This window comes from Macaca thibetana, chromosome 3 (genome assembly GCF_024542745.1).
Source record: "Macaca thibetana thibetana isolate TM-01 chromosome 3, ASM2454274v1, whole genome shotgun sequence".
NCBI lineage: Eukaryota > Metazoa > Chordata > Mammalia > Primates > Cercopithecidae > Macaca > Macaca thibetana.
The window spans coordinates 145,692,247-145,763,920 of NC_065580.1; positions in this window are offsets into that span (position 1 = coordinate 145,692,247).

Sequence of the window (71,674 nt, forward strand, 5' to 3'; positions counted from 1 at the left end):
CTCACCTGAAGCCAGCACGTCCCTACCCACTCCAGCCAGGCCTGCAGGCAGGGTGGGACTTGAAGCCACATCATGTCACACTCTTTTTCCCCGCAGCCCCCTTTAGGAAACCTTGCCAGGTACCTAGAATAAAGTCCACCTCTTTATGACCCACGGAGCTCTGGGATCGCCCTCCCCCCCCCTCGCCCCAGGCCTGGGCAGCAACCGGTTTCATGCATCACTCCACACCCAACCCACCCGGCCAGAGCAGTGCCCACGGGACAAGCCCAGGCTGTGGCCTTCCGGCTTTGCTGTGTTTTCCATTGCACTTCCCGCGTGGGAAGCAACTATGCCATGCTTTCTGATGTTAGGCTGCGTTAATTGCATGACCGTTTTGTGCGCCTCTTTCCTTGTTTGCCCCACAGACTCCATCCACAGACCAGGGGGTGAGTGGTCGATGGACGGGAGGACTGCCCTTGGGAAGCGCAGCCACTGCCTTTCTAGCCTCAGTTTCCCAGCTGGAAAACGAGGGGGGCGGGTCCCTGATGCGCAGCCCCTCCTAGCTCTCGAGGTGCAGCGTGGGGCTCCCCAGCCCAGGTGGTGATGTGCTTGTCACAAGCCCCTCTCCCTGTCTGGGCACGGAAGCCGAGGCGTGACCGGACGCTGAGGAGCCGGCAGCTTCCCCCTCATCCCACCCTCTCCAGATCCACCCCTAAAGCCGGAGGTCCTTGCCTTCCAGGAGCTCAGTACACCTGCTGTCCCGCAGGTGAGACCCAGGCTGCACGGCTACGCCTCGCCACCAGGTGGCAGCAGAGCGCCAGGGATGGGCAGGACCGCGGGCTGGGCCAGGCGCAGAGGGCGGTGATCCGGGCCTCGCCCCGCGAGACCCAGGCCCCGCCCCCGAGACCCAGGCCCCGCCCCCGCTTCCCCGCAGAACCAAGTCTGGGGTCCGGGTCTGCAGCCCGACGCCCCAAAAGACAGCAGCGCCCTGGACGGAGCGGGGTTGGGGTGGCAGTGGGAGGGCTCCACCAAGAAAGCTGGCTCTGTAAGCCCCTGCCCCACAGCCAACCTGTAAGAGGGGCTGAAACGTGGTGAACGCTTGCAGAGCTGCTGTCCCGGGGCGCAGCTCGACAGTGACCCGCTCAGCCTCTGGCGCCCAGCCGCGCTGCCCGCGGACCCCTCCGTACCCCATCTTTTCTCAAATGCCCTTTAGGGCCTCTGCACCAAATTGAAGCCGAGTGGTCTCTGGATTCACTCCTGTCCTTACCTGGGAGGGGTATTGCCCAGACCCCAGGCCAGGGGTCTTGCTGGGGCCAGGAGAGCAAGGCCGGGAGGGGGCCCAGAGATGTTTAGCTGGAGACAGATCCAGGCCAGAGGTTTGCTGAGGACAGGGGGCAAGGAGGGACCCCAAGGACCCTAAGCAGCTGCCCCAGAGAGAGACTCCGGCCAGGGGCCTTGCTGGGGCCAGGAGGGCAAGGTGGGGAGGGGACCCAGGGACCCTAAGCAGCTGCCCCAGAGAAAGACCCCAGCAAGGGGCCTTGCTGAGGACAGAGGGCAGGGCAGAGGGGGCCCAGGGACCCTGGGCAGCTGCCAGTAGAGAAACCCAGGAAGTCCAGCCTCTCAAACTGAGGTGCCCTCCAGTCCCCTTGAAGGAGCCTCAGAGTTGGGAAGTCCAGGCAGATAGCAGGGTGCCCCCCTAGTGTCTTCTTCCTCTGTGGTGTTAGTTATATAAAAATTATAGAAGACCATGGTTTTGAACTAAGTGCCTGCTCTGGGCCCTACATGGGCCAGACTAAAGATCAAATGCAGTTGCCCATGCTCAGGCTGTCCGTCACCAAACCCAAGTGAAGTTGTCATCTGACCTTCCAAAAAATCAAGAGAGGGCGATTGGCCAGGCACGGCAGCTCACACCTGTCATCCCGGCACTTTGGGAGTCTGAGGCAGGAGGATCGCTTGAGCTCAGGAGTCTGAGACCAGCCCGGGCAACACTGTCTGGAACTTGGAATCCTGTCTCTATAAAAAATAATAAATTCTTTTTTTAAAAAAGAGAGAAAAATAAGAAAGAAAGGAGAGAGAGAGAATGGCCAGTTTCCCAAACAGGCTGGTTCCAGTCTTCAATCAGCATGGAATGAAGTTCCCTCTGCTTTAATCCTTAGCCTGAAGTCACCCAATGTGAGACAATTAGTTACTGCCCTGCAGGGACAGTGACTTTGAAACGACCCCTCTGCCTGTGTTCTTCACCTCTGCTTTCTTCTAGGAAGCCCTTTCCGTCTCTAAAGCCGCCCCCCTCTGCTCAGCTCACAGAAGCACTAATTCTGTTTTACAGAGGGACACGTTGTCCAATTCTAGAATCGAAATAGAGTCCATTAAGGTCTTTAAACGATATGTGTTGTCATTCTGTCCGTGGACAGTGGAAAACCATTTAACGCATTGTTTTGTACTAAAGCAAATACAGATGTCCTCTGGAGTCGAATGCAAAGTTTCCATGAAATCCTATTTAGAAAACAGAAATGTCGACAAAATTTTGGACCTGGGGGTGCTGTTTGAGGTTGTGACCCCAGATCCTTGTGGGGCCACACATTTGGCATCCTCTGATTTTCAACGCCCACAGAGATGTTTGAGAAAGCGCACGAAACCCACGGTCCCCACTAACAGGGTCGTAGGAGAGAATTTGCTGGAAGTCTGGAGGGACAGCAGTGCAGGTGTGGGCAGGACACCAACGCCGCCGCAGGGTTGGGTGCGGGGCTGGCCCACCATGGCCACTCCAGCAGTGACCATTCCAGCCTCACATGCATCAGGGGAGGCCAGTGTGGGGGCAGTGCTATGAGAAGGGACTTGCAGACAGGCCGGGAGGCAGTACTTACAAACCCGTCCCTGCCACGTCCCCAGGCAGCGTCTCCTCCCATCTTTCCCTGGACCTCCCGCCCCAGGCTCCCCCAGCTTTGCCCTCTCCAGAGCCCCAAACCCACCTCTGATAGTCAAGTGTCATATTTTAAGTGTTGAATTTTAAGGTAAAAGCATGACTATCCTACAAATATGAAATGTATCAAGTATTTTATTGAACACCTTAATTAGCAAGGAAATCAATAAGATGTTAGAATTGGCTCACAGGAGAATTCAAAGCACATTATATAGAAAATAAGGAATGGGCTGGGCACGGTGGCTCATGCCTGTAATCCCAGTACTTTGGGAGGTCGAGGTGGGTGGATCACTTGAGGTCAGGAATTCAAGACCAGCCTGGCCAACATGGCGAAACCCCGTCTCTACTAAACTTACAAAAAATTAGCCGGGTGTGGTGGCGGGTGCCTGTAATCCCAGCTACTTGGAGGCTGAGGCAGAAGAATTGCTTGAATGTGGGAGGCGGAGGTTGCAGTGAGCCGAGATCGCGCCACTGCACTCCAGCCTGGGTGACAGAGCAAGACTCCGTCTCAAAAAAAAAAAAAAAAAAAAAAAAAAAAAAAAAAAAAAAGAAAAACAAGGAGTACCGAAGTGGATATACAGAACATTTTTACAGACACACGTCATTCATATTATTGTATTATTGTCAGGTTTCTGCAAAAGAGCGTGAAAGGCGGCAAGACCCCGGAAGGGTGCGGGAGACGGGACACACAAGCTTTTTTGCCCATTTCAAAGTCTTAAAATTTTCTCGACACAGGTAAAACTGCCTACTTACCCACCATTGTCCCAAACTCAAAAAGTCGAAAGCCCTGTCCTCACCTCCCCTGTCCCACCAGTCAGCCCCATGACCGTCTCCTCAGGTGTCTGGATCTTCACCCATCTCCTCTCCAAGTAGGAGCCTCGGGTCTGCCCAGAAGCCACCACCAGCTGCCTCCCTGTTCCTCAAGGGTGTCATGTGGGAGTGGGTTCCACAGGCCCAGGTTCGAACCCTTTACCAGGTGTGTCATCTTGAAACCTGTGGTTCTGTGTCTCAGCCTCCACATTTGAAAATGGGAGTGGCACTGACAGCCACCTGCCCACCCTTCTCCTTCCACGATGAGGGGAGACGCTGCTGCCAAATGGTTGTGAGGATGGAGTGAGTCCACAGGGAGGAGTGGAGCAGACTGGGCTTCCCGGGCCCCACCCAGCCCCTCTCCCTTCACCCACCATCTCTGCCCCACACACCTCCCGGCCCCGGCCCCCCCATACCCCCCACAATCCCCTCTCCAGCTGCATAGACCTCCCTCTCTCCAGCCCAAAGCATTCCTAGCCCCTGATCATCTTAAAAATGAAACCCAAATGCCTTGTGCAGAGGGCAAGCTCCCTTCCATCCGGCTCTGAGTTCCAGCTCCAGCTCCACTGTTCAAGCATTCGTCCCTCACCCATCCGTCTCCATCTCTGTGTGCTTGAGCCAAGCTGCCCACAACCCCTCTTCCAAAGGAGTTGTGATTCCCTCACATTCGTCACACAGTCCTGTCCTCTGGCCATGTGCTCACATAGCCCGGGCATCCAATCAGGGTGCTCCTCATGCAGACTGCAGGGACAGACACATCCTCTCTCCTGGGCAGGGTGGGATGCAGATGTGAAGCCTGGCACTGCAGCAGCTGTTTTGTGCCCATGAGGAAGAGCTGGCTTTGGAATAAGGCCAACTATGCAGAGGGCAGAGATGGAAAGAAATTGAGGCCATGACAGCCTTGTTGAGCCCCTGGGTCAAGCCAAGCCTGAACTCCACCTGCCTCGGGACCTCCCTGTCCCAGGCGTCAGTCCATTCTCTCTCAGTGAAGACAGTTGATTTGTCTTTTCTGCTCCATGCAGCCCAGTGCTTCCTAACTCATTCCTTTCCCTCATCTGCAGCTCTTGCTGGTTTCTGTCCTTGTGCTGTTTTCCTGGACGCCCCAGGCACTGGGTGGTCTGCTGTCTGTAAGTCCAGCCCACTCGCTCCGTGTCCCGCCCACCAGCTAGCTGGCACTATGGCCAAGTTTCCAGAGACCCACAGAGGTGGCCACTGCCCAGAAACAAGGCTTGTTCCAGGGGCGACTGAGACAGGGTCTCGCCCCCACGTGAAGCTGTGGATGCACCAGTGAGCAGCTGCCATGTTCAGACCCAGGACCCAGCACCCAGAGTGGTCACCCTGGCCATCGTCATGGCTCCTTTTAAAGGGGCAGAGCACATTGGCACAGATGTCAGGGGCCCATGGGTCTCCCTTGGCCCATGGGGGACTTAAAAGTTTTCTCTGTATTTGTTTTCCCCTCTCCAGCACTTTCTAATATACAGACTAAAACCCCACCTCAGTGGGAGGCCAGGATATCGACGGGCTGGAGATTTATAAGGGAAGAGCCAGGCCCCACCAGCAGGCCCTAATAGCTCCCTAATTCCTCTCATTAGTCAATGAGAGCCCCTAGGTTCTCTCTACACAACAGCTCGAATGTAATTACCAGCCGGGAGTGCTGGGCACGCAGGCCTCATATCCTGCGTTTTGCAAAATTCCCTGAAATGCACTTCACGATTCTGGAAGCTTCAGTCGGCCTGCAATTACAAGTAGCCCTTATTTAAAATCCATGCAGCCTCCCACATCAAACAAAATTAATCAGTAACAAGCTGTAAGGCTATTAGGTCATTTCCCAACACACAGCAACTCAGGAGTGGCCCTATCTGATTGGCCCCCGCACGGAGGCAGGAATTCTCCCATGTTTCTCCGAATGCCGTGAGCTTTACAGGAGATGTTTGTCTTTGCTTGAATTACAGTTGGGTATTACTCTGCTGAACGTATTCCAATTGGCCTGGCAGGCTCGCTTTGCAGCACACACACCACCAAGATGGTCATCTCATTTTGGCCAAGAGCGTGAGGAAAGGTCTGGTCCCTGTTAGGGGAGGACCTCAGGTGTGGCCGGGGGACCGAGCAGGTGCTGTGGGACCCTTTTCCGTCTCTGTTGCAACAGGGTCCTGCCCGGTCTCCCCACGCCCACCTTGCCTTTTGCACGCAGCTCTGGCGCACAGGCAGCCGGGATGAGTCCTTTCAGTCAGCACTTTGAATCTCATAGCCACTGTCTTCCGTCCACCTGCCAGGTGCCTGCACCATCGGGTCTCTGCCGGCCTCTATGCTTCACCCTTCACTCTGCCTACTGGCTGCTCCATGATGGACACAATGACATCTCCCAGCCCAGCCAGGGGCTCTTCTTATGAGAGACTGATAAGAAGGTGGGGTCCAGGCCCCTGCCCTGGCCTCCAGGGTGGGCTTGCGGTGACGGCAGAAACAATCTGCTTGACTTGTGAGGTCTGAAGTCACAGGAGCCGTTGGTGTCAGCCTGGTTTCTGGAAACAGGCACTTGCAACCCTGAGCAGCTGTCCAGTTAGCCGTCTGGATGCTCTGAGTCCACCGTGCTGTGAAACGCGCACATGGAGAAGCCCGTAGACCACGGGGAGAAAGAGAGATGCCCGCCCTGCCCGTCCTGCCCACCACGGCTCCCGGACCAGAGCCTTGGCTCATTCTATGCCCTCTGCCTGGACCGCTGTTCCTCCTCCCTGTCTCCACGCGGCCGGTCCCTTTGCATTCTTCACCTCTCTGCTCAGAGGCCACCTCCCCTTCAGATCACCCTCTGAGAAGGACACGCGCACTCCATGATCCCCACAACTCCCTCCCTCAGTGACCCGCGCATTCCCTCTTGTGGGGTGACGTTGGTCGCAGTTCATGCTTCCATATTCACTCGCTGACCTGGGTGTCGTCTGCTTCCCCAGCCAGAACGCGACTTCCCACACCTGCCTGGCTCTCTGTTGCTTTCCCGGGGTGGGACGGGTGCTCGGCGCGCGGGACACGCTTGGGGTCGTGGCCCACTGTGCCGCTGCCCAGATGGGTGCGTGGAGGGACGGTGGCCGTTCCCCCGGCCTCTGTTTCTGTTGAAGACTCCTACCCAAGGTTTCAACCTTGAAGGAAATCTTTGCCACTTCGGTGGGCCACTAGAGTGCCACATATTTTTTTTTTTTTTTTTAAGACGGGGTCTCACTCTGTCGCCCAGGCTGGAGTGCAGTGGTGTGATCTCAGCTCACTGCAAGCTCCGCCTCCCGGGTTTATGCCATTCTCCTGCCTCAGCCTCCCGAGTAGCTGGGACTACAGGCGCCCACCACCTCGCCCGGCTAATTTTTTTGTATTTTTAGTAGAGACGGGGTTTCACGGTGTTAGCCAGGATGGTCTCGATCTCCTGACCTCGTGATCCGCCCGTCTCGGCCTCCCAAAGTGCTGGGATTACAGGCTTGAGCCACCGCGCCCGGCCGAGTGTCACTTTTTTTAAGCACTGGAGAGGAGGGTGTGTTTTCCCTGTGTTCATCGTAGGTGTTCTTTTTTCTCTTAGAAATTGCTTGGCCAGTCCTCTGCCCGTGTTGTTGTCGGCCATAGTCCCCTTTCGACCCTCCCCGCTGCCACCCGGAGGGCCTGAACACAAGTGCCTGTGATGACCTTGGTACCTGCCCCTCACCTGGGGCCGCCCACTTGTCCCCATCCAGGCTGTGTCTTTGTGTCTCTCTCTGTCTTTTTCAATCAATTTTGAACAACTTAAAAGCAAGGATTGAATCTTCTATTCTCTTGTCCCTGCAACACCCAACGGGGCAGCTTCATTCCGACAAGATTGTGAGGACGACACAGAGGCTCAGTAAGCTCTTGCTATTTGCCCGGTTGGTTGGGTTGACTTTATTTAGAGTTTCCCGTAGCTCTGGCCTCGGTTACCAAAGTTAATGAAATTAAATAGCATATTTTAGCAGTAGCAAAAAAAACAAACTTCTAGGAATAAGCCTAATAAGAAATATGCAGGACATCGGTCAGGTGCAGTGGCTCACACCTGTAGTCCCAGTACGTTGGGAGGCCAAGGCAGGCAGATCACCTGAGGTCAGGAGTTCAAGACCAGCCTGGCCAACTTGGCGAAACCCCGTCTCTACTAAAAATACAAAAATCATCCGGGCGTGGTGGTGGGCGCCTGTAATCCTAGCCACTCAGGAGGCTGAGGCAGGAGAATCACTTGAACCAGGGAGGTGAAGGTTGCAGTGAGCTGAGATCACGCCACTGCACTGCACTGCACTCCAGCCTGGGTGACAGAGTGAGACTCCATAGAAAGAAAGAAAGAAAGAAAGAAAGAAAGAAAGAAAGAAAGAAAGAAAGAAGAAAGAGAGAGAGAGAAAGAAAGAGGGAGGGAGGGAAGGAAGGAAGGAAGGAAGGAAGAAGGAAGGAAGAAAGGAAGGGAAGGGAAGGAAGGAAGGAGAAGGAAGGAGAAGGAAGGAAGGAGAAGGAAGGAAGGAGAAGGAAGGAAGGAGAAGGAAGGAAGGAGGGAGAGAAAGAGAGAGAGAGAAAGAAAGAAGGAAAGAAAAGAAATATTAATATTAAAATACTACAAGCTAAAATTAACAGATAGCCCACCAACTGAGGAAAAGGCGTTAGCAATTCATATAGTAGACAAAGTGCTGCTTTCCCAAATACATTAAAAAAAAAACCTCCTGAAAACAATGAGATAAAGACCAGCAAACTCATCAAAACATGAGTAAAGAACTTAAATGGGCAACCGGCATTTTAACACACAGAAAGGCGCCCAACCATACTCATAACAAGGAAATGCAAATTGAAACTAAATAGAGGTTCCATTTTATGACGGGTCAGACTGGCAAAAAGCAAAATGCCAGGCAACCCTCGCTGTTGACAAACTTGCGGGGAAGCAGGCGCTGTCGTACATAGCTGATGAAAGTACAAGTTAGCACAGCGTTTATGACCACCAAGTTGGCAACATCAATAAAAATGTAAATGCATCTGCCCTTTGGCCCAGCAATTTTGCTTATCCTATAGATACCATCAAGCACAGGTGAGGTCGTCTATGTGTGAAATTACTCACTGCAGCATTATTTACAAAGGCCTAAAAGCCCGTTGATAAGAGGTTGTTATATAAATCATAATAGATCCATAAAATGAAACTCAACTCTAAGAAAAACGAGGAGGCTGGGCACAGTGGCTCACACCTGCAATCCCAGCACTCTGGGAGGCCGAAGTGGAAGGCAGCATGATGAAACACCATCTCTACAAAAATAAGTGAACTGGGCATGGTGGTGTGCACCTGTGGTCCTAGCTACTCAAGAAATAGGCTGAGGTGGGAAGATGGCTTCAGCCCAGGAGGTCGAGGATGCAGTGAGCTGTGACCGCATCACTGCACTCCAGCCTGGGCAAAAGAGCAAGAACCTGTGTCAAACAAACAAACAAACACAACACAACAACAAAAAAAGGAGTCTGCTTTTGGCTTCCATCAACCAGGTTGGAGAAAACAAATGACCACATGTATTCTAATATGTCAGAGAGTTACCAAGGCAGCCAAGACCTGAAGGCCCAAGATATTGTGGGGGAGGGAAACAGGAGGTGAGCTGAACTTCTGCACCCTTTGGGGCAACCGCAAACCCATAACTGGCATGACCAGAGATGCTGAGAAGCTGAGCAGGGAGGCCTGCTGAGAATCCGAGAAGCTCAGAGGAGCTTTCCGCACTGTCATGCCAGCAGGAAGATGAAAATCAGAGTTCAGGACTGCTCACATTGCCAGGGCTTGGAGAGACAAGATCCTGGGGAGAGGAAAGGATCCCAACCGTCCAGGATGTCTATTAAAGGATCCCGACCGTCCGGGGTGTCTATTTACCAGCAGCACAGGGTGAGCGCACAGAGGCTGAGCAGAGGCTGCTAGGAATCTAAGCAGAACTGTGGGAGCCCTGCAGTACTGGAGAGGGAAAGATGGGTTCAGACCTGTCGTGCCAGAGGGTCCCCCAGAAGCACCTGAAGCTTTCATACGGACTCCTGGAGGGCAACGTCTCCTCTCAACTCTAGATTTAAATCCAAGAGGCTTCTTGACCTTGACTTCCAGGAGGCATCTCAGCCAGGACATTTTCAGAACAAACTCCCCATTGTCCTCCCTGCACTGTCCATCCCCACATGCCACCTGGGTCGGTGCGGACTCATCCCTCTAGCGAGTTAGGCGAGACCCCGGGCTCAGATCAGACCCTCCCATCCTCTCATCCCCACATTGACTCTGTCAGCGACTCTTGTTGGCTTCACCTTCAACACATACCTGGAATCAGACCCCTTCTCCCAACTTCAGCACCACCCTTTGGCCCAAGCAACCATCTCCTCCCCCACTCCCCCGGCACTGGTACCCAAGCCGCCATCTCCTTCCTTCTGCATTGGTGTAGTAGCTGTCCAGCTGCGATCTCAACTTCCACTTGGTCCCTAGAGACACAGCACCTGCAATAGTAAAAGTCATTGTGCCAACACTCAGAGCAAAGCCCAAAAACCTTAGAGTGACCCACAGGATCCAACCTTAGAGTGACCCACAGGATCCACCTCAGAGTGATCCACAGGATCCACCTTAGATTGATCCACAGCATCCATCTTACAGTGACCCACAGGATCCACCTCAGAGTGACCCACAGGATCCACCTCAGAGTGACCCACAGGATCCACCTCAGAGTGACCCACAGGATCCACCTCAGAGTGACCCACAGGATCCACCTTAGAGTGAACCACAGGATCCACCTTAGAGTGACCCACAGGATCCAACTTAGAGTGATCCATAGGATCCACCTCAGAGTGACCCACAGGATGCAGCCTTAGAGAAATCCACAAGATCCACCTTAGAGCGACCCACAGGATCCACCTCAGAGTAACCCAAAAGATCCACCTTAGAGTAATCCACAAGATCCACCTCAGAGTGACCCACAGGATCCAAGCTTAGAGTGACCAACAGGATCCACCTCAGAGTGATCCACAGGATCCACCTTAGAGTGACCCACAGGATCCACCTCAGAGTGATCCACAGGATCCACCTTAGAGTGACCCACAGGATCCAACCTTAGAGTGACCCACAGGATCCACCTCAGAGTGACCCACAGGATCCACCTCAGAGTGACCCACAGGATCCAACCTTAGAGTGACCCACAGGATCCACCTCAGAGTGACCCACAGGATCCACCTCAGAGTGAACCACAGGATCCACCTCAGAGTGACCCACAGGATCCACCTCAGAGTGACCCACAGGATCCACCTCAGAGTGACCCACAGGATCCACCTCAGAGTGGCCCACAGGATCCACCTCAGAGTGGCCCATAGGATCCAACCTTAGAATGACCCACAGGATCCACCTCAGAGTGACCCGCAGGATCCACCTCAGAGTGACCCACAGGATCCACCTCAGAGTGGCCCACAGGATCCAACCTTAGAATGACCCACAGGATCCACCTTAGAGTGACCCGCAGGATCCACCTCAGAGTGACCCACAGGATCCACCTCAGAGTGACCCGCAGGATCCACCTCAGAGTGACCCACAGGATCCACCTCAGAGTGACCCACAGGATCCACCTCAGAGCGACCCACAGGATCCACCTCAGAGTAACCCACAAGATCCACCTTAGAGAAATCCACAAGATCCACCTCAGAGTGACCCACAGGATCCAAGCTTAGAGTGACCAACAGGATCCACCTTAGAGTGACCCACAGGATCCAACCTTAGAGTGACCCACAGGATCCACCTCAGAGTGATCCACAGGATCCACCTTAGAGTGATCCACAGCATCCATCTTACAGTGACCCACAGGATCCACCTCAGAGTGACCCACAGCATCCACCTCAGAGAGACCCACAGGATCCACCTCAGAGTGAACCACAGGATCCACCTTAGAGTGACCCACAGGATCCACCTCAGAGTGACCCACAGGATCCACCTCAGAGTGGCCCACAGGATCCACCTCAGAGTGGCCCATAGGATCCAACCTTAGAATGACCTGCAGGATCCACCTCAGAGTGACCCACAGGATCCACCTCAGAGTGACCCACAGGATCCACCTCAGAGTGGCCCACAGGATCCAACCTTAGAATGACCCACAGGATCCACCTTAGAGTGACCCACAGGATCCACCTCAGAGTGACCTACAGGATCCACCTCAGAGTGACCTGCAGGATCCACCTCAGAGTGACCCACAGGATCCAACCTTAGAGTGACCCACAGGATCCACCTCAGAGTGACCCACAGGATCCACCTCAGAGTGACCCACAGGATCCAACCTTAGAGTGACCCACAGGATCCACCTCAGAGTGACCCACAGGATCCACCTCGGAGTGACCCACAGGATCCACCTCGGAGTGACCCACAAGATCCACCTCGGAGTGACCCACAGGATTCACCTCAGAGTGATCCACAGGATCCAAGCTTAGAGTGACCCACAGGATCCACCTCAGAGTGACCCACAGGATCCACCTCAGAGTGACCCACAGGATCCAACCTTAGAGTGACCCACAGCATCCACCTCAGAGTGACCCACAGGATCCACCTCGGAGTGACCCACAGGATCCACCTCGGAGTGACCCACAGGATCCACCTCAGAGTGACCCACAGGATCCACCTTAGAGTGAAACACAAGATCCATCTTAGAGTGACCCACAGCATCCATCTTAGAGTGACCCACAGGATCCAACCTTAAAGTGACCCACAGGATTCACCTTAGAGTGACCTACAGGATCCAACCTTGGAGTGACTCACAGGATCCAACTTAGAGTGACCAACAGGATCTACCTTAGAGTGACCCAGAAGATCCAACCTTAGAGTGACCCACAGGATTCACCTTAGAGTGACCCACAGGATCCAACTTAGAGTGACCCACAGGATCCAACTTAGAGTGACCCACAGGATCCACCTTAGAGTGATCCACAACATCTAACCCTAGAGTGACCCACAAGATCCAATCCTAGAGTGGCCCACAAGATCCTATATTATATCCTCCCCCAACTCTTTTTAATGAAACTTTTATTTTAGATTTCATGTTTAGTTTTTGTTTTGTTTTTTTGTTTTGTTTTGTTTGTTTTTTGAGCGAAATTTCACTCTTGTCACCCATGCTAGAGTGCAATGGCTTAATCTCAGCTCACTGCAACCTTCATCTCCTGAGTTCAAGCAATTATCCTACCTCAGCCTCCTGAGTAGCTGGGATTACAGGTGCCCGCCACCACACTCAACTAATTTTTTTTTTTTTTTTTTTAGTAGAGACAGGGTTTCACCATCTTGGCCAGGCTGGTCTTGAACCTCTTGACCTCAAGTGATCCACCGGATTTTATGTTTAGATTACAGAAAACTTGTGGAGAGAGCAAAGACATTTCGGTCTACTCTGCACCTGGCTTCCCTCATTCCTACATCCTTCCTGAGGACAGGGCATTTGTCTCATTAATGAAGCAATACGGGCACACCAGCGTTAACTAAACCTGACCTTTATTTGAATTTCATTATACTTTCCCCACTGCGTTCCTCATGATTTCCAAACCTGCCTGAAATTTTGCACCCTGTGACTGAACTACTGGTTAATGAAACTATTTATTTTTTAAAAAGTATTTCTTAATCCCACCGGGCCCAGGAGTGGACATAGACCCGTGAGTCATATTCTGGGACTCACAGGTCCCCATCTGAGACACCTGGGAGGTCAGGCCACTGCTGCTGTGTGTTTCAAGGTTGGGGGCCGCCCTCTGGGGTGCCAGGAGATCCTGTGTAGACACTGGGCAGGACAGAGGGCGGGGTGCTGGGGTGCTGTCCTTGGGAGCCTGTCCAGGCCGGATGGCTTTTCTGCAGGCTGGCTGAGGAGCTAATTATCGAGGCAGCCGACCGAGGGTGTTTGCCTCTTGACCTTTTGTGATGCTGCCTGTGGAAGCACGCTTGGCCGCTTCCCAGGGGAAATGCTCTCCCAAGTGTGAAGTGGCCCACCAGTGGGGTTAGGGGAGAGGGCGCCGCAATCCCCCAGCCCTGACCTGGAATGATCATCTTCTGGTGCGGCGTGGCCCTCCTGCGGATGCTGACAGTCACAGGGGCAGGGGGGAGCGGGCTGGGCTCTGCTGGCAGGTGCCAGGGCAGGTGCCAGGGGTGTGAGGGCTGGGCTCTCCCACCAGGTGCAGGGGTCTCCCTGGTCCACACACCCTGGCCTAGCCTCAGACCGCCAGGGTTGTGCGGACTCCAACAAGAACACCCAGTGGAGGGCCCGGGGAGAGTCTTGGAGGCGCTGAGCCCAGTCCCGTGCCCTCACCCCAGGAGCGGGCTGCTTCGTCTCCACGTGGCCTCAGGCCCTGCAGGTCACCCGGGGGCCGCCGCCGCCAGCAGGGGGCGCCTTTCTCTAACCTCCCAGCGAGGAGCAGGTGCCTCCCCCAGCCTCAGGCCGCGCTGCAGCCTGTGCCGCCCGTGTCCTCCGTTCTGTTTGCTCAGGTGTCCCCCGGCTTGGGAGCGGGGCCCCCAGCCTCGGTTTGAGGCAGGACGTGGGTAGGAGGGGCCCCTTCCATGGAGCGCGGGGCCCACCGGGGAGGCAGCCCTGGAGCCCCCACCCCCCACAACCCGCCCAGGATTGACAGCCCCTGCCTGGGGCGCCCTCTGACCCCCCGCGGTCACCGGGAGAGGAGGAGGCCCCAGACAGGTTGGGCCGGGATGCAGGTGGCCCCGGGCTCGGGTCCCAGCGCAGGGGCTGCTGGTGAACGAGCTCCGCCCTTGCCCAGGGAGGGGCCGGCGGGTGGGGCCCCCGCAGAGGACATTGTCCCGAGGGCACCAGGGCCCGGCCGCCCCGCCCAGCGCCGCCTGCCCTCTGAAAGGCCTTTCATCCCGGAGCCGGCAGCGCCACTGGCCGCATCAAAGAGCGTCTATGGAAAGTCATATTTTTCCCCAAACCAGAAAAGTTCAGGCTGGGAGCACAAACATTCAGCTCATTATTTAGAAATAACAAATCCTCTGGGCCCTGGTATCAGATCAAAGCTCGGAAATTAAATTCTCCAGAAAAGGAGGCGGCCTGGGATCAGCAGATTTGTGTTTGCTTATTTTTTTTCATTCAGCAGCTAAAAAAAGGGACTCGAAATCTGCCTAGCGGTTTGGAAGTCTGGCCCGGGGTGTGTGAGCTGCGAGGAGACAGTGAGCTCCGGAGGCTTCTGGGCGTGGAGGCTGAAAATATTTGGTTGACATGACAATGGAGACGGCCTGGCAGCTTGTCAAGCGCCGGGTCCAGGAATGTCCTTGTCCTACCCTACCCCCCAAGGCAGTTCACACACACGCACACACATGCACACATGCACCCACATGCCCGCAGAAACACACACACACCCGCATGCATGCAGAAACGCATACACACATACACAAACGTGTACACATGCACACACATGCATGCAGAAATGCACACGCATACACACACAAACGTACACACACACATGCACCCACATGCACACAGAAACACACATATGCACACACACACACAAACGTGCACACATGCACCCACATGGATGCAGAAACACACACACAGACAAACGTGCACCCACACACACCCAAATGCACGCAGAAACACACACATGCACACACATACACACAAATGTGCACACACACGCACACCCACATGCATGCAGAAACACACACACATACACACAAACATGCACACACATGTGCACCCACATGCATGCAGAAACACACACACATACACACAAACATGCACACACATGTGCACCCACATACATGCAGAAACACACACATACACACAAACGTGCACACATGCACACGTGCACCCACATGCACACACATGTGCATACATGCGCACATAAATACATACACACAGAAGCTCACACATGCACACAGAAACACACACATGCACACATACATGCACGCACAAACACATATGCACAGATGTGCACACATGCACACAGAAACACACACACACAGACACATACAAACGTGCACACATGCACACAGAAACACACATGCAGGCACAAACACATACACGCACACACAGATACAAGCACACACACACCCACATGCAGACAGAAACATGCACACACAGGCACACATGCACACACGTAAGCAGAAACACATGTAAAACACATGCACATACACAGAAGCACACAGAAATACACACGCACACACAAACACATGCACACACACACAAGCACACATGCACCCACGTGCATGCAGAAGCACACACTCATACAAAACACATGCCTATGCACCTGCACACATGCTCACTCGCACATGCACAAACATGCACACACACACATGTGCCTGTGCACAGATGCTCACCTGCCCACAGGAGCTCACATCTCCAGGGCGCACACATGCCATATGTACTCATGTGCACACAGGAACACTACAGTGGTTAAAACATCTGGCACAAGAATCAGGAGTGTGGCTCTTTGCTCTTGCCCCAGGAATTGGGGCTGGTTTGAAATTTGTGGCACACCAGAGGACAACAGACCTGCCCTAGAGCGTGCAGGGGCCTTGCTGCCTCCAGACTTGGGCAGAGATGCCCTTGGCAGCGATACTGCCTCTTGCTGTTCCATCCTCATCCCCTCCAGAGGTCCCCAGACCCTGGCTGCAGGTTTGCGTGGCCCACCAAGGGTCACAGGTGCACAGAAGGCACTGGGCACGGTGTAGTGGCCATCACATTCCCCTGCAGTGCCCTGGTGGGGCCACCTTTGTCCTCTCCAGCTGGGGACATGCTGGGATTATGGCAGAGGTGCCAGCAGGGCAGGAATCTCTAAGAAAAAACCACATAGCCTTTGTGGAGGGCAAGAGGGAATGTGGGCCCCTCCTTGCCCCACTCCTGTGCCCCTAAGCATGCCCCGGTAAGCATCCTACACCTGGCCACTGGGGCACCTGACTCAGGTCCAAGCCGAGCACCACAGTCCTACCCACAGGCCACTAGGGTTGGCTCATTTATGGGCATGTGGCCCAGTCTCAGCAAATGAGATGGCAATGCTTTGGCTGCTCAGGCCCCAGTCCTGAGCAGCATGGAAGGGGGGACACCCGGGCCCCTCCTGCACCGTGGGGGACGTCCAGGGCCTCTACCATGAGAAAGGAGGCCCATTGTGGTAGAAAGTTCTCCACCACCCAGGCCCCTCTACCATCATGGGGGACATCCAGCCCTCTCCACCACCATGGGGATGTCCAGGCTTCCATCGTTCCCACGATGGGGAACGTCCAAGCCCCTCTATCACTATGGGGGACATCCAGGGCCTCTACTAGGATGATGGAAACCCAGGCCTCTCCACCGCCTTGGAGGACATCCGGGCCTCTCCACCACCATAGAGAACCTCTGAGTCTTTCCACCAGCATGGAGGACGTCCAGGCCTCTCCACCACCATGGAGGACGTCCGGGCCTCTCCACTGCCATGGAGGACGTCTGAACCTCTCCACCGCCATGAGGGACATCCGGGCCTCTCCACCGCCATGGAGGACGTCCGGGCCTCTCCACCACCATGGAGGACGTCCGAACCTCTCCACCGCCATGGAGGACGTCCGGGTCTCTCCACCGCCATGGAGGACGTCCGGGCCTCTCCACCGCCATGGAGGACGTCCGAACCTCTCCACCGCCGTGGAGGACGTCCGGGCCTCTCCACCGCCGTGGAGGACGTCCGGGCCTCTCCACCGCCGTGGAGGACGTCCGGGTCTCTCCACCGCCGTGGAGGATGTTGGGGCCTCTCCACCACCATGAGGGAAGCTGTCCCAGGACAGGGCCAACACCACAGATGGCCCAGGCAGCCAGGTTCTGGGACACAGCAGAGCTGAATCAAATTCACCCTGAAGTCCACACTGGCAGCCAACCTAAGCATCTCAAAAGACCACTTAAACCCCTTCTTATGTGGGGTAGTCCGAGCCGGGTTCCTCCTGAATGCCACAGACATGAAGCCTGAGGGCAGAGCCCTGCCTCCAGGCATCCTCCTGGTCTCCGTGAAACAGCCCCAGACACAGAGGCTGACGCCTGGACACAGGCTCCACGGGCAGCAGGATCAAGGGCGTCTCCCCTCAAGGCCTCGAACTCAACCCCTCTGCAGAGCCCTTTCTTGCCATATAAAGGAACACCGGGTTCCAATGTGGGTATTGTGTCTCTTTGGGTGGGTGGGCGGGCATTATTCTGCCTTCCACCTGTGCATATGTGAACAAAACACACATGTGTGCACCTGTCCCATGCCCACCTGTGTCTGCAGACAGACAGACAGACATGCTGTCTTAGTCCAGATTCCTCAAAAGCAAAGCCTGAGGCAGGGATTTCAGTGCAGGTGGTTTATTTGGGAGGAAACCTGAGGAAGCCAGAGGAAGGGAAGTCAGGAGAGGACGTGCTCATGAGCTGACCGCTGCCCTGGCCACAGCAGGCATCTGCATGGCTACGCACACATGGGACCCCATAGCTAGGGATGTGTCTGTGGCCTTTGCACCCCATTCAGGGCTCCCCTGGACCAGCGGAGGAGCCTGTCGTCCTGGTCCCTCATGGGTGATGCTTGTTAACCCCGAGGGGCTCTCACCAGAAGACAGGCGTGTTCGGGTCTAACCCGTGGAGATGCTGATATCCCTCTAAACGTCTCCCAGCGCTCCTGCCTCTAAGTTTAGCACCACACATAGAGCAAATAAAGGGGAAGAAATGGGAAACATCTGGAAACACCGACAGTGTGCCTCTTTTTTTTTCTAAAAAACTGATAAAAATAGTGTCATCGACAAGTTCGTTTTCTAGGCAATGTTATTTTAGGCAGCATGTTAATGGCATGAGAATTAGTGCAAATTCAGTAATTAGGCTAGGCTGGCAGCGAGAGCTGGCAGGCGCCAACAGCCCGCAATTTGAATTTCTGTCCTGACGCGGCGTATCTGACAACGGGGTGAGGGGAGCGTGCCATGCTGCCGAGGACACGGGGCGAGAGCAGGGGTCCACAGCCAGGGTGCGCCTGAATACCTGTGTCCTCTGGGTGTCCCTCTGGGTCTTAGGGACAGGGCAGCCCAGGCTCAGAGTAATCCCGTGGGCCAGGAGTGCTCAGTGGACACCAGGCCAGGCCAAAGCCCTCCTGCTGGCTATCTGGGCAATGACCTTCGCTCTGGACAGGGCTGCGGGGCCAGGAGACTCTGTGAGGCTCACCGCTCCCCACCCGGCACTCCGCTCTCCTGCAAGGGTGTCTGCCTGTGCCCATTTTCATGGTGGTGGGTGGGCTCTGTGGGCCTCCAAAGGTGCCTGGCTGGACAGCAACATCGGTGATGGCTTCTTCATAGTGACCTGCTCTAAGAGAACTGCTAGCCCCTTTCACAGATGGGGAGACAGACTGCAAAGATGAGCTGATCTCCCAGGGCTGCAGAGCCTGGAGTGGGAGAGCTGGATCTCTCACTCTCCTCCATACCTTCCCAGGTCTAGGGCAGGCAGGACTCCGTGCAGGACCCCTGTTCTGTGCGACGAGGATGGCAGCGTCCAGGGCACGTGCTGGCTGCCGGCGTCCTAAGGGCAGGGTGGGCAGCTCTGCTGGAGGCCTCCAGGTGCTCCTGGTGGAAGCCATGCACCCAGTGGCTCTAGCACCTCAGGTCGCTGTGCATGGTCCAGGAAAGCCCCTTCTGTACTCTCAGCCTCAGTTACCTCCACTGCAGAAGAGGGCTCCAGGCTTGTTGGGAGGGTTGAAAAGTGAGATGCACCCTGGGGGACACAGGAAACACGCAGCAATAATCATGTTTGCTGCTATTGTGAGCCCTGGACACACCCTGGGCTTGAGTCCTGTTCCCTCCCAAAGCCCGAGCTTCAGTATCTCTCTTGGTCAGTCCATCTTCCAGAGAAACTTAGCTTTCAGCAGAATCTCCTTTCTTTCTTAATTTTTTTTTTTTTTTTTGACAGGGTCTCGCTCAGTCACCCAGGCTGGAGTGCAGTGGCATGATCATAGCTCACTCTAGACTTGACCTCCCAGGCTCAAGAGAGCCTCTGCCCTCAGCCTCCCAAGTAGATGGGACTACAAGTGCCACCACACCCAGCTAATTTTTAAATGTTTTGTAGAGACGAGGTCTTGCTACGTTGCACAGGCTAGTCTTAAACTCCCAGCTTCAAGCCTCAGCCTCCAGACCCTCCTGTCCAGCCAGAACATTCCCAGATGAAACTAGGTGCCTTTTCCCCATTATACTCCACTCCCCTCTCACTGATGCACCCCCAGTGCATCCCAGCACCGTGCCCAGCACACAGTCGGTGCCCAGAAATCATTCACCGAGGGCTTGGATGGCCAAAGCCCATACCAGCCCCTCCTCCCCAGAGGCGGCCCTCCATCCCCAGGCTGCTCCAAGCTCCATAGGGAACAGACCACGCTTTGCTTCCCTCAGAGCACTGGGAAGTTCCTGGAGGCGGCCACCATTTGGGGCCTGCTATCTTCCCACAGAGGCCTCGGATGAAGCCCCAAGACACTGGCTCTGGCTACCTTGTGACGTTGTCTCCTAAAGGACTGGCCTAAGCAGGGGAGCATTTGGATCCCAGTGTGGGTCTCACTTTGGATTTGCCCAAAATCAGGACCTCAGGCAAGGGTTCAGTGGAGGGTCTGCTTTGGGAGGTGGTCTCGGAAGCACAGGGAAGGGGTGGGCTGACGACCCGCAGAGGAGCAGGTTCTGCTGCAGGCAGCGGGGGCCCTGCCGTGCTGGTAACCCCTGAGGAGCTTCTTGTGAAACACACCTCCACACCGCCCTGTGGAGGGACAGGAATGCTGGCTATCTTTCCAGGACTGGCATCTGTCACTGGCCTGAGATTGCCCCTGCAGACGATAACGCCTGGCACTTTGGGGCTGCTCTGAGTGAGGCTGAGCACGTTTCCAGCACCCCGTGCAGAGCAGCCGTGGGATGCAGGGACCTGAGAGGGGCATCAGTCAGGGTGCACGGGAGCCATCCGATGCACCTGCAAGTGGACTTGAAGGTGGCCCGAGGGGCCGTGGGTCAGGACACTTAGTGTCTATTAAAGCAACAAATCCCTCTGAGGGAAGAATGGCACCCTCCATGTGGCACTCCTGTACCCAGCACATGGGAGGAGGGCGCGGTGAGTGTGCACTGCACAAAGAGGTGATAGCAACCTTGCCCGAGGGTTACCGAGGAACAAGGAAAAGGTTATGTGAGGCTCCTGGGCATCTCATTGGAATACATTACCGTGCACAGCAGGGCCTAACACAACAGAAGGGTCTTACGGCTCCGGAGGCCGGAAGTCTGAACTGAGGAGGCCGGCAGGGTGGGTCCCCCTGAAAGCCAAGGGAGGGTTGGCTCCAGGCCCCTCCTGCCTCTGGTGCTGGCCACAGTCCTTGCCACTCCTTGTCTTGTGGCCGTGCCACTCGAATCTCTGTCTCCACGGCCTGCTTCTCTCTGTTCTCCTCTTCGGAAAAGGACACTTGTCATTTGATTCAAGGCCACTGGAAATCCAAAATGATTCCATCTTGAGGTCCTCAGCTAATTACATCTGCAAAGACCCTCTTTCCAAAGGTCACATTCTGAGGGTTTGGGTGGGCATGAACTTTGAGGGGTTACCGTCCAATCCAGTACAGGGACTTTCCAGCTGCAGGTCCTAGGAAAGGTTCTACACTAAAATGCAGGCCCTGGGGAAGGCTCTGTGCCGAAACACAGGCCCCGGGGGGAAGGCTCTGTGCTAAAATGCATCACCAGTTCACAATGCGGGGCAGGACAGTGCAGGCTGAAGGAGCCATGCTGTTGAGGGGCCTGGGTAACTGTATAACCTGAGGGTCTCCATGCCTTCCGGCCTGTGTGGGTGCCTCTTCCACTGTGAACTGCCCCACCCCCCACTCCAGAGGGGCAGCCCCTCAAATTGTCATCTCTCACCACCCTGGACTCTTCAGGGCAAACCGAGCATTGCTTAATGGAAACATTTTTTCTTTAGAGGTGACAATTCCCCCCCACCAGAGTCGTCCCCAGTCTGGGTACTCGAAGTGGGATTCCTGGACCTGCAGCTCCAGCATCACAGCGCTGTGCCCCGACCTTCTGAATCAATCACAAGACCCCCAGGCGATTCCCGCATTTGGCAATGTGTGAGAAGCACCAGCCTGTGTGGCCAGATCAATGGACAGCTTGTCCCCTGGTGTCCACACTTGTCCCTCGGCATCCACGCCTGTCCCTAGTGGTCTTCATCTTGTCCAGAGCCGCCCGAGCAGACAGGACAGGATGTAGCAGTGAGGATGACATCTCCTTCCGCTCACTGGTCCACACCAGGCATGTTTCTGACAGTGAGGGTCTCCTGCAGCCCTCAACACTCTGGAAGTACTGGGATGTGGTGTGTGGGTTCCCACTACTCTTGCTTACTTCGAGGACTCCAAACTTTTATTGACCATCAAGCATGTTTTTCTAGAAACCCTGTCTTGTGGGAGCAGGTGTTATCAGTCGTGTCCTGGTCAGTCCTGCAAAAGGAGGAAATGGCCATGGGCCACCTCCTGGTTCACCTGCACCTGTGTAGGCAGCTCCCATGCACCCTGGCCACTGCCCTGCTCAAGTACCTGGGCCTCACTGCAGGTGTGTGAGGACCTTCTCGGGCCCCTCGACGTGGCCGTGTGTCCAGCTCCCAGGCACTCGGCGCCCTGTCCCTCGTCCCCTGTCTCCCGCCCCCTTGTTTACCAGTGGGGAAGACGGGCCTGGCTGGCGGGGGTGCGGGTCTGTCCCTGGCCCCAGCTGTGGAACAGCTGAGCTCATTGGAAACGAGGCTGCGGGCCTGAATGCAGCCCTTGTCTCCTGGCCGCTGTTAATAGCCTCTATAACTGCCCAGCATTTCTATTGACTCAAGATAAGTTCCGGGGGCTGGAGAACAGCTCACTGTTTGGCCCATGTCTGCTGGCCAGGCCGGGCCAGACCGGGACGGCAGGGTTTGGTGAGTCCTGCAGGCCGGGCCCCAGCGGTCGGTTCTGGCAGCTCAGCAAACAGCTCGCCCGGGGCCACACGTTGTCCTCCTTATCCCTCGGGCCCGGCCAGAAACCTCGCGGCGATTACACTATCAGCCTCCCTCGGCGGTGCCAGCGTGTGACACAGGTCACATGTTCTCAAAACTCTGTCCAGAAACAGGTGTTCCAGGTGACATCATATCTGACCAGAGATCACTAAGTCTTCCGAATTCTATCAATATTTGTGTTTCCAGCTCCACGGAGAATCTAATCAGGCTTCTGATGACACCTGCCACATTTCTGGCCCGCTTTGCTCCCGGCTGCGGGTATCGAGTCCCGTCTCCACTCGTTTTGGATTGACCCTCCTGAGAGCCTAGTGAGCCGACAGGAAGGGCCTCTGGGGCGGCCGGATGAGGGGAGCAGAGCCAGGGGGTCGGGAAGGAGGCCCTGGAGCAGGAAGAGGTGGGGTCCAGCCTGTGAGCCTCAGCCTGGGTAAGAAGAGTCCTCTCTGGGCCCTTGGCCTTTGGTGGCTCCAGCCACACCTCACCAGGGCACAAGTTCAACATGCAGGCCCCAAGCGCAGCCGAAGCCCCAGACTCCAACGGCCCAGCCCACAGGTGCGTCCCAGAGGCCGGAGCAGGGCAGCCCTCGGCCACCAGGCAAGAGCCACCACGATGGGTCTGAACCACCACGATGGGTCCCTGCTCTAGAGGAAGAAACTGCACCCTTTTTAAAAGAAAGGAGCAGAAACAAGAAAACAGAGCCTCGCGGCACCTGCAGGCCGTGGCGTCCCTCAGGCCCCTGGATCTCGGGCTCTGGGTGGGGGTGAAGCCCCTCGTGGACAGTGAGTCCCCTCTCAACCAGCCCCCGAGGGCCCCAGAACCCCAGAGAAACTCCCAGCCGCATCTGGGGTTGTATCGAGAAGCCACGAGCAGGAGATAAACCTCACCTAATGTCAGAACAAATAAGAGGTTGAAATCAGAGAGGCCTGCAAGAGATAAGACAGGCACTCGCCCGGGCCGTGCCCCCCAGCCACCCGCACCCCCATCCCGGCCCGGGAGAAACAAAGCCTCCAGAGCTGCCCGCATTAATCATTTCTGGGTGGCCCAGGGCAGGGAGGTCCTGTTTCTTGGCTCCCTGGAGGCCCCGCCTGCCAGACCAGGCCAGGCCTCGAGGTTTCTGGGGGTTCCTGTGCCTGCAGCCAGCACCGTGAGACCAGGGGGCCCAGCAGTGTATGAAGTAAACCCTGTCCCTGAGCTGCACACGCTGAGGGTCAAGCTTGAGACGCAGGCTATTCAGAGAACCACACAACCACACTAGTGAGTGGACAAAGGGCGGTAGCTCTGAAGCCCAGGACCATACAGCATCGTGGGGTTCCTCACAGGCAAAGGGGATATGGTAGCAGCTTGAACACGCACATTCCGAATTCAGTAAGCACCATGAGGCCGGGAAGGACTCCGTGCCTGCTCCTGGCTGAGGCTTCACGGGGCATATGAGGAGCGTGAGAGGGACAAGCTCCTCCAAACCCAGGCCCAGGTTGAAGTCAGTGTCCCCCAGCTCCCTGCTGAAAAAACCAGGTGCTGACTGGGCAGGGAAGGGAGGGGAGGGGAGGGGAGGGGAGGGGAGGGGAGGAGAGGAGAGGGCCTGTCAGGGGAGGAGAGGGGAAGGGAGGGGAGGGAAGGGGAGGGGAGGGTCTCTCAGGGGATGGGAGGGGAGGGGAGGGAAGGGGAGGGGAGGAGAGGGGAGGGGAGGATAGGAGAGTGGAGGGCCTGTCAGGGGAGGGGAGGGGAGGGGAGAGGAGGAGGGGGAAAGGGGAGGGGAAGGTCTCTCAGGGGAGGAGAGGGGAGGGGATGGGAGGGGATGGGGATGGGAGGAGAGGGAAGGGGAGGGGAGGGGAGGGGAGGGAAGGGAAGGGGAGGAGAGGGGAGGGGAGGATAGGAGAGGGGAGGGCCTGTCAGGGGAGGGGAGGGGAGGGGAGAGGACGGGAGGGGAGGGCAAGGGAGAGGAGGGGAGGGGGAGGGCCTCTCAGGGGAGGAGAGGGGAGAGGAGGGGAGGGGAGGAGGGGACGGGAGGGAAGGGGAGGGCCTCTCAGGATTCCAGGGCTCCTGTGCTCAGGGGGGTGCCCAGGCCGCCTCCCAGCCACTGGCAGAGAGGAGCCATTGTGCCCAAGCCAGGCGGTGGGTCAGAGGCTGAGGGGAGCCTGGCTGGCTGTCCATGGGCAGCCTCGGTCCAGTTCTTGTCTGTTCATGTCCAGGGCAGTGAAGCTCAGCCCTACAGAAGTCGAATGACTGGGGGAGGCCTGCTCGCACCCACCTGCGGGCAGAAAAGAGGCCCTGGCTGGGTGAGGTGGGGAGTCTAACCCCTGCCCTGGCAGGTCAGGTCTGCAGCAAATTCTCCAACACCGGGGGCAGGTGGTCTTCTGGTTCAGAGCAGAACCAACGGCCCTGCCCTCCCGGAATCTTCCCGCACTTGGGAACAGCAGGTGCGCTCGCTTCCACCCCTTGGGAAGCTGCTCATAGGCCCCGAGGGACCTCCCAGCCGCGGAAAGCCCGCCCTGTGGGATGCATCCAGCCTGCCCCACAGTCCCCCTCAGCATCGCGGGAAGGGAGGCTCCTGACCCCCCAGCCCCTCCTCCGCTCCTCACCACGACCTTCTTGTTGACGTCAGGCTGTGGGGCCGGGGTTCAGGGTCCCTGCCGCCAATCCCACATCCACCATTGCGTCCACAGAGCTCCAGCCCCAGGGTGCACAAGGCAGCTGAGGGGCCCCAGCCCCGTCCCGGGTCTAAGCCATCCCTGCGAAGGTGGAAGACAGCACCCAGAACACAGAGGCCCCCACCCGGGCGTCTGGGGACAGGGCCACAAGCAGAGGAAGGGACATCTCACAGCAAGATGTCTCTTGCTGGGCTGGAGAAAATCAATTTCCTCTGCCCGCTGCGTCTGTGGACACGCCGGTCCCTTTTTAATTCAACCTGAATTAATTACCAGAGCAGAGGCAGGTGTTCCTTCTTGGTTTCTCTCTCCGGCTCTCTGCCTTGTTCGTTTGCAAACGGCTGGGGAGCCTGCGGGGAGATCTGTCCAACAGTGCCAGGGTCCAAAGACCGAGGGGCCCCGTATAGGTCTGGGCACTCACGTCCGCAGCACCTCAGGACCACCAGCAGCTCCAGGGGGGCTCAGGATCCCTCCAGTCCCTGCTGGGGGTCCCTTGTTGCTTTATCTCTGCAGCTCTCGACTCCTAAGCCTTTCCTGAGTACAGAGATTAAGATTCTAAATCAGGATCAAAGAACCAGGGGTGACCCATGGACATCCTCGCTGGGCCCCGAAAGTGTGGCTGAGCCCCTGGTGGTCCGGGGAGAGCACGGCCTTCCAGGCCTGACCGTGGAGACCCCGGCTTGGTCCCGCCTGATCTCTGTAGACCACAGGTTGGTGAACAGTCTCTGGGATGAGGCTGGAGCTGGGAGGACCTCATGCTCAAGGGAACTTAGCATGTGGCTCCAGGAATGGACATCCCAGGGTGGGGATGGGGGGCACGTTTCCATTTTCAACACACCCAACCTCAGCACAAGACTCCCAGATCTGGCCGGGCGCGGTGGCTCAAGCCTGTAATCCCAGCACTTTGGGAGGCCGAGACGGGCGGATCACGAGGTCAGGAGATAGAGACCATCCCGGCTAACAGGGTGAAACCCCGTCTCTACTAAAAAAAAAATACAAAAAAAAAAGCTAGCCGGGCGAGGTGGCGGGCGCCTGTAGTCTCAGCTACTCGGGAGGCTGAGGCAGGAGAATGGCGTGAACCCAGGAGGCGGAGCTTGCAGTGAGCTGAGATCCGGCCACTGCACTCCAGCCTGGGCGACATCTCAAAAAAAAAAAAAAAGACTCCCAGATCTACAACAGGGATGGTGACAATCTCAGTCCACCGTGGCTAGAGGGAAGAAAGGCCCCAGGGGCCATCAGTGGCTTTCACTTCACTTTACAAACAGAAAAACGGCGTCCAGGCAGGGCGAGGTCAGTGGCAAAGACGAGATTCATGCCCAGGTCCCCTGGCCCCAGAGACTGCCTCTCAGTGGACACTGGCTGCCAAACGCACCAGCATTCCTGAGGCACAGAGAACCCAGTGGGGTCTTCACAAGGCCGGACATCGAGGCCCTTTTCAGCGACCCTCCAGAAAGGAGACCAAGCACCTGTGTGCCCAGCCCCGCTGGGTGCTTGTCCCACAGCTACGGTGGAGGAGAATCAGCAAGTACAGGAACCGTAAACCGGTGATCGGATGTGGCTCAGACCCAACAGGACCCACGGGCCCAGGACGCAGGAGAGGAGGCCCCCGGCCACCTGGACCTGGACATCGCCACTGCATGGGGGGCTCAGGAGACGAGGACCCTGTGAGCTGCTGGGATACGCATGAGCCACCCGGGCGGTGGGTCTGCACCCCATGGGAAACACTGCAGAGAAGGTAAGAACCAATCGTTCAGTGAAACAGGAATCCCAGCAGCTCCTGACCTGCACCGAGGACCGGGCTGGGAGCCGGGGCAGCCTCAGAGGCTGTCACACAGGTGACCCAGGGTCCCCTGGTGATCCTGCCACCTCAGGCCCGGAGGACAGTCCCATCTCCTCCCCCTGACAGCGGCGTCTGGCAGGCGGCCAGCTTCGCGTGTCCTTAAAGGCGGGGTTCTCCACTTCCAGGGTGCAGCACCCACCCGCTCCGGGACCTGTGCCTCTTCAGGCCTTGCCTCAGTGCCCGTGCCAGGCCCTCTCAAAGTGTGGCCTGCCGACGCCTGCGTCTGTCCTCATTAACAGCCAGATTCAGGGACACTAGCAGGGACTCCAGCTTCCGAAAGCAGCGAGAGGTCTTCACGGGGCAAGTAGCTCATGCTCGAGTTCTCCACGCCACTGCCGTGCTGCTGAGAGACCGGCCACAACAGAATTCACCCGACATGAACAACAGAGAAAAGACAGATACACACACACACACAGGGTGCCAGAGCCGGGGCCCGGCGCCATCTCTGTGAAAAACTCAGCACGTGAGTTGGGTATCACTGGTTTTTCAGAAACAAAGGACAGAGGAAGGGTGGCCAAAAGAGGATCCACATCAATAATGGCTGGAAGTTTCCCATATTTGGCCAAGAAACAAACCAGTGACAAGAAGCTGAGCAAATACCGAGTAGGATAAACCCGAAGAAACCTGCACCAGCACACATCAAACCACAACGTCCAAAGCTCACACGCGCGTTGAAAGCAGCCGGAACAACAGAACTTTCCTCAGAGAGGAAATGCCGATTCGAATGACAGCAAATTTCTCATCAGAAACCACGCAGGCTTGCCGGGCGCGGTGGCTCAAGCCTGTAATCCCAGCACTTTGGGAGGCCGAGGCGGGCGGATCACAAGGTCAGGAGATCGAGACCACAGTGAAACCCCGTCTCTACTAAAAATACAAAAAATTAGCCGGGCGCGGTGGCGGGCGCCTGTAGTCCCAGCTACTCAGGAGGCTGAGGCAGGAGAATGGCGGGAACCCGGGAGGCGGAGCTTGCAGTGAGCCGAGATCGCGCCACTGCACTCCAGCCTGGGCAACAGCGTGAGACTCCGTCTCAAAAAAAAAAAAAAAAAAAGAAACCACGCAGGCCAGAAGGGAGAGGCTCCGGTTTTCGGGCTGGTGGGGGCTACAGAGGGAGGAGGAGCAGCCGGCAGTGCCGAAGCTGTTCTGATTGATGGCCTTGACGTCGCATCCTGGCTGCCACACGGCGCTCGGCTTTGCCAGATGGAACCAGAGGGGACATTGCACAAAGGGCACACAGAATCTCTCGGTATGAATTCTTAAAATTACACGGGAATCTACAGTTATCTCAAAATTAAAATTTAATTTAAAAAAAACCGAAGTGATCACCTAGAGTCCTGCTCCACCCCCAGTATCCTCCAAACAGGACCTGTTGTCACCGAGTCCCGCTCCCAGCACCACAGAGAAATCGAGCCTGTGCCTCCTATCCCAGCACAGTCCGCACCCAGCTCCCTCCGTCCCCAAAGCCAGCGGCTCTGCCTCCCCGTCGTCCTCTCTCCCTCCAGCAGCCGGGGCCACAGCCTTCGAAATCACGTGAAAGCTTGCCTCCCGCTGCTCACGCCCCGTTACAGGCTTCCTCTTCCTCCAGGGCCGAGAGCCCCATAGGCCTCCATCAGAGATCTGCTCCCACCCAGGCCTTTGGTGGCACCTCTGCCTGCCAGCCTGTCCCCAGATCCTGGCTTTGCTGCTTCTCGTCACGCAGGGCATCCTTGCGTCTCAGGCAGCAGAGCCCCCTCCTGCCCGGCTCTCCCCACCCTCTTGCCTTGCTTTGGTTTCTTCTGTGTTTGACGCCAGCTGACTGATCTTGCTTCCTTCCCTGCCCTCCCGTCTGTGTCCGTCCCCACCCCCAGGAACTGGCGTGTCTCCGTCAGGACCCAGTCCAGGCTCTGGCACCTGTGAGGTGCCCGCCGTGTGGCCTGCCCTCCAAATGGATGACCGGTTGAAGGGATGCGGCCTCCACCAGCCTGTCTGGGCTGCGGACATCCGTGGTCTGTGTCACTCTGACCCCCACTAGCTACAGCCGGGGCCTTGCGGGGCTGGGATCTGCTTTGGGAGACCTCTCTGTTCCCAAGGTCTGCCTGGATCCACCAAGGTCCACCACGGCCCGGCTGTGTCCGGTGAGTGTGGGTCACAGTTCTGGGGACTATAGTCTCCCTGGCTCCTCTCCCAGATCTCCGCCCTCATACCCCATCCATTCTCTCTTGCTTGCAAAACGTCCTCCAAGATGAGGCCAAGCAGTGCTCATGCCCGGCCCCACCGGCTCTCCCTGGACACCCTTGTTGTTTCAGAAAACTCCCCTCTCCCCGAACGAGGCACTCAGTCTCCAGACACCCCTTTTCCTCCACCCTACCTACACCTGGTATTTTACGAGCCAGCCTCACTCCTGTTAGCCCTTGGCCCCGTACTCAGCTGAGAAAGTGCTGTGGGGTGCACACCACCTCCCCACCTCACCTCCTCACCCAGGAGGGACCCCTGGCTCCATTTTGCAGGTGAGCAAACAGGCTCTGAGACCTCGAGGAACCCTCCACACAGGCCCTGTTCTCTGTCGATTGGCTCCAGTGCTTCAGAGGCCCAGGCCGACGGGAGGCATTTTCTCCTCCTGTTTCCAGATTCGGTAGAAACGCCACAACCCCGAGGCACCAGCCTGTGGGTTCTCGAGCCGCAGAGGCCTTGGTTCCAACAGACGTGCAAAGAGGAGGGGGCCCTTGGGAGGCCCTGAGTAGGGCACCGTTCACCACCCGTTTGTGGGGTCTGCAGGGGGTGGGGGCTGGGGCTCTGATGTCCCCGGCTTTCCTGTTCCTTCTCTCTGTGATCCCTGCTATAGCCCTTGGGAGGCCCTGAGTGGGGCACCGTTCTCCCACCCATTTGCGGAGTCTGGAGGGCGGGGGCTGGAGCTCTGATGTCCCTGACTTTCCTGTCCCTCTCTCTGCCCCCTGCTACTGTGTCACAGGCCCCAGTGTCCACAGAATCTGGGCGATTCCGAATTATGCAACGGCCACCAGGAGGGGAAGGGGACGGGGTACAGGGACACTGGGCGGGCAGGCCAGCTGCTCGCAATTCAGGTCTCGCCCAAAGGATGTGGGCGCAGCGCCCACAGGGGAAGCCCTTTAGGACCAGTGCCCGCCGCCCGGCATGCTCCGGGAACATTCCTTCCAGGCTGGATGTGCGTTGCCAGGGAATGGGATGCCAGGAGGGAGCGTCATTACCACAGTCAGCCACCACAGGATGTGCCCAAGCCTGGCAGGGTCCTCAGGCTCACCAGATCCCTGAGGGCTCCAGGGAAGGGGCTACAGGGGCAGCCAGTGCAGGGGCAGCCTGGGTGCTACAGACAGAGGTCTGGGGCCAGGTCCTGTCCTTCACTCCATAGCAGGACGGCCTTGGGCAGGTCCCACATCACCTGCCCAGGCCCATGTGAGACTCTCAGTGCCACAGCTTGTACACAGTAGGTGCAAAAAATGGGTAGTCTGTCTTCAAGAAGCATGATCTTGTGCTGCCCATGCCCATCTGGGCTGAAATTAAGTCCTGTCCAGGGGAAATCTTGACTCCCCAAAACTTCTCTGCAGAGAAGAGTCAAATTCCAAGACCTCTAGAAAGGGGGCCTTTGGGGGCTCCAGGGTCCAGGCCTGGGAAGGAGGCTCCTGGCCCGTGAGTGACCTTATTAAGGACGTTGCTAGTGCTTGTCAATGAAGTCGTGAGCTCACGGGAGGGGGTGTCATCCCTGGTCTTCCAGGAAACGAATGTTCTGAGAAAGATAAAAATCAGTGGCAGCAGAAAATCGAGCCTGAGCCAGGAGGGCCTTTGGGGTTCCGGGCGGGCACGTCCTGCTATCTCGCCAGTCAGGTCCGAAGGAAAAGGGCCAACCCGAGTTGGCGAAACTACACCCCAGTGGGGCCGAGGCCTCAGGATTTATGATTATCCAACATCACCCCTGCACCCTCCCAGCACCACTGACGAGCCCATGGGGCCAGCCCCGGGTGGAGATCCAGCTCTGTGTCCATCGCCTGGGCTCACAGCCCCTGCCCTGCACACCTGTGAGACGCTGCTGCCTGCAGGCCCTAGTTCTTCCCAAGTGTCTCTGGGGAGCTTCCGGATGTTTTCAGGGGTGAGTCCTTTGCCCTCAGTGGCAGTGGGCAGATGTCACAGGTGCCCCTGTGCCAGGGGTCTCTGGGGGCTGCTGAGGACAGCCCATGGAGCAGGCAGAGCTGTGCCAACCCCCTCCACAGTCAGCCTTGCCTTCTGTCTCCTGGGGCCCGAGGCAGAGCCCCATGGGCCTCGGGCTTCTCACACTTCCGGCAGCTTCCTCTGCAGCTCATGTCCTCTCCACAGCAGTCAGGCCCGGGCTGGGGTGGGCCTTCCTGTCCTCCATTCACAGAGCAATGCAGTGGTTGAGAACATGGGCTCAAGAACGAGTAGACGGGACTGTGTGCTAGCTCCCAGTTTACTCACTCTGAGCACGGAGCCCTGAGTCAGGTTCTCATTGTCAGCATCCCCCTATGCATAGGGTCTGTCTGGCTCAGGGTGTGTCCAACTCTGCACACACTGGAATCACCTGGGGATGCTTAGCAAGCCCCAAGCCTGGCTCCCACCTCAGGCACTCTGACTTAGCTGGTCTGGGACTGAGTTAGCACTGGAATTTTAAAAACTCTCCAGGTGGTTCATGGGTTCAGCAAAGTTTAGGAACCACTGACCTAACTCACAGAGTGGCTGTGAGGGGTAAATACTATGACAAATGCAAAATACATAGCACCAAGCCTGGCTGCAGACTGGACTCAGTGAATGGCCAGTATCGTTATTGTCATTTTTAGTATCACCACCATCAGCACCATCAATATCACCGTAACCACCATCATCACCACCATCACTGTCATCATCGTCATCACCACCATCATCATCATCACCATCATCATCATCATCACCATCATCATCATCATCACAACTGCCATCCACACTGTCATCACGATCACCATCATCACCATCATCACCACCATCACCATCACCAATACCACTGTCATCACCATCACCACCATCATCATCACTATCACTACCATCACCATCACCATCATCACCACTATCAACATCACCATCAGCACCATTGCCATCACATCATCACCATCACCATCATCACCATCATCACCATCACCAGTACCATCACCAGTACCACTATCATCACCATCACTATCACCACCATCACCATCATCCCCATCAACACCATCACCATCACCTCACCACCATCATCATCATCATCACAACTGCCATCCACACTGTCATCACAATCACTATCGTCACCATCATTACCACCATCACCATCACCAATACCACTGTCATCACCATCACCACCATCATTATCATCACTATCACTACCATCACCATCACCATCATCACTGCTATCAACATCACCATCAGCACCATCGCCATCACATCATCACCATCACCACCATCATCATCATCATCACCATCACCAATACCACTGTCATCACCATCACCACCATCATTATCATCACTATCACTACCATCGCCATCACCATCATCACTGCTATCAACATCACCATCAGCACCATCGCCATCACATCATCACCATCACCACCATCATCATCATCACCACCATCACCAATACCACTATCATCACCATCACCACCATCACCATCATCACTATCACTACCATCGCCATCACCATCATCACCGCCACCACCATCACCACCACCACCATCATCATCATCACATCACCAATACCACTATCATCACCATCACCTCCACCATCATCACCACCACCATCACCAACACCACTATCATCACCATCATCACCATCACCATCATCACTATCACTACCATCACCATCACCATCACTATCAGCACCATCGCCATCACCATCATCACAGCTATCAACATCACCATCACCACCATCGCCATTACCATCACAGCTATCAACATCACCATCACCACCATCGCCATCACCATCATCACAGCTATCAACATCACCATCACCACCATCGCCATCACCATCATCACAGCTATCAATATCACCATCACCACCATCGCCATCACCATCATCACAGCTATCAACATCACCATCACCACCATCACCATCACCATCATCACAGCTATCAACATCACCATCACCACCATCGCCATCACCATCATCACCATCACCATCATCACCACCACTCCCATCACAATCACCACCACCATCACCTCCATCACCATCACCACCATCATCACCATCACCACCATCATCATCACCATCACCATCACCATCACCACCGTCTCCACCACCACCACCATCACCATCACCAATACCACCATCATCACCATCACCATCATCATCATCACCACCATCATCACCACCACCATCACCACCATCACCATCATCACCATCATCACCATCACCATCATCACCACCACCACCACCACCATCACCATCATCACCACCACCATCACCATCACCACCATCACCATCACCACCATCACCACCATCACTGTCATCACTTCTGCATTGCTCTTTCTATATTTTTATCAGAAACTGATGCATAAAATTCTTCGTTCTTTTTCCAGACAGAAAGCTTATCTGTATCAACTGCAAGTGTAGGCAGGTTGCAGGGGAGTTACTATCCTCTGAGTCAGTGTTGGCTCACATATATCTGGGACTACTGGTTACTTCCATGTTTTAAATTTCTAAGGAGCTTCTCATTTAAATCTTACTGTAGCCTTGGTATGTGGGCAATTTTAATATCCTCTTTTACAGATGAGGAAACAGAGGCTCAGGAGAGTTAGTTGATGTGTCCATGGTCCCACTGCCACCTAATGGTAGATCTGGGATCTAAATCCAGGTGTCTATCTCAAAACCCTTGCAAATTAATTGTCGCCCAGAGTCTGGGGCATGGGCTGAGACTCTGGTGTCCTGGTTTTACCCTAAATGTCCTTGTTCCTACTGCAGATGCCTCCCCTTCTGCTTGGATCACAGGAGGCCTTGAGAAAAGGCTTCCAACGGCTTTGGGTCAGCAGAGAGGAGGAATGAGGCTTCCATGGCGCACTCTGTGCCAGGCCCCCAGCCCACCCTTGACCGCTCTGCCAGGATGTCAGGCAGGACTGGGCTGAGTCTGGCTCAGGCAGCTGAAGGACACAGCACAGATTGGTCCCTCCTCTCTCCCCAGGGAGGCCTCCCTCTTCGGGCCCCAGAGCCTTGCCTGCCTCGTCCGTGCCCAGGGGCCTGGGCGGGCAGGGTGGATGCTCTGATCCCAGGAAGTCCTGAAGCAGGGAGGGGAAGGGGGCTGACAGAGAGCACCCGGAGCAGGCTGCTGCTGCGGGAACAGGGGAACCCTCAGACCAGAAAGACCTCAGCTCAGGCCCCAGCACAGGACCTCTGCCGCCCTTGAATGGAAGCTGCTCCCCGTGCCAGCTGCTGGGCACTCAGAGCCCGTCCCCAGCCTGGGCCCAGCAGCGCCGAGGACCAGAGAAAGCCTTTGGACGAAGAGTCCTGGACGTTGTTAGCACAGCAATGGCAGCCCTGGGAAGCAGGTGGGGATGCAGCCGGCCCTGCGCTCGCCTTCTGAGAGTCACGGGGCTCTCCCCTTTGAGGGGATACGGGAGGAGAGGTGCACAGAGCCTGGCAGTCTGAGAGGGAGGGAGTGTTCAGCTGCGCTTTTTGAGGGAGAGAGGAAAGGAGAAGGGAGAGCATGTGGCGGCTGCCCCGGGAGCTGCAACTGTGGAAAGCAAATGGTGTCCAACGTGCACAAACTGCTCCCTGGCACTGCAGGGAAGAGACTTTTCCCAAATCAAACCAGACCTGCTTCCCACCACTGGCTCTCCCCCAGGGATGATAAGCTCAAGTTAGGAGCTCTTCTCAGCCCCCTCCTGCCCCGCTGGTGGGGCCCTGGGGCTCTGCAGGAGGCGGCCCCACTACCCTGACCCCAGGAGCCCTGGGAGCTGTGAGAGGTCCCCTCCGCAGCCCAGTCACGCAGCCGAGTGAGCCAGCTGTGCTCGTTGCCCAGGCCTTGGTGTCTGCACCATCTCCAGCCCCTTTCCTGCCACCCACCCTGGCACCCTGCTTGGAGACAGGGCCGTGGAGCCACCCTCCCTACATTCCCACATTAGCAAGCATCTACAGCCCCAACTCCACAGAGGCACCACGGTCTCCACTCCTGCCCCTTCCAAGAGGAGAGCAAGGCTTAGCTTCTCTTCAGGCCTGCTCACCCTCTTCTGGGAATTGGGCAGGCCTTGAGAACAAAGGCCTTCCTGTCAGACTCTGGAACGGTTACTGAAACAACAACAAAAAAGCCATCAATCCATCAGCTTTACAAAGATAGTTTTGGCATGATGTACCTTGTAACTCCTGTTCTCCTGCTCTGTAAGAATCTGTGTCAATTTTTCTGATAGTCAGACTCCACAGTGGGCCTCGACAATCAAGACCTCCCGGTGTTCACACACTTAGGTAGCTGCCCCCCATGGCAGCTCATGACAGCCATTGTAAGGCCAGGCACGGTGGCTCAAGCCTGCAATTCCAGCACTTTGGGAGGCTGAGGCAGGAGGATCACTGGAGTCCAGGTGTTCAAGACCAACTTGGGCAACATAGTGAGACCCCATCTCTACAACAAATTTTAAAAATTAGCTGGATGTGGTGCTGGACGCCTGTAGTCCTCCCACTCAGGAGGCTGTGGTGGGAGGACAGTTTGAACCCAGGGTTTGAGCCTGCAGTGAGCTGTGATCATAACACCACTCCAGCCTGAGCAAGAGATCTAGACCCTGTCTCAAAAACAAAGTCCCTGCAGCTTAGTCTCTTGGATTGTGCATTCGTGGAGGCTGGTGGCCATGTTGTAAGGAAGCTCAAGCAGCCCCGAGGAGAGCGCCCCCCCCATGGGGAGGAGCCTCCCTTCCAGCCACATGCAGGAGCCACCTTGGAAGGGGCTCGCCCGGCAGACTTTCTGCAGACAGCAGACTCATAAGACCTACAGCAGAAAAGCCCTGCTGCGCCACTCTCAAGTTCATGACCCACAGAAGCCATGAGAGATGATAAATTATTATTATCCTTTGAAGCCATTATGTTTTGGGGTGATCTGTTACGCGGCAGCAGGTAACACATTTTTCAACAGTTCTGGAGTTTGCATTATGGAGCTTTTTCAGGGGTCACTGTGGTAAAATAGGAGGCCTTAAGGTTCGAGGTGGACTCTGGTGTCAGACAGGCCCCACGAGAAGAGGGACTCCCTTCTCTGTCCCCTGCCCTTCGGGAGCCCCCTCCACACCTGCCCCCACAGGCCCACCCACCCCAAGCTGTGCCTGGAGAAGTAGGTCAGGCCCCCAGCCCAGACCCCTGCAGGTTTCTGCTCCAAAGGAGCTCTTCGAGGGGCTTCCTTGGCCACCCTTCCATTAAAAAGCGGGTGTCTGGAAAAGTCTTTTGCAGGGAGGTCCCTGGGCATTGTCCTGAAGCCACATTCTAGGGAGCCTGTGGGTGTCTCTGCCTGGGGATGTGGGTTCCTGCTTTGGCAATCCCACATCCTTGGCCATTTGTCCCATTGTGTTGCCAGCCTGAAGGGAGGAGAGAGGCGGAGAAGATCCTGTTTCTCCTGCACATATCAGAAGCTGGCAGCCCTAGAAGGGGCTGAGGGATGGAGCATGACCCTCAACCTGTGCAGACAAGGGCCCAGAAAGGCTGTGGAATCCGCCCGGGGCCACCCAGCAGGCAGTCAGTGGTGCGGCCGGCCAGAGTCCCTCCTCCCAGCCCAGCCTCTGCCCCCAACCCAGGTTCCTCCCAAAGGCTGTTTTCTCACAGACGTCTCCGAGGTATTTTTTCTCTGAAAGCTAAACAAACACTTCTTTGCTCTTAGGATGAGATGCGGTTTGTGTCTACACACAGCAGACCCGGCTGCCCTGGGCCCCAGGCTCCCACCATCTGGCCATGCACACGCTCTCCTGGTCCTGGCCGGACCAGAGGGCGTCTGCACAGGTACAAGGTGGCGGGTGGAGCCCAGGACCCCTGGACAGCCAGGCCATCCCGGGGCTCGGCTGGAAGCCAGGATGGCCTGGCCTGTTTTCCCGGCACCTCCTGAGCCCAGGCCATGGCTGCCTGCAGGTGGGGACCCTCCTCCCAGGAGGTCTGGGGACGGCGCCCAGTGGGTGCGGCTGAGGCCGTTTCCTGGGAGAGTTGCTTCCAGCTGGGCACCCAGAAGTGGCTCAGGGCTGTGTGTTTACTCCGACCCTGACCACTGGCAAAAGGGATTTGAGGGCCGGCTCGTCTGTGGCAGCCGCCAAAGTCAATGGAAAAACCACATGGGAGGAAGGGAGGGATGTGGGGTGTTCGAGCTGCAGCCCCAGGGGCATCCCTGAGACGCACGCTGGGGCCACAGCTGGGCGGAAGCAGGTGTACCGGTCCAGCCAGGGTGGGGCAGAGCCCCGGGGCGGGTGGGTGCCACAAGCAGCCCGATCCAGCTCCAAGTAGAACCGATTCCTTTCTGTTGAAAGTTCTGTTTCTAAGAGCGATCGTGCTCCCAGCAGAGTGAACACAGACATTGGTGTCGGCTCTGCACAACGGCTGTGCGGGGGCCCCGTAAGCACCCCAGGAGGACACAGAGCGAGCCCTCCCCTCTCACACCCGACCCACCTCTCTCAGAAGCCACTGCCCTGGTGTGTGACAGCCGCTGCCTTGCCTTTTCCCGTGTAGTTTTGCGATAGATTATTTAGCTTTGTTTCTTAACTCCTAAAACACAAAACTGAACCCCCAACGATGGCCTGTGCCCCGTTCCCCAGTGCGCAGCGCCAGCCTCCTTCCCACCAGCGCCCGCACGTCTCCTGGCGGTGGCACCGTCTCCTGGCGGTACTCCCAGGTGTGAAAGGGCTGAGCCATCTCTCGCTGCCACTGGGCTTCCGGCGGTTTCCAGCGTCTTGCTTTCCGAGCAACGCCGCCGTGAACATCCCACAGACTCCTTGAGTCTGCCGAGCATGTCTTCAGAGATGGCAGGAGGGTCGTGCCGGCCCCACACGGGCAGCCCAGCAGCTCTGGGTGTCGGTGCCACACGTCACTGTCCGGCCGCGGGTCCCCTTGCTCCGTCCTCGCCAGCCCTGGGTAGGGCCAGGCTTTTCAAGCTTTTGCGAATCTGCTGGTGCGTGAGGCTCCTTCGCTGCGATCTCAACCTGCCTTTTCCTGATTGATAAGGAACTGAGCGCTGGTCTCGCCTGGGTTGCTGTTGGGTGACTCAGCGCCCGACTTCCACTGTCCGAGGCTTTGCTATGTCCACGCCTGTTAACGTTTTTAAATATTCTGGGCCTCCCTTTTCTGGTCAAATAGATGGCAAATGTTCTCCTTTGGGGACTTGCCTTTTCACTCCTTTTATGGTAGATTTTGATGCAACAGAATGTCTTGATTTTAATGTTTTGCAATTTACCAATCTTTGCCTTTATGACGATTAGTTTTGTAGATTGTTTAAGAAATCCATCCCTAACTCAAAGTCGTGAAAATAGCCCTTTAAATCCTCTTCTAAAACCGTGATGGGCTTATGTACATTTAGGAATTTAATCCACGCAGGTCTCCCTTTAGTGGCGTGGGGAGGAACAGCACTCTGCTTTCTGTGTATGGGCATCCGGTTGTCCCAAAGCCACCCTCCCCCCACACCTCCCTGTGACCCTAAATCCCTCCCACCCACACCTCCCTGTCCCCCAACTCCCTCCCATCCACACCTCCCTGTCCCCCTGACTCCCTCCCACTCACACCTCCCTGTCCCCCCAACTCCCTCCCACCCACACCTCTGCCTCCCTGTCCCCCAGACTCCCTCCCACCCACACCTCTGCCTCCCTGTCCCCCCGACTCCTTCCCACCCACACCTCTGCCTCCCTGTCCCCCCAACTCCCTCCCACCCACACCTCCCTGTCCCCCTGACTCCCTCCCACTCACACCTCTGCCTCCCTGTGCCCCCAACTCCCTCCCACCCACACCTCTGTCTCCCTGTCCCCCAACTCCCTCCCACCCACACCTCCCTGTCCCCGACTCCCTCCCACTCTCACCGCTGCCTCCCTGTCCCCCCGACTCCCTCCCACCCACACCTCTGCCTCCCTGTCCCCCCAACTCCCTCCCACCCACACCTCCCTGTCCCCCCGACTCCCTCCCACTCACACCTCTGTCTCCCTGTCCCCCAACTCCCTCCCACCCACACCTCCCTGTCCCCGACTCCCTCCCACTCTCACCGCTGCCTCCCTGTCCCCCTGACTCCCTCCCACCCACACCTCTGCCTCCCTGTCCCCCCAACTCCCTCCCACCCACACCTCTGCCTCCCTGTCCCCCCCCGACTCCCTCCCACCCACACCTCTGCCTCCCTGTCCCCCCGACTCCTCCCCACCCACACCTCTGCCTCCCTGTCCCCCAGACTCCCTCCCACCCACACCTCTGCCTCCCTGTCCCCCCGACTCCCCCCCACCCACACCTCTGCCTCCCTGTCCCGACTCCATGCTGTGTGGGCTACTATTCTGTCCCCACCTCAGCATCACCTTGTCACAAATGTTATGACTTTTTAATAAGCCTCAATACCAGACAACCCCAGTTCCTGCCCCGATCTTTGTCCTTCCAGAGTGATTTCGCTATTCCCAGTTCTTTGACTTTCAACATACATTTTACAATCAGTTTTCCATGAACCACCACAAGCAGTTGCAGGAGTCTGGCTGTGGAACACGTGACATACGTGAATTCCTCTGGGGAGAGTTGACATCTTGATAACTTGGGACTTCTCGGTTCATGAACACAGTTATTTACGGAATCATTCATCTGAGTCTTCTCAAATGTCTCTCGGCCATGTTTTCTTTACATCAGCTTCCTCTATAAAAATCTTATACATTGTTTGTTCTTCCTAATATTTAATAGGTTCAGGCTTTTGTAACTGACATCTTTTCTAAATTTCACTTTGTCTCTGGCATATGAAGCAAAACAGCTGATTTTTTTTGTGTATTGATTTTGTCTCCAGCAAACTTCCCAGCTCTCTTACTGATTTAATAATTTACCCTGGCGCTCTGTGACTGTCAGGCGTTGTATTTGGAAAGGTCCAATCTCGTTAGCTTTCATTTCCTTTCCCTGCCTCGGCCCGGACCTGCAGAACGTTGCCGGCAAAATGGTGCCAGAACGCATCCCTCCTTGGTCCCAGTATCAAAGCAAAAGCTTCCGAGGGTGCTTCTGCTGTGGGTGTTTGTACAGACCGTTTATCAGGTTAGCGGGCACTGCTGTTCCTACTTGAACTATCTTTTTTCTGAATGGACGTCGACTTTTATCAAACATTCTTTTCTCATTTATTGAATTGACGGTGAGATTTTCCCTTAAACCTGTTGGCGTGGAGGGTTCTATTTGTTGCCGTTGTGACGTTCAACTCCTTTTAGTCCTGGGACAGACGCGGCAGCCACGAGGTGCGATCCCATCCACGCGCTTAGCCATTGGGCCTTGTTGCTGTCTTTTACAGGCTGTTATCTCCCTTCGGTATCAAGGGCCTCTCGCCCCCTGAGATGGGATGGAGAATACTTGCTTCGTTGCTGTTCTCTTCATGGGTTAAAGGTAGTGTTATTTGTTTCTTGAATACATTGATAAAAATCACCAGTGAGGGCGTTTGAGCCGGGAATTTGTTTGTTTTGAGACAGGGTCTTGCTCTGTCACCCAGGCTGGAGTGCAGTGGTGCGATCACAGCTCACTGCAGCTCTGATCTCCCAGGCTCAGGTGATCGTCCCACCTCAGCCTCCCGAGTAGCTGGGACCACAGGCAGGCACCACCACATCCAGCTAATTTTTAAAATTTTTTGGAGAGATGAGGTCTCACTATGTTGCCCACGCTGGTCTGAAACTCTGGGCTCAAGAGATCCCCCCACTTGGCGTCCTGAGTAGCTGGGATTACAGATACATGCCACCGCACCCGGCTACATTTTGCATTTTGTAGATACAGAGTCTCACTATGTTGCTCAGGCTGGGCTCGATCTCCTGGCCTCAAATGATCCTCCTGCCTCGGCCTCCCAAAGTGCTGGGATCACCGGCACGAGCTGCTGCACCCAGCCCAGCTGCCCCCTTTCCTTGGTGGGAAGACTCACACGTTGCTGGCGTGGGAGCAGCTGACATGTGCACTTCGAATAACTGTTCCGTAACATCCACTCGGGCCCCGAAGCCACGTGCGACTCCTGGCAGGATCCTGGGACACACCAGAGACTGAGTTCATGCATCTGCCCAGGACACGCACAAGCACCCACACCTGCTATACTGGTGACCGCAAGGAGCTGGAGACCACACAAACGCGTCTGCAGGGGAGCGGATCAGGGGACAGAACATGCCCCAGACGGGCCTCGCAGGCATGACAAGGAGGGAAAGAAGCTGGAAGCAAAAGAGTGCACATGTGAGATTTCAGTTACGGGCTTAAGAGCAGGTAAAACTCACTGATGGAGGCAGCAGCCGGCAAGCCTGGGACCTGGGGGTCCCAGAGAGTCAGGCCCACAGCTACACAGAGGCTGCACCGACAGGAGCCACAGGAGGCAGCCTGTGGCATCCTGGGAAGGTTCTGTGTCTTGTAAAAAAATTCTTTGATCTGGGCCGGGCGTGGTGGCTCACACTTGTAATCCCAATACTTTGGGAGGCCGAGGCAGGTGGATCATGAGGTCAGGAGTTCAAGACCAGCCTGACCAAGATGGTGAAACCCCATCTCTACCAAAAATACGAAAATTAGCTGGGTATGGTGGCGGGTGCTTGTAATCCCAGCTACTCAGGAGGCTGAGGCAGAGAATTGCTTGAACCTGGGAGGCGAAGGTTGCAGTGAGCTGAGATGGTGCCACAGCAGTCTGGCCTGGGCGACAGAGCAAGACGACTCCTCAAAATAAATAAATAAATAAATAAATAAATAAATAAAATTCATTGATCTGTGCACTTAATATTAGCTCACGTCACATCATACACTGTGTTATACGGCAATGAAAAGAACAGACATGATCCAACTACATTGCAAAGATGCCCCCTCCCCACTGTCACCACTGCTGGATGCTGGCTGTTCTCTCTGGCTTCTGTTCCTTGACAAGCTTGTGTGTGGGGTGGGAGGCCACCGCCCACGATGGCTTCAGATCCTCTTAGGCCTCGACATGTCACAGGCAATTTTCTGATTTGCACAGGGGTGTAACACTGCCAAAGTCAGGTCACGTGCATCCTTCACATGGGATCTTTCTGGTGAGCTGTTCCAAGTCAGTCACCAAACTCAAAGCTGGACACGTATGACCTCCCTCCACCTCTTCAGAGGTCCGAAAGGATCATACACCCATTTCACAGATGAAGCCACTGAGGCTTCCAGGCAAGCCACTCACCCCGGGCCAAGAAGAGAAACGTCTGGGCCTCCTCCTGCCGACTCAGCCCCTCTGACCCCAGCAGTCCTTAGAGAACCACACGGATCCTCAAGGAGACACCTCCAGAGCTGCACATCTGGTGGGTCACTGGCCTCATCACCTGCTCCCTGCGCTTTCTGTTTCTGCAAAGGGTCTCTTGTCCTTTGCCTCTTTACTTACTGGGATCTCAGTGTTGTTGCTTTTTGTGGTTGTTTTTGGGTTTTTGTTTTGTTTTGTTTTTTGAGACAGAGTCTCGCTCTGTCACCCAGGCTGGAGTGCTGTGGCGCGATCTTGGCTCACTGCAACCTCCGCCTCCTGGGTTCACGCCATTCTCCTGCCTCAGCCTCCTGAGTAGCTGGGACTACAGGTGCCCGCCACCACACCCAACTATTTTTTTTTTTTTTGTAGAGACGAGTTTCCACCATGTTGGCCAGGCTGGTCTCGATCTCCTGACCTCGTGATCCACCCGCCTCGGTCTCCCAAAGTGCTGGGATTACAGGAGTGAGCCCCCGCACTCCGGCCAGTGTTGTTGTTTTGTTATCATCAATTTGCATATGTCTTCATGTCATTAAAATGCTAATTCCTTGCCATAGTTGTTGCAGATGTGGTACCCATTTAACTTGCCTTTTCCCTTGATACACAAAAGGTTTCAGTTTCCACTTAGATAAATGTTTATTGGAATGTACTAAACTCACAAAAAAATCCACATGTGCCGAAGTGGGGTTCCCGTTCATTTCGGTGTAATCCTGACACTTCCGCGGCTCGACGGCTTCGAGGCCAGCTCTGCCACTTGTTGGAGCCGGGGCTTGTGAGTCTCAGTCTCTGTGAGCCTCAGTTCTCTCGTCTGAAAAATGGGCACGAATTCCCGGATGCTGCTGGTTGTTTAGGGATTCACTGAGATAAAGAGGGCAAGGCAGTGTCTCCCTCATGCAGGCCCTCCAGCGGCCGGGGGCCACGCCAACATGTGTGTTTTGGGGTTGACACGTACTAACTGCACGCGTGTGCGGGATACAGAGCGATGTTTGGACTCATGTATGCAAAGCGTAATGATCAAATCAGGGAGATGGGCGAATGCAGCCCCTCTGACATAGTCCTGTCTTCATGTTGTGAACATTCAAAGTCCTCCCTTCTAGCTTCAAAAATACACAATAAATTATCATCAACTGGAGTCACCCTGCAGTCCCGTCGAACCCTCACATTCATTCCTCCTGTCTCGCTGTAATTGTGCCTCCATTAACCAGCGTCTCCCCTGCGCTCCCCGCCGCCGGCCTCTCATAACCACCGCACTCCTCTCTCCTTCTAAGAGCTCAACGCTTTTAGCTTCTACACGTGAGTGAGGACCGGCGGTATTTCTCTTCTTGTGCCTGATTTATTTCATGTGGTGGAAAGTCCTCGGAGCTCCTCCGTGTTGCCTAGAGTGACAGGATTTCACTCTTTCTTACAGCGGAATCGTAACTGTACTGTGTGCACAGATCACATTCCCCTAACCCCTTCCTCTGCTGACAGACGTGCGTTTACTCCACATCCTGGTTGCTGGGACTCGTGTTGCAGTGAACAGAGGGTGCAGATAACTCATTCGTGTGCTGATTTCCTTTCTCTCGGACAAATACCCGGTCCCGGTACTGCGGGATCACGTGGTGGTCCTGTGTTTAGCTTTTTGAGGAAGCTCCATACTGTTTTTCACCGTGGCTGTTACTAGTTTACATGCCCCCATCTGTGTATGAGACCTTCCCTGTCTCCACATCCTCACCAGCATGGTTTTTCGTTTTGTTTTGTGTTTTGGTTTTTTGTTTGTCTTTTTGGTAATAGCCATTCTGACTGGGACAAGATAGTGTTTCATTGTGGTTTTGATTTGCATTTCTCTGGTGATTAGTGAAGTTGAGCATTTTTTCGTATACTGTCTCTCAGCATATACAAAAACCTACTCAAAATAGGTTACAGACTGAAATGCAAAACCCAAAACTATAAAACTACGAGAAGAAAAACATTAGGAAAACACTTCAGGACATTGTTCTGGGGAGAGGTTTTATGGACAAGACTTCAAAATCACAGGCAACAAAACCAAAAATAGACAAATGGGGCTACATCAAACTGAGACGCTTCTGCAAAAGGCCAAGGAAATGGTCGGCAGAGGGAAGAGGCAGCCGCAGAAGGGGAGAAAATATTTGAAAACTATTCATCTGACCAGGGACAAATATCCAGAATCTACAAAGAACTCAAGCAATTCAACAGAAAAAAAAAAAAAAAACCACACCAGTAACTTGATTGAAAAGCAGGCAAAGGATCTAAATAGACATTTCTCAAAAGAAGACATACAAATCACCCTGAATTTAAAACAATTCCTGGACCTCACCCAGCCAGGTTCTCCAACCTGAGCACCTTCAGAATCACAGGCAGGGCTTGCCAAGGCCCGGAATTTGCATTTGCAGTGGTTCCCAGGTGACACTCACACTGCTGGTCTGGGGGTCATGTTTTGAGAACATCCCCTTCTCCAGAGAAGAGACCTGAAAGTTAGTCTTGTAAAGTCGCATGAATGATTGTGTCACCCACACACCTGACTGGGGCCTTGGGGGCTGGAGTGGAAGGTGCAGAGGCTGCTCCAAAAGGAGGAGGCGGGAGGGTGCTTCTGCGGGGGGCAGGAGGTGCAGCACCCACACAAGCAGGGCAGCAGTGTCTGCAAACGGGACCCCCCATCCAGACTGCAGCCTGGGGAGGAGGGAGGGGGCCCTGACAGGCCTCAGGCCACTATGCCCACTGCAGGCTGGTGGTGTGAGCCATCATCCATTGATGGATGGATGCCCCTTAGACAGGGGCTGACCGAGGCTCACTGATGATAGTGGAGAAAGCCTCTGCAGCTCTAAGGCCACCTCCTGTCACCCAGGCATGGGAGAAAGGGCCTGAGGCTGAAGACCCCAGCCTGCTCACCAAGGGAAACCCCAGTCCCAGCCCCTTCTGGAAGGCATGGACTGCCTGGAGCCCAGCCTGGTCAGCCTGCTGAGCTAAGAGGATCTGGTGAGTTTGAAGTCAACCATACTTCTCTGGGCTCTGTAGAGAGGGAATGGACTAGATGGGTTGTCAGACGTGAGAAACTCTTGGTTGGGGTGGCTACTAGACAGGCCCTCATGAAGAAAGGGTCTGTGGACATCAGCTCCTTGAACAGGTGGGGAAACTGAGGCCCAGAGAGGGACGGGCCTGCCCAAGGCATGGAGGGAGTTGCCCAGATCTGAGCCAGGGCCAGATGCCCCTGGTGTGCTCTTCTTCCCGCTGCCACGTGGAACAGATCACAGCGTTCACCCCACCCAGCGACCCCACAGACTCCAGCTCAGAGCACAGGTTCTCAGAGTGTGGCTCAAAGATACCCAAGGTCGGCCGGGCGCAGCGGCTCATGCCTGTAAATCCCAGCACTCTGGGAGGCCAAGGCGGGTGGATCACAAGGTCAGGAGATCGAGACCAGCCTGGGCAACACAGTGAAATCCCATCTCTACTAAAAATACAAAAAACTAGCTGGGCGCTGTGGTGGACACCTGCTATCCCAGGTCCTCGGGAGGCTGAGGCAGGAGAATCACTTGAACCCGGGAGGCGAAGGTTGCAGTGAGCCGAGATCGCGCCACTGCACTCCAACCTGGGTGACAGAGCGAGACCTCATCTCAAAAAAATAAAAAGACCCCACAGTCAGCAGCAATAATGGGGGCTGCCAGGCCCACCAGAGCTTATCAAATCAAAGCCCGCAACAGCCTCTTCTGTGGGTGCTCAGAACAGTTGTCCCGAGTGACCCCACTTCTCCAGGGTCCACCTGACCTTGATCTGGTCTGCCCACCGGCCACAGAGGCCTGGTGTCTCCCCGGCAGTGGGCATCCTGGACTTCACCAGGAGGGTGGAGAGAGGAGAATGCATTGAAGCCCCAGCAGCCATCAGGGGTGGACAAGCCTTCCTGGGGCCGCAGCACAGAGCCCCGCCTGGACCACGGCATCTGGTGACCAGCAGGGTCTCCTAATGTCCCACGGAGTGCCCCGCATCTGTGGCTGGAACACACCCTCCCACGCCTGCTGTGGTCCCAGGCCAGCTGCTCCTGAATCTCATTGGCTGCTCGGGGACACGATGTGGCTTTATTCACCTGGGTGCTGTGTCAGCATCCACAGGCCCTGTGCACCGTGAGCCTGGAGTCACCCCCACCCCAGGGAGCCCCAGGCCGAGATCCCTTCCCTCTTCTCGGATTCCTGTGGTGACAACTTCTGCTCCTGCAGGCACTGGGTCTGGCCGCAACTGCGTCCTCCCAGAGGCCGTGAAGGGACACGTTGTGTGGTGCGGTGGCTCCTTAACCCGTTGTCACGGAAGGGGGAACAGACGCCTGGGTAGCAGACGGCTTCGGGAGGGGCGCGGGGCATTCCTGGACAAGAGCAGACATGGGCCTCAGCGGCCAGGAAGCCGCCCCAGCAGAATTCCGGATGTGGGTCCCGGCACATGCCTGGTCTTGCGGGACAGAGGGCCCCTCCCGGTGCTGACAGCCCAGCCCCCCAGGGCAGCCTCTCTGGGCTGCAGGTGGCCTCTCGGAGGCGGAAGATCAGTCCCTCGGGGCTGGGAAGATGGGTCACATTCCTGGGTCCCACCACGCACCCTGCGTGCCAGGCCCCAGGGAATGGATCATGGCACTCGAGCCCTTAGACGGGGACTGACCAAGGCTCAAATCTGCTGTGGCCAGACGCTTGGCGAGCGTCCACTGTGCTGAGGTCCCGGGCCCCAGGCTGGCTGCAGAGGCGAACGACACGACCTGCCTGGCGCTACAGACGGGCCGCCTACCCCGGTGGTGCCACCAACGCCACTCAGGTTACTCCACAGCTGCGTGCCAAGTCCCCGACGGGCACTTTATGGCACATTATCTCGCCTGTGCCCCACAACAACCCGGCCAGGTGGGAATTCCGCTCCCATTAAACAGATAAGGAACCGGGACTCAGAGAGGCCAGGGCGGCCCCAGGTCCCGCAGGTTGTAAAGCAAGGACTAGACCCAGCCCAGGCCCACCTGACTCCGAGCCCACCCGATGCTCTGGCACAGGCCCACACCCCGTTAATAAAATGTAATAAATAGACTCTTTGTTTCAAATAAAATGTTTTTAAAAGCAAGGCAGCCAAGCCGGGCCCAGGTAACAAGCAGAGGGAGGAGGCCTCAGCGGCAGACTCAGCCCAGGCCTGGTCTCCCCACTCCCACCGCTAGCTGCCAGGCTGTGCCTGTGGGCGCTGGAGCCCCAGGGCAGATGCTTTGCAGACTCTGTCAAGGGCCAGGTGAGCCCTAGGGAGGAGCTAGCAGCCGAGGGTGCTCTGTGGCTCATTACGCTGGCCCTGACTCACGAATACCATGCCACAACCTACGGGAAGCCACGTCACAGCCTCCGTCCTGCAGGGCAAAGGGGGCTGCCCCAAGGGCATCGGGAGAGGCTGCTGCGGGCAAAGATGGCCGGTGATCTTCTAGGTTACTGGGCCCAGGAAGCAGGAAAGGGCCCAGAGACACTCTCAGTTCTTCTAGAAGGCCCTGGGGCACTTGACTTCTAACCGCAATGCGTGCGTCCAGGTGTATTACCTCATTCCCTGGCTTTTTGCTACAGACTGACCCGGCCAGCTGGGTTGCCTCCTACCAGTCACCGCTGTCAGGTGCAGACCGTTATCTGATAAAACCCAAGGAGGCCTATTAGATGGACCAGGGTGAACACGGGGGCTGTGGCCGCATGAGGGCCCACCTCCGACATGAAAGGCGTCTGGTTAGGGCCACGCTTCTATTTCCCTCCTGTGGACTTTGTTTCCCCAACTAAACATCCATTTCCCGGAGGGCAAGGACTGACCCTCAGACTTCTCCCAACACCTGAAGGGCCCAGCACACAGTAGGCATCCAAGACACCCAAAGGGCCCAGCGCACAGTAGGTGCTGAACACACCCAAAGGGCCCAGCGCACAGTAGGCTCTTAACACAGCTGAGGGGCCCAGTGCACAGTAAGCGTCCAACACACCCAAAGGGCCCAGCACACAGTAGGCACCCAACACACCCAAAGGGCCCAGTGCACAGTAGGCATCCAACACCCCCAAAGGGCCCAGTGCACAGTAGGCACCCAACACACCCAAAGGCCCAGCGCACAGTAGGCACCCAACACACCCAAAGGGCCCAGCGCACAGTAGGCGTCCAACACACCCAAAGGGCCCAGTGCACAGTAGGCGTCCAACACCCCCAAAGGACCGAGTGCACAGTAGGCATCCAACACACCCAAAGGGCCCAGTGCACAGTAGGTGCTCAACACACCCAAAGGGCCCAGTGCACAGTAGGCTCTCAACACACCCGAGGGGCCCAGCGCACAGTAGGCTCTCAACACACCCGAGGGTCCCAGCACACAGTAGGCACCCAACACACCCAAAGGGCCCAGCACACAGTAGGCGCCCAACACACCCAAAGGGCCCAGTGCACAGTAGGTGTCCAACACCCCCAAAGGGCCCAGCGCACAGTAGGCACCTAACACACCCAAAGGGCCCAGTGCACAGTAGGTGCCCAACATACCTGAGGGGTCCAGCACACAGTAGGTGCCCAACACACCCAAACAGTCCAGCGTATAGTAGACCTCCAACACACCCGAGGGGCCCAGCGCACAGTAGGTGCCCAACACACCTGAGGGGTCCAGCACACAGTAGGCACTCCACATACCCAAAGGGCCCAGTGCACAGTAGGCACCCAACACACCCAAACAGTCCAGCGTATAGTAGGCCTCCAACACACTCGAGGGGCCCAGCGCACAGTAGGTGCCCAAGACAAAAGGCGATGTCAGGACGGCTGGTGGTGTTGCCTGGGGCAGGTGGCTGCACAGGGCCTGTCAGGGGTTGGAGAGTGACAGTCCTGTGGGAGCAAAGGTCAAGGGCACTGAGCTCTCCCCGTCCTCCGTGTACTGAGTCGCCCACACCCTCCCTGCCAGGTGTCCGGAGGACAAAGCGCCAAGGCCAGCAGCTCAGCCGAAACCACGAGTCCCTTATTCTCTGGGCGGCTCTGCCAGCTGAGCCTGTTTCCTCCCCTGTGATGGGCGCAGGGACCTCACAGGGTCACTGAGGGAAGTCAGTTCACAGAGCTGTGCACCACGACTCTGGTCTCCCGGGGAGATCGTCCCTCCACGTGTTCCCAAGAGCCTCCGTTCTGAGTCCTGTTACCAGGAGGATGCAGAAGTGGGGCGGTGGTGGGCGACCCTCACTCTCCTCCTCCCTGGTGGGGGGACCCCTCTCTCCTTCTCCCTGGTGGGCGACCCTCACTCTCCTCCTCCCTGGTGGGTGGTGACCCCTCTCTCCTCCTCCCTGGTGAGGGGACCCCTCTCTCCTCCTCCCTGGTGAGGGGACCCCTCTCTCCTCCTCCCTGGTGGGGGGACCCCTCTCTCCTCCTCCCTGGTGGGGGGACCCCTCTCTCCTCCTCCCTGGTGGGGATGACTCTCCCTCTCCCCCTCCCTGGAAGACCCAGGTCAAGCCTCAGGGGCCCAGACGCCTTTGAGACGGTGAAGAAACAGCCCCGCCAGCCAGGCAAGGGGGAAAAGCAGCAACGGAGCCAAATCCACGTCTTGTGTTGGGAGCTGGGGGTGCCTTCAGCAACAGCCTCCCGCCGCCGCACGAGCTCTGATCCGACGCAGGTTACAGGCACCTACGGTGGACCAGGCCTTCCCACCTCACGGGCGGCCCTTCACTGCCTCCCCACTGACAGCCCTTGAGGCAGAATCAATCCACCCCGCGCAGAAGGGATGCTGGGCCCGCCCGGCCACACATCCACCCCGTGCAGAAGGGACGCTGGGCCTGCCCGGCCACACACAGCAGACATCGGGCCTGGACCGGACCCCAGCGAAGCGACTCTGCTGCCTGCATTCCCCTGCGTGCTGCTCGGGCGGCCGGAACACCAGGCTCTGGAGAAAGTGTGAGCCACACCCAGGACAGCCATCCTCACGGGCCTGTGTGTCAGTGGGCTCAGAAATGACCCAACGGAGGCCGCGTGCAGTGGCTCACGCCTGTCATCCCAGAGTTTTGGGAGGCCGAGGCGAGAGGATGGCTTGAGCCCAGGACTTCATGACCAGCCTGGGCAACATGGCGAGCCCCTGTCTCTATAAAAAATGTTAAAAAATTGCCGGGTGTGGTGGCGTACACACGTAGTCCCAGCTACTCAGGAAGCTGAGGCAGGAGGATCGCTTGAGCCCAGGAGTTTGAGACTGCGGTGAGCCGTGATTGCACCACTGACCCTAACACACCCCCCCAACCCCACACCACAAGAAAAAGAAACAAACGCTCCAAGGGCAACCATGACCGAGCTTGTAGTCCAAGTCCAAGCAGCCCTGTCCACACTCACACCAGCGCTTCGCCCCCTGGGTATCGGGACAGCAGCCAGTGCCTCTCACCCAGACTCTGTGCCCCACTCTTGGAAAGTGGGGCAGAGCTGGGCGGAGACCCCCTTCCCTTCCCCACTGCAAGGCCTCCAGCAAGCCGTATTCCCTGCTCAAGATGGCCCCGTCCTCTGCAGGAAAAGCTTCTCCACGTGCGGCTCTCACATGCCTTTAACCGCCGGTCAGCCCCAGAAGGTGCCGGACACCGCCCGGGCACCACCAGCCCACAGACACATCTGAGTCTGTCTTCTCCCCGGGGCAGAGAGGCCAAACCGGCCCCCCGCGTCCTCCTCACCCAGCCGCCAAGTTGGGGCTTCGGGGCAAGGATTCCCGCAGCACTGAAACAGCCAGAAACCATTCTTCAAGTCAACACATCACCCCCAGCCCCCACCTCCACCTCGGTTTTTAATGGTTAACCAGCACAATAAAAACAGCGATAATAGGTTTCTGATCCCTTATCGCCGTCACATGGAGGAGGCTGCCGAGGCTGCAAATGCTCCTCCGGGCCGGACCTCAGGCTGGACGCCCCTTTCATCCGCAGCCAAGCAGCTCAGAGGGGAGAGAGGTTCCAAACCAAGCCCTTTCCAGTGCAAATTTTGCAGCAAAAATAGAAAAGGAAATTCTTAATCTGCTGTTTCATGTGTGACAAGCGGTTCTGTGGTGGGACAGCGGCCCCGAGAATGCCCTGTCGCTTTCTCTGAGGCCTTCCCCACACAAGCAAGGCTGCACCGCCCGGGCCTTTTGTGCTCCGTGACCAGCGGGTCCAGGCTTTGTTGTGGGGACCCGAGGCTGGGCCGGGCTGCCCCGCTCCGTCGGCCTTTGATCTGAGTTTGGCACCGTGAATGTGGCCGACCGCCTATCCGGGCATCGGACGCCTGGAACCTGGTTCCCCACCAGGCAGCTCCATCAGACTTCGAAACAATGGTGCTGGGAGCTAAGCCTGGACACAGAGCCCACACCTGCAGCGGACAGCGAGGGACAGTCGAGGAGGGTTTAAAGCAAAGTCCAGACTCGGAGAAACCCCGCGGGGGGCCTTGGGCGGTGCAGCCTGCTCCGTGCACCCTTCCCCCTTTTATCTCCTAGGAGGGCCTGGGACTTGTAAACACACTTTACCAAAAAACCAAAAATAAAGAAAAGAAGAGCGAGCGAGACAGAGGGAGCGGGGGAGAGAGAGAGAGAGAGAGAGAAGAGGAGAGGAGAGGAGAGCAGAGGAGAAGAGAGCAGAAGGAGGGAGGGAGGGGGAAGGAGAGAGGGAGGGAAAAAAGAAGAAAAAGAAGAAAAAGAAAAGAAGGAAGGAGAGAAAGGGAGAGAGACACAGAGGGAATGAAGGAAGGCAGGGAGGAAGGAAGGAAAGAAAGAAAAAAGAAAGAAGAAAGAGACAGAGGGAAGGAAGGAAGGGAGGGAGGGAGGAAGGAGGGTGGAGGACGGAGGGAGGGAGGGAAGGATGGGAGGGAGGGAGGAAGGGAGGGAAGGATGGAAGGAGAGTTCAGAAAAATAGTTCCGACTGAAGTTTTAAGAACCTGACCTCTGTTATGTGATGGCCCCAAGGGCATGAATTGAGGGAGTCGGTGAATGAATGACTGAGCCAGCCGTGTCCCTCCCCAGCCGTGTCCCTCCCCAGTCGTGTCCCTCCCCAGCCGTGTCCCCCACAGCTGTGTCCCTCCCCAGCCGTGTCCCTCCCCAGCCGTGTCTCCCCCGCCATGTTCCCCCCCAGCCGTGTCCCTCCCCAGCCATGTCCCTCCCCAGCCGTGTCCCCCCCAAGCCATGTCCCTCCCCAGACGTGTCTCCCCCAAGCCATGTCCCCCGCAAGCCATGTCCCTCCCCAGCCGTGTCCTTCCCCAGCTGTGTCCCCCCCAAGCCATGTCCCCCCCAGCGGTGTCCCTCCCCAGCCGTGTCCCCCCCAGCGGTGTCCCTCCCCAGCCGTGTCCCTCCCCCAGCCGTGTCCCCCCCACCATGTTCCCCCGCAGCCGTATCCCTCCCCAGCCGTGTCCCTCCCCAACCATGTCCCCCGCAGCCGTGTCCCTCCCCAGCCATGTCCCTCCCCAGCTGTGTTCCTCTCCCTCTCCCAGGGAACAGCCGGGCCGGCGGGGTGGGACCCCCTGGAGTTGGGAGGCCTCAGAGATTCTTCTTTCCCCTTAAAAGGCCTGTCTCCGTGGAATGCCTGCTTCCCAGTGGAACCAGCTGCTGCTTCCCAGTACAAAAACTCACACAGGGGCCCGGGGTGCTTCTCACAAACACTGTCTCAGAAAAGCAGTGGCGGGTTCCAGGCCTCACCCCACTCCCACCACAGTGGCCACCTCTTTCCTCTCATGCTCCGTGGAGAGCTGGACCTGTGGGCCGACAGAGGCAGCCCCGCATACGCCCCCTCGCTCACTCGCCGTCCCCCTGCCCCAAATGCAGCGAATCTGTCCCGCGGTCTCAGATTCACCGTCTCCACTCAGAGTCACCAGTTCTAGAGACAAGGACGGCCTTGTCACAGCTGGAGCGCACACGGGATGGGAAGGTGAATGGCGTGGGAAGGGTGCGTGGGCCCTACTGTTGGCTCGTGGGCCGCCCTCTGTGCTGGGGGTCTCGCGGGGCCCACAGCTGCCCGGCCCAGCCTCCTTGGAAGGAGCCTCCCCTGAGGGAGGAGACCCGAGCCCAGACCGCTGAGTGAGCCCTGCGGTGTGGAGCTTGCAGAGGTCCACAGGAACAGGACGTCTCACAAAAGGTATGGGGTCCATGTGGACATCCACACCGTCACGGGACCAGCTGGGAGATCCCGGGCTCGGAGGCAGCCTCTGCCCCAGCGTCTCTTGTGCAGCTGGAAACAGCCAGGTCCTCACTCGGGGACCGAGCCAGCCTCCCCTGAGACAGGCCCTTCTGCCCCCGGGCCTGCCTCTCACAGCCCAGCTGCCCATCACAGCCTCATGCTCTGGGCAGGCCGCTCAACCTCTCTGACCCCCAGTGACCCACACCCAAGCTCCGTTTTGGCTAAAGGTGCTGAGATTCCAACCCCGCGATCTGCGAGGCCCACGGCGGGGAAGCTTGGAACCCGTCGCGTAAGGCTTGAGCCTGCTCTGGACTTTCAAGGCTCCACGGGAGTCTCAGGCTGCACCGTGTGCATCTGGGGTGGGGGACGAGCAGAGCTCGCTGATCTCACAGATGGGGATTCTGAGGACGGGATGCTAGAGCCAGAGGAAGGTGCCGGAAGTCCCTGGAAGCAGCAGGGCCTGGGAGTCCGTCCCCAGGGCAGATGCTCCTGAAAAGACGCGGCTGCAGAGCGGGAAGCGGCAGGGCCCGTAGACAGACTAGAGTGACCTGAGTTAAGATGACGAAGGCCACTTCCAGTTCCCTGACGGTCCCCGTGTCCGGACCACGGAAATCACTTCTTTGGGCCGTGGGAAAAAAACACAGCCGCAGGGGTGCGGCGGGGGAAGCGAGAGGGCAGGGGTGCGGCAGGGGAAGCGAAAGGGCACAGGGAGGGGCCGCTTGCATCTTCACACGCAGAGGGGCCTGGCCCTGAGAGGAGAGGAGCCAGGGGCGTCCCTGAAGATGGGCAGACGGGCCACCGGCTCAGAGACGCTGCTGGGCCAACACGGACCCGGCAAGGACGCAGCCGGCAGCTGCCCCGAGAGAGCGCGTCCGTCAGGGGAGAGCGGGTGGGGCTTCCGGCGCCCGACCTTCCTTTCCTGACCTCACACCTCACACCTCTGATAGCTCTTCCCTTCTCAAGAGCCATGCATGACTCCCACTGGCTGCCAACTCAAGTCCCAACATCTTCCCAGAGGAAGTGGCATTTACACAGGGCCTCGGAGCCGGGGCCGGGGGAGGACAGCCGGCCAGGGTGTGGGAACCCTGCACAGAGACCCGAAGGCGTGGACGTGCGTGGCCAGCGTGGCAGGAAGCTGGGTGTGAGGACAGAGGGGAGGGCGGCCCCCCGAGGAGCTGGCAAGCCCATCCCCTCCCGAGGGGACCTGGTGGCTCTGGAAGACCCCCGGGAGCCAGCAGCCCTTCCTGCCCTCGCCCCGGAGACAGGCTACCTGGCCGTGGCCACTCAGGAAGACGTTCTGTTTTCTCTCCTGCTGGAAATGGAAGGAGGGGAGGATGGGGGTGGGGAAGCTGCAGGACGCGGGGGGGCCAGGTGAGGGCTGCGCATGGCAGGAAGGCCGAGGGCGGGCGGTGGCTTGCTGGGGCTGGAGGGGCTGCCTGGCCGGGCGTTCGCCGTGCAAGTCAGGACGTGCAGCCGCCAGCAGCCTCCCCTCAGCCCCCGACTCACAGCCTCAGGCCCCAGCCCACCCTGGGCCCCGCCTGCCTCCGCTCCTGACTATTCTGGGATTCCTGGCTTCACATCCATGCTCCACTGTCTCCTACTCTGTCCTCAAGGCAGGTCTGGGCCTGTGCGCTGGCGACTGGGGCCCTCGGACTGATGTCTGCCCCGTGACCGGCCCAGCCCAGGCTGTGGGGACACAGGGGCACTTCTGCAGCCTGGAGGGCATGAGACACAGGCCGGGGCCCAGGGAACAGCTGAACGGTGGGCGGAGACGGGGTGTGTGTCCCCCAGCAGGACAGCAGGCACTGGGGGTGGGCTCACGGCTGGGAGCCCCTTCCCCCTGGCCATCGTCCTCGGGTGGCGTCTGGGCTGGTGTCTTCGCTGGATCCGTCAATCCTACCTGAAGTCGGGGTTTCTGAGGCCTGAGACCCAGACCCCGAGGTGCAAGGGTGGCGGGCGGGGCGGCAGCTCCCGGCGGACACACCCAGGCCACCCTACAATGCGTTCGAACCTTCACCACAGCATTCCTCTCTCTGGGCCTCAGTTTCCTCCTCTGTGACTCAGGATAGCGGTCCCAGCCCCGTTTCCAGGAAGGCAGAGGACCTTGAGGCCAGGGTCTCGGACGGGGAAAGCATGTGGTCCCCTGTGCCCGTGGGAGAGGCCGTCGTTCTCACCGGTCCCACATTGGGAAAAGAAATCAGGGCTGACGGCCCAGGGCTCGAAGCGGCCTACCCCGCACGTGGCAGAGGACAAAGCAGCCGGGACGGCTGGGGCAGTGGATGGGAGGGAGTAGCTGGGGCTCTACGGGGAGGGCATGGCAGGACCCCAGCAGGCAGCCCACCCCTTCCCACCCTCAGGGCAGTGACCTGACTTGGCACGGAGGGGCCGTCCGGGTGGGCGACGGGGGGCTTCTGTTCCCGGGGCCAGGGTGGGACGGCCTTCTCCAAGCAGCAGGAAACAGATGGGCTGACCAGGGCGGCCCAGGCCCCCCGCGGAGAGGGAGTGGGGGGCTGGGAGTGAGGTCGGCCGAGCGCCCCCGTCACAGCCCCACCCAGGCCCAGCGAGGCCACCTCCGACCCAGCCACGCCCCGGGTGCCCCCGTCAGCACGGTGAGGACAGCAAGTCCAAGGCCAGGCGCAAAAGAATCCGTGGGGAGCAGGGCTGGGTGGGCGGCTGGGGCTCCTCCCTCTCCTGGGCTCAGCAGAGAGCACGGGCCTGAGGCTTCCGTCCGCACTCCGCTCACCCCAGCCTGACCCTCCTGCTGGCCGACCAGAGCCTCAGGAAGCCGGAGAGAATCTCCGCGGCTCAGCCAGGCCGGGGAAAGGTGACCGTCCACAGCAGGAAGGACCTGCCCCTTCCTGCCTGCCAGGTGTGGACGTGGCCCTGCTCCTGACGTTGGCTACTGGGCAGAAGCCAGAGGATAAAGCAGCTCACGCCCCTCTCGGTGAGACACCCAGCTCCGAATCCTACCCACAGCCCTGTGGCCTTGGGCCAGGGACTCACTTTCCTCCGGCCTCAGTTTTCTTCTTTCTTCTGAGACAAGGTCTCCCTCTGTTGCTGAGGCTACAGTGCAGTGGTGTGATATCAGCTCACCGCAGCCTGGAACTCCCAGGCTCAAATGATCCTCCTGCCTCGGCCTCCTGGGTAACTGGGGCCACAGGCAGGCACCACCATGTGTGGCTACCGTTTTTATTTTTTGTAGAGACAGATCTCCCTGTGTTGTCCAGGCTGGTCTTGCGCTCCTGGACTCAAGCGATCCTCCCGCCTTGGTCTCCTAAAGTACTGGGATTACAGGTTCCAGCCGCCATGCCCGGCCAGTCCTCGGTTTTCTTATCTGTGAAATGGGAAGACAGTAATAGCCACCTCCTGAATCACTGGGAACAGTCGGCCAGGAAATCCTCACTGCTCGGAACACAGAAAACGATGAATTGCAACAATGATCTTCATCATTAATTTATTTTTCATTCACCAAAAAGTCCATGGGGTACAACTGAGTCAGAGACACAGGACGCTGGTGTTCAGGGACAGCCACAAGTCCCTGCGAGGTGCAGGTGGTGCCAGCTCCTGAATCTGGCCACCTGCGGTCACTCACACGTTCCAGGAGCTCACAAGCCCAGCCCCAGTGCGTGGCGGCCCAGGGCCGAGGGTGTAGAGGTCACCACGTCTGCGCCCATTTCACAATTGTGGGACTGCTCCACACCTGGGGTCTCCACAGAGCCCCACACCAGTCCTAGGTAGAGAACCGAGGATGCCCTCCTTGCAGATGACAACCCCAAGGCCGAAAGCAGAGAAGGGCCCTGGTCACCCAGCCAGGCCGGCAGAGCTGCGGCTGGACCACACCCGGTGAGAGCCCCCCCTACCTGGATGCCAGGGTCTGACCCACAGCCTGTCCCCGCTCTCAGGCTCTCTGTGCTTGCCACGCGGCAGGATCCTCACACTTCCTCCTGCCCGACAGCCCCACAGGCGCCGGGACCCCCAGGCCTGGGGGTGTAACGCCCTCTTCTCCAAGAGAAACTCCCAACCGCCCCTCTGTAGGTCCCGGGCTGCTGCCCCCACGGGCTCCTCCCCTGGGTCACACGGGCCTGGGGACATCTCCTCTCCCCGTGTGGCCTGACAGGCAGAGCTCCTTCTTAGCCAAGCACCGGGTGGGCCGCGAACAAGGCCACTGCCCTGCGGCCGCCTCTGGACGCTCCAAGCTGTCCTGCCCGGAGGACGAGGCCGGCCCAAGACCAGGAAGGCTCAGGTGCAGCTACTCCGGTGCGGGACGCTGGGCAGCAGGTCTGGGGAGGGCACAGGGCTCGGAGGACTTGGCTGTGGGCAGCCAGGCACTGCCCAGACTTCCTGCTTTCACAGCCCCGCGGCTGTCCACGTCCTGCCTGCTCGAAGTCCAGGGCGGGACCTCTTGTCATGGACTCTTCTGAAGCCACCCCGGAGGGGAGGGGCCCCCCGCAGGATTCCTGCCCCGTGCTGGTCCCTCCGTCTGCTTCTCTGAGCCTCGTCCACTCATCTGTGAAGTGGGCGTAACTGTGGCACCTGCTCAGGCCCCCTGGAGACCAGGAGGTGAGGGGTGAGGGCCCTGCGTGGCTCCCAGGGGAGAGGCTTCCCCAGGAGGACTCATTTCATCCCTGGTGGGTGGGCCACCTGCACTTGAGTGTCCTGGTCTGTGAAGTGAGGACGCGGCTCTGGCTCACAGCAGACCAGAGACTGGGGCCCACTGGGCACTGGGCGTGCATTGGAGGCGCTGCCCAACACCGCGGCGGCATCCTCCCGGCTTCGGTCCCAGTTTCCCCAAGGCCAATGGCCCCAAGGACCCGGCCCAGCCCACGGGGAAGGCGCATTGTCCGGCAACTGGGCTGGGCCGGGGAGGGGAGGAAGTGGGTGGGGGTGGCCCCTGCTGGGAGCCCCTCTCTGGGGGCGTGTCCTGGGCGGGGGCCAGTGTCCTGCTGTCTGGACCCTGGGCTGAGATAAGCATCTAGGAAAGTGTGGCTCAGCAGGAAGGAGCTGAGCAGAGTCAGAGCCAAAGGAACTTCCGGGAATTGGAGAGGGAAGTGTGGGGAGAGGAGGCTGCGGCAGGTGCCTCTGGGTTGGTTTCCAGGCAGCCAAGGGGCTGCCCCGGTGGCCCCCCCGGACGATCCCCCCACAGGTCAGCAGGACTCTGGGCTTGTTCCATGTGCCCCATGCCCACCCCGCTCTGTGCAAATTTCCCCTTCTTATGAGGTCGCTGGGTCCAACCTACTCCTGTGACCTCATCGAAACGAATCACAGCTGCGACAACCCTGCTTCCAAATACGGCCACACACTGAGGCCCCAGAGGTGGGGACTCCACACGTGGGTCTGGGGAGACACGACTCGGCCTATAACAGGCTCTTGGGCAGGAGGGGAGGCGGTGGAGGCGGCTTCTGTTCCCAGGATCCTCAATGCTCAGAATGGAGAGTGGCAGACAAGGGGCCTGGTCTGGAAAACCGATCCCCAGCAAAGCCTCCCGTTGAGTGATGCCTTCGTGCAGGTGCAGCCAGGACAGAGGGAGGGAGGGGAGGGGGCAGGAGGACAGAGGGAAGGAGGGGAGGGGGCAGGAGGACAGAGAGAAGGAGGGGAGGGGGCAGGAGGACGGAGGGAGGGAGGGGAGGGGGCAGGAGGACGGAGGGAGGGAGGGGAGGGGACAGGAGGACGGAGGGAGGGAGGGGAGGGGGCGGGAGGACGGAGGGAGGGAGGGGAGGGGGCAGGAGGACAGAGGGAGGCAGGGGAGGGGGCAGGAGGACAGAGGGAGGGAGGAGAGGGGACCAGAGCAAAACAGCAGATGGTGAGTTCCTGGGCCAGACACAGCCAATTACCAGCCACAAGGGACAATCCCACGGCCACTTGGGATCCCAGCCCTCTCCTTGGGAGAGGCAGGGAGGGAAATTCACCTGCCTGCCCCTTCTCATCTCCCAGGTCCCACTGGTGACTGTGGGCCATGGGGTGTCAGCTCTGCAAACCTGCAGCCAGGTCACTCACTCCTCTGAGCAAGCCCTGGAAGGCAGCATCCCTGTGGATTCGGCTGGGTCAGAGCTGAAGCTGCTGACCCATTGGCAGAGGCGGCACCATGAACAGCCTTCACTCAGGAGGCAGGACTCCCTGAGACAGGGACGCAGAAGGAAGGGGCAGGATGGCCAGGCAGTGCCCCGGGGGATCACATTCCCCTGTTCACAGCTCGGGGGAGCCAGGGTGGGTGCTGGATCCCGAGGCAGCAGGAAGCCCCTGCCCTCAGCTCAGAGTGAGCCTCCGCGTTGTCCCGCCTCCCATCAGCTTGAAACTGCCTCAGTTTCCCTCCCTCCTGGTCCCCATGAACCTCCTGGCGGGTCCAAGGCTTTGGCCAGCAGAGCTAGCACATAAAGTGTGGAGATGCTGGATGGCATTGCCCACGGCAGGAGTCCCGCAAGCCTGCATGCATGCTGTGTAGACTGGTGAGCCGTTCATGGCACTGGCTCAAACCACCCAGAGGGGAGTGGGGGATGCCCACAGGTGGGGACACTGAGGCACCGAGAAGGGACTTACCAAGGGTCCTACCTAAAAAGAGACATCAGGAGATGCCTGGCACAGACAAGACTCGTTTCTCCAGGTGCCTCCCACTAAGCCCTGTTATAAATCCAGGAAATTGCACGGGCAGTGGACAGAAAATTCCAAAGCATACAAGTGGTCAGGGCCCAGGTGGGAGAGACGGCCCAGTGACAGGAAGGAGACCCAGGCCGGGCATTTCCTGACTCCCAGCCTAGCAAGAGAAGGCAGCTGGGGGGACCCATTCCCCCTCCAGGTGCAACAGGGTCCTGGAGCAGGGGGCTTGGCACAGCAAACCACGCCTGGAAAGCCCCTTGGTCCCCGTGGGCCTGCGACCCTCCTCCCCACCAAGAAATAGGGGTGGCATCGGTAGGGGAATCCCACAGCGTGCTGGCTCGGCACAGGGGTGGCATCGGTATGGGGATTCCCATAGCATGCTGGCTCGGCACAGGGGTGGCATCGGTACGGGAATCCCACAGCGTGCTGGCTCGGCACAGGGGTGGCATCGGTAGGGGGATCCCACAGCGTGCTGGCTCGGCACGGGGTGGCAGCGGTACGGGAATCCCACAGCGTGCTGGCTCGGCACAGGAAGTAGCCATGGAGTAGAAACTTCCTTCCCCACCTGGAGCTGCCACACGGCCTGGGAAACCCCCGGCCCCTCAGGAAGCTCCAGTGGAAACTCTGCCAGCACCAGATCAACCAAGGACACCCAGACGGCACCACCCATCCAAAGAGTGAAAATGTCAGGAACCACAGCTCATGACACCAGCCAGGACCTGGTGCCAACCTACAGGGCAGTGGCCTAGGAAAATAAAGTATGTCCACAGGACTCAGAGTCTCTAAGTAGGGCCAAAATGCCCAGGATACAAGCAAAAACTGCTCATCACAGCAAAAGCCAGGGGATACACACGTGAATGAGAAAAGACAATGAATGACACCAATACCAGGACCAGCTCGAGGCTGAGGACACGACCAGGAGGCCAGGGTTGTCACCACAGGGCACCATGACAGAACAATGCACTCTCCAGAAACAAATGACGTAGAAGATCTCGGCAAAGACACAGACGTTATCAGAAAGAACCAAAGGGAATACACAGAGCTAACAATTACAAACACAGAAACAAAACTCTCCAGATGGACTCAGAAGTAAAGTGAAGATGGCAGAGGACACAGCCAGTGATGAGGACACAGCAATAGAATGGGCCCAATAGGAGCCATAGAGACAGAAAGGGAGGGAAGAAGGAAGGGAGGAAGAGAGGGAGGGAGAAAGGAGAGGAAAAAGGGAGAAGTTAGGGAGGGAAGGAGGAGGGAACAGAGGGAGAAAAAATGAACAGAGCTTCAGGAACCAGTAGAACAATAACAAAAGTCTCATCCGATTTTCAGGAAGAGAACAGGACTGACTGAGGATTTGAATAAGTAATACCTGAACACTTCTCAAATGTGGTGAAAAACATAAATTCACAGAATGAGTGAAAATAAAAATACATAAAAATTTGTGGTATGAAGCAGGGCTCAGCGGGAAATTTATAGTACCAAATACTTAACATTAGAAAAGAGAAAACATCTCAAATCAATCATCTAAGTTTTTGCCTCAGGAAACTAGAGAAAGAAGAGCAAAATAAATGAGAAGCTGGAAGAATGAAGGAAATGATAAAGGATAGAAATTAATGAAATTGAAAACAAGAAAACAGCAGAGAAAATCAGTCAACATAAATTGGTTCTTTGAAAATCCGTAAAATTGATAAACCACTAGCAAGACTGACAAAAATAAAAAGAAGACACAAATCACCAATTTCAGAGATAAAACAGGGAGTATCACTACAAATCCTGTGATCATTAAAAGGATCATAAGAAAATACTATGAATAACTTTACACTCACAAGTTTGACAACTTAGAAGAAATGAACCAATTATTTAAAAACATAAGCCATCAAAACTCAACCAAGATGAAATCGATCATTTGAACAGTCCTAGAACCATTACAGAGGTTGAATTCATAATTTAAAAGTTCCCCAAAAAGAAATCTCTGAGACCAGATGGTTTTACTGGAGAATTCTACCAGACATTTAAGGGAGCAACACCAATTTTACACAATTCCTTCCAGAACATAGAAGAGGAAGGAACATTTTCCAACTTATTTTGTGAAACTGACTCTATCTTGACACCAAATTAGTTAAAGACAGTTTTAAAATCCTACTACAGACCAATGTCTCTCATGAACATAGAGGCAAAAATCCTCCACTAAATATAAGCAAATATAATCCAACAATGTAGAAAAATAATTATACACCAAGAACAAGTGAGATTCATACCAAGTATGTGAGATTGGCTGAGCATTGAAAAACCAGATGATGCAACCCATCAGATTAACGGGCTAAGAAAAAGACAAAAATGATATAACCTTATCAATCTATGCAGAAAATATACTCAACACACATTCTTAATAAAAATTATCGGCAAATTAGAAGTAGCAGGGAACTTCCTTAACTTGCCAACAAACATCTACAAAATCCCTGCAGCTAACCTCACTTAATGTAAAAGACCAAATGCTCTTCCCTGAGATCAGGAGCAAGACAAGGATATTCATTCCTGCCACTTTCATTCAACACACTGGAAGTCCTATTCACCGCACTAAGGCAAGAAAAGTAAATAAAAGACATACAGATTGGAAAGGAAGAAATAAAATGATCTCTGTTTATCAAAGATATGATTGTCCACATGGATCATCCCAACAAATGTACAAAAAAACAAAAAACTAATTAGTGAGTTCAATATAATCACAGGATACAAGATCAACATTCAAAAATCAATCATGTTTCCATAGACTAACGATGAAAATGTGGAAACAAAATTTTAAAATGTATTATCATTTACAAGCACTCCAAGAATAATGAAATGCTTAGACATAAACTTGATAACATATGTCTAGTACTTGTAGGCTGAAAATCACAAAATGCTGATGAAAGGACCAAAAAAGACCTAAACAAATGAAGAAAGATATACCATGTTCATGGATTGGAAGACTCAACATAGTTCACCCACCATGAAACTGATCAGTTGATTTAATGAAATCTCTATCTAAATCCCAGCAAGTCTCTTTGTAAATAGAGACAAGCTTATTCTAAAAGCATAGGCCTCAGCTAAACAATCTTGGAAAAAGCATGAAGAGTTACTCTGTTGGGTATAAAAGATTACTGTCTTCACCAAGTCCATAGCAGAGGCAGTTTGAACACATAGATGAATGGAACAACAGGGAACCCAGACATAGACCCACACAAATATGCCCTGCTGGTTTCCAACAGAGGTGCAAACATAATTCCTTGGAGGACAGACGGCCTTTCAACAAATGGTGTTGGAGCAATTGGACATCCATAGGCAAAAAATGAGTATCCACCAAAACCTCACACCTTATACAAAACGCTAACAACAACAACAAAAAAACAAAACCTGTAATATTGAAACCAAAGTTTGAAAACTTGTTACCAAAGGAAAAATTCCTAAATTGCACTTCATCAAAATTAAAGACCTTTGCTCTGCAAAAGACCTCATAGAGAGGATGAAAAGAGAAATATGGACTAGGGAGGAAATGTTTGCAAACCATATTTCTGAATAAGAACTAGTATCTCAACTGTATAAAGAATACTTAAGACCTCTCACAACTCAACAGCACAAAAACAATCCATCAATTAGAAAATGGGCAAAAGACATGAACAGGCATTTCATCAATGAGGACATCTGGATGGTGAATAAGAATATTGAAAGATGCTCAACATCATCACCATTAGGTAATTGAAACCACAGTGGGATATCACAACACACCCATCAGAATGGCCAAAGTGAAAAACGGTGACCGCACCAAATGCTGGGGAGGATGTGGAGACACTGGATCTCTCGTCCACTGCTGGTGGGACTGTAGCATGTAACAGCCACTCTGAAAACAGTGTAGCAGTTTCTTTGAAAGCTAAATGTGGGCCAGGTGCGTTGGCTCATACCTGTAATCCCAGCACTTTGGGGAGACCGAGGCAGGAGGATCACTTGAGGTCAGGAGTTTGAGACCAGCCTGGCCAATATGGTAAAACCCTGTTTCTACTAAAAATACACAAATTTTTAGTGTGGTGTTGCACACCTGTAGTTCCAGCCACTCGGGAGGATGAGGCAGGAGAATGGCGTGAACGCAGGAAGCGGAGATCGCAGCGAGCCGAGATCATGCCACTGCACTCCAGCCTGAGCTACAAAGCAAGACTCCATTTCAGAAAAAAAAAAAAACAAAAAAAAAAAAAAAAAGGCTAAACATGAACTACCATATCACCAGCAATTGCACTCTTGGGCATTTATCCAGTGAAACGGACACTTCTGTTCACACAAAAACCTAGACATGGAAATTTATATCAGTTTTATTCATAATAGCCAAAAACTAGAAACAACTTAGATTTCCTTCAGCAGACGAGTGGCTGAGTAAACTGGGTGCATCCACGTCACGGGATATGGCTCCACAAAGAAAGGGAAGAAACTAGAACTCTGATGACTCTCTAGGGAATGTTGCTGAGCCAAAACAACCCCGAAAGGTCGCACACTATGTGATGCTCTATGTATAACATTCTGGAAACGACAAAACTGCGGAAATGGAGAACAGGTGAGCAGTTGCTGGCGTTTCCAAAGAGAGAGAGGGGTGGTTACTAAAAGGCAGTGGGGTTCTCGTGCTGACGCGTGTCTGCATCTTGACTGCAGTGGGGACTGAGCCACCTGCACCTGTGATCAACTGAATGGGGCTAAACACGCACGCGTGTGGTACACCTGACGTGGTTTGAATGCTTGTCCTCAAAAAATCTTGTGTTGAAACCCGATCCCCAGTGTTGGAAGTGGGGCCTGCTGGGAGGTGTTGGATCATAAAAGCGGGTCCCCTGCGAATGGCCCAACACCATCCCCTTGGTGACGAGTTCCTGCCCAGTTAGTTCAAGGAAGAACCTGGTTGTGTAAAAGTCTGGGACTGGACCAGCACGGTGGCTCATGCCTGTAATCCCAGGATTTTGGGAGGCCAAGGTGGGCAGATCATCTGAGGTCAGGAGTTCGAGATCAGCCTGGCCAAAGTGGTGAAACCCCATCTCTACTAAAAACATACACAAATAATTAGCTGGGCGTGGTGGCGGGCACCTGTAGTCCCAGTTACTTGGGAGGCTGAGGCAGGAGAATGGCTTGAACCCGGGAGGCAGAAGTTGCAGTGAGCCGAGATCGAGAAATTTCACTCCAGCCTGGGTAACAAGAGTGAAACTCTGTCTCAAGAAAACACAAAATGTCTGGGGCCTCCCCATTCTCTTTCTGCCTTCAACTTCCACCATGGTTGGAGCTCCCTTAGGCCCTCACCAGAAGCAGATGCCAGCATCACCTTTCCTGTACAGCCTGCAGAAATGTTAGCCAAATCAACCTCTTATAAATCACCCAGGATTGGGCATTCCTTTCTAGCAACATGAGAATGGCCTCAGACAACACGTAAATGAGAGACTCAAACAGTGCCAAGGTTCTGGTTGTGGGGCGGCACTACAGACGTCGTGTGAGGCTGAGGGAATCAGGAGTGCCCCCTTCACCCTTTTCCTACTCTTTCTTACGGCTGAATGTGGGTCTACAATGATCCCCAAAATTGAAAAATGTATTTAAAAAATGGCCCAGAAAAGCCTAAAACCCAGACCACGGACGTCGGTTGTGCTCTTTCTGTGACATGACTTCATTTTTTGGGGGGTTTTCTTGTCTTGTTTGTTTGTTTGTTTTTCATTTTTTGAGACAAAGTCTCGCTCCGTTGCCCGGGCTGGATGGAGTGCAGTGGTGTGATCTCAGCTCACTGCAGCCTCCACCTCCCAGGTTCCAGCAATTCTCCTGCCTCAGCCTCCCGAGTAGCTGGGATTACAGGCATGCACCACCGCACCTGGTTAATTTTTGTATTTTTAGTAGAGACGGGGTTTCACCATGTTGGCCAGGCTGTTCTCGAATTCCTGACCTCAAATGATCCACCCACCTCGGCCTCCCAAAGTGCTGGGATTACAGGTGTGAGCCACCACGCCCGACCTGTGACGTGACTTTGATGCGCATCCAGGTGGGAGACAGAGTCATAAATGCTGCTGGTGTGAAAACCCACAGCCATGTACAGGATGGGGCGTTAGAGTTGGCTGGGGCAACGGGACTGTGAGCGGCAGAAGCCAGCGCCCAGCAGGTTCAGCAGCCAGGCCGGGGGGCTCCTCGAATGCCTCCAAACAGGCCCCCTCTCTGTTGGGTCCTGCACCACTGAGGGTTTCGGCTCCAAAGGTGGACAGTGGCTCACACACGCAGGACTGCTTTCGGCGTCAGAAATGATCCTAAACAGCAGCAAATCTTAATGAAGGGGAAAATCCAGAAACAAGCAGCAGAAAGAGCTCTTGGCACTGCTGTATCCGGGCGCCATCCCCGGCCCTTGACCACCTCCCTCTATCCTCCATGACCCCAAGCGAGAATGCAATTCCCAGTTCACAGATAGGGAAACTGAGGCACAAGACGGGCACAGGGCTGCCCGTGGTTCAGCACCTAAAGGGGCTTCGTCCAGAATTCTGCCCAAGTTTTCCTCAGTTTCCCTGGTCCTGAGCCCTGGGGGAATTTTTCCTGTGTTTCTTTTTTTTATTTTTATTTTTTTGAGAAGGAGTCTCACTCTGCCACCCAGGCTGGAGTGCAGTGGCCGGATCTCAGCTCACTGCAAGCTCCGCCTCCCGGGTTCACGCCATTCTCCTGCCTCAGCCTCCCCAGTAGCTGGGACTACAGGTGCCCGCCACCACGCCTCGCTAGTTTTCTGTATTTTTTTAGTAGAGACGGGATTTCACTGTGTTAGCCAGGATGGCCTCGATCTCCTGACCTAGTGATCCGCCCGTCTCGGCTTCCCAAAGTGCTGGGATTACAGGCTTGAGCTACCGCGCCCAGCCTTTCCTGTATTTCTTAATGGAATTTCAGCCCCTGATGAAACTGTCGTGGCTGTGCTGGACCTGGATGTCCCTCCTGGCATCTCCGAGCCGTGGATGGGGACAGATGGCTGAACTGCCAGGAACCTAGGCTGGGAGGCAGCGCCCTGCCTTCAAGGCCATCCCTGGTTTGGGGTAGACAGACAGAAGGCTCGGCTCCCAGCAGGGCACCGGCCGACTGTGGGAACGTGGAAGGCCCAGCATGGCCACATCAGAGGGCTGCGGCCATCTCTTGACCTGACCCTGACCTAGACTGGCCATTCACTTCCAAAACACCCTCGCTGGTGTGAACGGTACGTGGGATGTTCTCTTTCCCAGAAACCAACAAGATGTGACGCAAGGTGGCAGAACGTCAAGGTTTGGCCGAGCCGCAGGGTCGGTGGAGCGGCCTCCACCATGTTCGTCCCAGGTACGCGGCGTCCTCTCACTCACCATCTGGGGGGCCAGCTCAGCTGCCCTGAAATGGCCTCTCCAGCCACCGACTTCCTTTCCTGCATGTCTGGACACCCTGGGCAGGGAACCTTTGCTACACGTCCCTCGGCCTCCAGATCCGAGCCCGTTGTGGAGATGGAGATTCAGGGAGGAAGAGGCAGCCCTGGGGCTCATCCCCTTCCAGTCCACCTTCTTGCAAAGGAAGACTGGCTGGTAATAGAGGAAGGGAAGAAAAGCGGAGAGGGGCAGACTGGACCCACATAATAAGGACCGAGAAGGTGACAGAGCCGGCTCTGGCGGCTGGGAGTGGAGGGACAGGGCCTCATATAACACAATGCCCCATGTGGGAGGACGAGGAGGTTGGTGAGAAGCATCACCAGCCTCTGCTCTTCACGGGAGAAGTGAGGGCAGCTCACGAGGCTGCTGCTGGCGTTTGGGCTGTGAGCTCTGACCAGGCCCCATCCTGAGACTGGACAATGGGAATGCAGGAATCCCTGGTAACCCATGCGCCTCAGTGCACAGCCTGGGGAACACCAGGTGCTCCTCAGCGTCTGGCTGCAGCTGCAGGGAATTGCAGCAGTCCAGCCAATCGAGAGGCCATCGCCAGGGCTGACCCATCCTGCCCCATCGACCTTGCAGGCAGATTCCCTGCCTCCCTGTGAAGTGCTCCCCACCACCCACTCCAGCCTGTTCCCAGGCAGGGAGCCAGGAGGGAGCCGGACACAGAGAGGCCCCGCTCTTCCATCCCCGGCCTGGCCTCTCAAATCCTGGCCTCTGGCTTCAGGATGGGGATGCTGCCTCCACATCACCCAGAAGATGGGGGCGGTGTCCGCCCGGGGAGCCGGGATCAGCTGCTGGGTCTAGAGATCTGAGAGGAAACGGAAATGGCCGCTTCCAAAACGCACCACGAGTGGGAAGCCTCCAGGCCTCTGGCATTGCCCTCGTCCACACACCCCATTTTCAAAGTAATCACCCAGAGAGCAGCACTGCAGCTGCCGCCCGGGCGAGGGTCCACTCTGGATTTTTTTTTTTTTTTGAGACGGAGTCTCGCTCTGTCGCCCAGGCTGGAGTGAGCAGCGCAATCTTGGCTCACTGCAAGCTCCGCCTCCCGGGTTCCCGCCATTCTCCTGCCTCAGCCTTCAGAGTAGCTGGGACTACAGGTGCCTGCCACCATGCCCGGCTAATTTTTTGTATTTTTAGTAGAGACGGGGTTTCACCTTGTTAGCCAGGATGGTCTCGATCTCCTGACCCCATGATCCGTCCATCTCGGCCTCCCAAAGCGCTGGGATTACAGGCATGAGCCACTGCGCCCGGCCCATTCTGGATTTTGAGTCGGAATGGGAGCCAGAGCAGTTGTTCTTTCAATCCCCTAGCCTGGGGATGTTTGTCACATGGCAGTAGTGACTGGAGTAACCCTGACTGGGGTTCCCTGCAGGTCAAGTTCTCTGCCAGGGGCTGGGGCCTGTGCTCTTCTCTGTCGGGCTGACTCCTGAGCTGGTGAGTCTTGGGTGGTTCCCCTCCAGGAGGCCCTGCAACCCTGCCCTAACCTCCAGCCACGCACCAGCCCCTTCTTCATTCTCTAACAGATGCTCACTGGACGCCTGCTACACGGGACCCCCGTCAGTGAGAGTACCCTGTGGCCGAGATAGACAGGTCCCTGCATCCTGAAGGAGCCAGGTCCAGGAGTGCATTGCCTGAAATCAAAGTGTGCAGTTAGCGAGGAGGACCCAGGGTTAAAGCGTAAACCCAACTCCTCCCCAAGGCACACCAGACTCTGCGAGACCCTAAGCCCGCCCCTGTCAGCCTCTCTGACCCCAACCTCTCTGCCCCGTAAAGAGCTGACCCCGCCCTCTGCCCCGAGTTCTGGTCAGGGGCATCTCTCTGGCTTTGCCGAAACTCACAGCACAGTCAGTGGCCGCATCTCAGAACGGTCAGAAGGGACAGAATTCCCTCGATGCCCTGTCGTTTTCCGGAGCCACACTAGTGTGTTGGGGGTTAGAGTCCGTGACGTGGGTCAGCCCTGCCCTGACATCGGCACTATCTTAGCTTCTACTTACATGGGGAACTCACCTCGCCACGCTGCAGGAAGTGGCCCCCTGTGCTGCACGACCCCCACATTCGCAAGTTCTTCCTCACTGGAGCCCCGGCCAGGCTTCCTACGGACAGCAGCCGTGAGCCCCAAGCCTTCACTCTGGCCTTCCCACAGCTGAGGGACAGGGGACCAGGTTCTGGCCCCAAGGCCCCACCTGCCCCAGATGTGCTGGGTGCTGGAGCCACCCAACCTGCAGTCCATTTGAGGGTCAGGGACCGAAGGTAGAAGAGAGCCTGGGGCTCATTCATTCGTTCGATGAACACCTGCCAAGATCTTTCTCCTGGGCACACGCAGGGAGAGACAGACCAGGAAGGGAGGCACAGACCAGGAATGGAGGCACAAGGTGGAAGACGTGAGGGCGGGAGGGTGGGAGGAAGGGGAATAACGGGCAGATGTGAGGATGAAATCACAGCAGGGTGGGGCCAGGTGGGCAGGGAGGGCCTGGCTGGGAGGCGATGGTCTCACGTGTGCAAAGCCCCAAGGCAGGGTCCACTGGGTGCAGAAGGGTGGGAGAGAGGCCAGAGGGGTGAGCCTGGCCCAGCAAGGAGGTCCTCTCCTTCCCGCAAGCAGCGGCGCTCTGAGAAGGCGCCTCTGCAGGACTCTGGGAAGGCCCCACCCCGGCTCTCCTCCTCCCTCCCCGCTGTGGGACTGGTGTCTCAGGAACTAAGCTAAAGCCCTTGTTTCTCTGGGGATTTGTCTAACTGCATGAGGCCTTTCTGAACCAGACTTCAGGGTGGAATTTTTTCCTCTCAAAAGAGGAATTGGCTGTCCCGGAGACAGAGACAGAATCTTGCAGGAAGGCCAAGGTCAGAGCCTGGGTCCAGGCTGACCAAGGAAAGGGTGCGGAGGCCGCCCAGATGCTGGTCTGGGGACTGCAAGGGGCTGGCGGTCCTGGCCAAATGACTTTCACCGAGTGGCTGGGGCTGGGGTTGAGTTGGGACTCACCAGTGAGATGTACGGACATTCACACCCGTCCTGCAAGGGGGTGAGAGCTGGGGCCTCCAGGAGCTCCAGAGACACGCAGACCCCTCCTGAGAGGGCTGTGGGGCTGCACGCAGCCTGGGTCTATTCAGAGGCCTTCCTTGGGGAGTGGGCTGCATGGAGGACGGTGAGCCCAGAACCACCAGCAGCTCAGGGCCTGAAGGGCAGGGGCGGGCGGTCAGCACAGGGCCTGACGGGGAGGCCTGAGCAAGCGTCAGCCCAGGGCAGTCGTGGAAGGTGGTGAGTGTCGCGCAGCCGGTGTCCTGCCCAGAGTGGGGTCCTGAGGAGCCCTGAGGGAAGTGGCTAGGGAACAGCTGACCAGAGCTGACCGTCCCCGGACAGCCCCCAGCCCTAGGGGAGGGTGCGGGCTCCTGGGGGCAGGCTCTGTCCCTGTCTCTGAGGGCTGCACTCCACCTCCTGGCTCATCAAGGCCGGCTTCAGATGTGGGGTGTGTGGGCTCCACTCCCAAGCTCACCCAGGCCAGCTCCGGATGCTGAAGCCACCAGGCGCGGGGCTGTGTGTGCAGAAGCAGACAGGCAGGGCGGCCCAGCAGACGCTGGGAGCGGCCGCCAGCTGCTAGGATCCTGCTGCCACCGCAAGTAAGGACAGGCCCGGGTGCTGCCGCAGGAGGCCAGGCCTGCGCTCGCCGCTGTGGAATGCATGTTGTCTGACGAGCATCCCTGCAGGGGCCCAGATGGAGGGTGTGACGAGGATGGGGGCTGAGTCTCCACGGCCCGGGGGCACCTGCACACTGCCCCTGGCAGCGTCCCGGGCCTCCCGTCTGAGCTGGCAGCCCTGAGCCTGAGACCAGGGCTCTGACTCACCTCTGGGCCGTTCTCGCCACAAAGACCTGAGTGGGGCTTTCCCGGAGCCAGGCAGGGAGGCGGCCGTGCACCTGGCAGGGGCCTGAGCCCCCTGGAGGGATGAGTTGGGTGACGACAGGGAGGGATCCTGGCCTCACCACCTGTGTGCCTGGGGCTCCCTTCCCAGCGCCTCTCTGCACCCCTCGGGCCGCCTGGGCTTGGCACCTGGGACCCCGGAGCTCTGCCTACCCAGTGTGGGAAGAGGTTGGGTAAGTCCTGTGGCAGGAACCCTGTGTGCGATCAGGTCCCATGACAG